The 60,948-nt window shown below is 47.0% G+C and overlaps 1 long non-coding RNA gene across 1 annotated transcript; it reads right to left on the bottom strand.

Annotated features, from left to right (window-relative positions):
• Window positions 1-768: 768 nt before the first annotated feature.
• LOC143959110 (uncharacterized) lies at window positions 769-31,090 on the bottom strand. Its single transcript, XR_013270172.1, has 2 exons — window positions 30,432-31,090; window positions 769-1,276 (listed from the first exon to the last, which is right to left on the bottom strand). It is a non-coding gene; the product is annotated as an uncharacterized LOC143959110 (long non-coding RNA).
• Between the last annotated feature and the right edge of the window lie 29,858 nt (window positions 31,091-60,948).

The raw sequence follows: 60,948 nt of genomic DNA, 5'->3' as shown, positions 1-60,948 counted from the left end.
TAAATAAAAATAAAACATGGGATCCCATGGATGAGGTTGCGGCTTTAAACGTCAGGCAATCTCATTAAAAAAAAAAAAAGTTTATTTTTCTTCAAATACCGCAACAATGTTTACTCCAATGGTCACTACATTTAAAACAGAGCACGTGTTCGCTATGCGATCGTTTGAAGGAACGCATCAACGCTATTGCAAAAAAAAACATGGGTTTTGCTCAACCTCTATCTATAGCTAGAGATACGAGTAATTAGAAAAAAATAAATCATGGGATCACGTGTATGAGCTAGCTTTACAATGCAAGTGTGCTTTACAGGTCAGGCAATCTCATTGGAGAAACCGGTTCATGCCAAGATACACATTGATGGAGGATCAAAGATGTGTGATTTGATGGAAAATAAATGTCATACACATACAGTAGGATGAGTGTTTGTTGGGTGAAGGGGGCCAGAGCATAAAGAGGCTGTGAGGAAAAGGAGGGCCAGGAGTGTTGGGGCTATGATGTGAAGGAAGGTTCAAGGACAGCGATGTTGCAGGGGAAAGTGTGAAATTAAGGGGGGATCGTGACATCCAGGGTCTGGTACTTACCTGCGATCCCATACCTCAGTTGTGGCACAGAGAGTGTTCTGCGTGTCCAGCATGGCAATTACCAAAGAGCTTTAGGAACTTATGAGTAAACCGTACATTGGAAATACAATTCAATACAGGAGACATGAGGGTAGCCTGCTCATTAGAGCTTACAATCTCTAAAACAGATAAAATAAAAACAATTGATTTTTTTTTATAACTTAATTAAGATTTATTTATTTTTGTTGTTTTTCAGATCAGTGCTTAAGGAAGCTCACCACATGAATTTTAGAATCAAAATTACACAGAGGGAAGTAAATATTACAAGTAACACTACAAGCTCAGAATACATCAAGATGGAAGAAACGTCATGTTATAGATGGTGCAAAAAGTCATCTTTCTCCCCCTGCCCACCATGTCTCTCTTCTCTCCTCTCCCTCCCCACATAACTAGAGTATGTAAATACAATTAAACTCTGTATTAACAGGTGTGCTCTCTTCTTGCCTTTCAGTGTCCTTTATTAAAAAAAAAAAAAAATGCAGGTTTATTTCCTTTTTAGTTTTTTTTTTTTGGATGGAGGCATGGGTCCCGTGACATTCAGCTTGGTATTCTTCAACCACGCTCATAGGATGCTCTTGCGGTTTGTTCTATTTCTCATTTTCTCACATGCAGATCCCTCTGTTGTTTGTGTAATTACATCCCATCAAGTTGATTCCTTACAAAAGAAATAGAGAGTAAACAGGTGAATGCAAGTTCAAAGATGCCTTACCGATTTGTGAACATTAATTATTGGGAGTAACATCCCCTAGAGCAGGCATGGCTAAATGATGGACCCAGTCACTGTCCTATTTGCATACTCACAGGGTGATCGTGCGGATGGGAATATGGTTGAAACAGTACCACATCACAAAATGAATTACAACATTGATTTGCTTTTTTGGAACCCTATGGACTTTATAGGCACGAAAATACAGTGATATATCTTTAAGAAAAGATATGATTTTTATACTTACCATAAAATCCTTTTCTCTGCAGTTCACCACCTGACACAGCTGCTCTTAGACCACTGGGACATCCCCAAGCAGTGCCAAAATGAGGGGTGGCAAAACAGCATAAAAACTACACCCACTAGTATAAAACTTTAACCACAAAAAACGACATTGTGAGTGTGACCAAAACTTTTTTTACCCACCAAAAAGGCAGGATGCTCCTCAACTAAGGCACTACCACCAAACTGCACCAGAACTGCGGTAACAAATGCAACAGTGCATTACTTAAAAAGGTACTGCGTTTTTACCAAAAAACAAGGAAAAAAAAACGTAAGTGCAATTGTACAGCCGCCTGCAAAACTTTGCGGCCAAAATGGGCATCGGCCCCATGCACCGACGTCGACCTTGTAGAATTTTGAAACTGTCGCTCAGGGGGTGACTTGGTCGCCTGTTCACAGACGCTTGATGTCGGAAGGCCAAAGTCGTTCCGATTGCCTTGTGGAGTGAGCCGTGACCAGAAAGGGGGGCACCTGCCTCTTCAAAGCATAGGCCTGTACTACAATCTGTCTGATCCCCCCCTGGAAATGGTGGCCGACGAGGCCGCCGTGCTTTTTTTTTTTTTCAAACAGCCACCGAAAAACAAACAAGGAGTCTGACTTCTGAAAGGGAGGTGTAGCAGACAAATACACCCTCAGAGCCTTAACCACGTCCAGGGCATGAAGAGCCACCTCCTTAGAATGTGTCGACTTAGCACACAGAGATGGTAAGACAATGTCTTCGTTGATGCTTTTCTGCCGAAACCACCTTCGGCAGAAAAGACTGTTGGACACAACATCACCTTATCCTTGTGGATCACCAGATAGGGCGACTTGCAAGACCAGGCCGCCGGGTACAAAACCCTCCTGGCCGAAAGTAATGGCCGCTAGAAAGACCACTTTCTGGGAAAGAGTCAACAGAGGGATCTCTGATATTTTCAAATGGCGGTTTTTTCAAGCACCGATAACGCCAGGTTCAGATCCCACGGGGGTAACGGCCCACGCACGGAGGAACTACATTTTGGACAGCTTGAACAAAAAGTGCTCGCTGGAAAAAAAAAAAAAAGACAGCGAACGCTGATATTTGTCCTTTAAATATGGTGCTTAAAGCCAATTTCTGAACTACTCATTGCTGTAGAAACAGGATCAATCCTGGATATAGGGGAAAAAAAAAAAAAAAAGGGAGCGCGGACGCCATCCCTTCTCACACATGGAGATGTAGGCCTTCCAGGTACGATGACCTACCGAGAAAAAGCTTTCCGTGCTCTCGGCATAGTTGGAATCGCCGAGTCCCAAAGAGTTCCTCAACACCCAACTCTCAATAGCCATGCCGTTAAAACCAGCGATGGTAAAGCAGAACGGAGAATCGGAAATCGAGACAGAAGGTCCTCTCGTAACGGCAGTCGACACGGGGCGTCCGCCACCAGGTCTGAGTACCAGGGTCGCTGGGACCGATCTGGGGCAATCGGTATTACTGGGATCCCCTCTGTTACCACGTCTGCTCCGCTGAGTGGAGGCCGTTTCAACGGAGGAAAGGCATAGATCAGCTGGTGCATAGATCAGCTGGTGCATAGATCAGCTGGTGCATAGATCAGCTGGTACTGATCCCCCATGGCACCACCAGCGTGTCTGCCCAAGGATCTGTTGCCCTGGACACGAACCTCGGCACCTTCCCGTTGAGACGGGCGGCCAGAAGAGCCGCGTCTGGTGTGCCCCGTCGCGGGCACAGTAGCCAGAACGCCTCCGGATGCAATGGGAATGCCCATTCTCCTGGGTCCAGCATCTGGCGACTTAGGTAGTCTGCCTGCCAGTTCTCCGCTCCCGGGATGTAAACGGCAGACGGGGGCAGGTACATGTCGCTCTGCCCACTGAAGGATGTGAGTGCAAGCGTCCTCCCGTGCAGCGGCCAAGCTTCTTGTTCCTCCTTGGCGACAGAATGTCACGGCAGTGGCAGGCATACGTCAGAGTGGAACCTGATCAAACGCCCCTCAAAGTCTTATCGACCACGTGGAGAGGCATAGCCTGATCGCTCTCGGCTCAAGCAGATTGATCGGCAACTTGGATCGCACCACCCACCGACCAGAGGCCCTGAGTCGACTGAACTCCCATTACCCTACCCCAGCCGGTTGGGCTGGGGGCCGTGGTGATCACTGTCCATTTCAGAGGTAGGAACGACTTCACGGACCAAAGTGCCGGGGACCTCAGCAGGGAATCCCTGACCAGCTGGCTCACCTGAATCTGCCCATCCAGGGATAAAGGAGATTTGTCCCATTTTGTTAAAATCTCCTTCAGCAGGACTCTGGTGTGAAACTGGGCATAGGGTAATGCCTCAAGGAGGCCACCATGAGTCCCAGAACTCGCATGCAAAGCGTAGCGACGACCCCCTGTGCGGTTCCTCAACAGTTTTACCGCAGCTCTGAGAGTCTGCAGCAGCTTGTCTGAAGGGAGAAACGCTCTTGCTTCCATGGAGTCCAGCAGTAAGCCTAGCTACTCCAAACGCTGAGTCGGTACAATCACCAACTTCTTTAGGTTCAACAGCCAACAAAAAATTGCTGCAGGGTCTGCATGGTGATCGCCACATCCTCCTCCTAACTCTGAAGCAGAAGATGCTCTCGGAAGGAGATCGCCTAGGTATCCCCCGATCGCGATCCCACAGCGTTGCAAAACAAGAGACAATACCTTGGGGGAGGGCAGAGGCAAAACCAAAAAGGCAGAGCCACAAACTGGTAGTGGGCTTCCTAGACTGCAAATCGCAGAAATCTCTGATGCCGAAGGCATATGGGTATGTGCAGGTATGCATTCTGGATGTCCAAGGCCACCAGGGAGTACCCTTGATGGAGTGCAGCGATTTCTCAGCGATTCCGTTCTGAACCTCTGTACTTTTGCAAAGTAATTGAGGGCTTTCAGGTCCAAAATTGGACGTTCCCCTTCCATTTTGCAGGTTCGAGTAGAACCCTTGGAAACATGCCAATTCCTGGAACGGGTAATATCACCCCACGACTAAGCAGGTCCCTTACCGCCCCCTTCAGGGCCTCCTGGCGAGCTGGGAGTACGGGTATGCTTCAGGGGAAGAATCTCTTTTGCGGCCAAGAGAGGAACTCTATCTTGTAGCCTGAGGAAATCAGATCGCAGACCCATTGGTCGGACAGCCGAGAGGCCAACCGGGCTGCAAACTCCCGAAGGCACCCCCCCCCCCGTCTTGCGGACGGGAGAAAACCTTCATGAGGTAGCACTTTTGCTCGCAGGCTCGTGGTTCCACACACGCTTTGGTCCTTTAAAGGTCGTCCTGTCGGGGGACGCTTGGTCAAAGCCCTGGGTGGACGAAAAAGCCGTTTGTGAGTGGAGAATGAGGGCCCTTGCCAACGGCGTGGCTCCTTAGCCTTCCTAGCCTTCCTGGCCTGTGGGACTAGTGTACTCTTACCACCTCTGGCATTTTTAATAATGTCATGCAATGAGGCTTCAAAGAGACGGTTGCCAAGGAAGGGAAGATCCGTCAGGGCTTTTTTGGATGCCTGGTGAGCAGGCCAGCATTTTAGGCAAATCGGGCGCCTCAGCACCACTGCTGATACTGAAGGCCTGGATAACAGAGGAAGGGTATCCAGGGCTGCATCACAAAATTGTACTTCGGGCCTCGCACTAGTTGGTCTGCTAGTTAGACAGGAGAAGCCTGTTGCTCTCCCAATTCGCGGCGCAAAAGTTTTGCCCACTCGGTTAGTGTCTGAGACACGAGTGTGGATGCCAGTACCGGTCGCCTAGTTGACCCCACATCCGTAAACAAGGAACGAGCCTCTGCCTCGGCCTTCCTGCCCATGGGGTCCTTAAAGGCAGGAGTCCCCTCTACTGGGATGGTGGTTACTTTGTACCGGGGGGGGTCCACGACCAGAGGAGCCGACAGCTTTTTGAGAAAGGGGATAACGCACCATCATGTATTTGGGGTCCGAAAAGCTCAAATTGCGGTCGACACCGTTCCTTGTAAATGAACTTAAGTCACATACGGGAACAGCTTAAGTCAACGGGCTGGCTTACGGGACCCAAAAGGCAAAAGGGACCCCGCTACATCAGCAAAGGGATCTTCTGGCTCCCTCCCGATTCTTCACGCACAGCTGTGATAAGTGCTCGAAACAAGCGATTCTCGCGCACGGACCCGGACGGGGACTCATCTTCGCTGTCAGTTCGGTCCTGGTCAGCGTCATCTGAAATGACAGAGCAGGGGGGGGGGGTCACCGGCCTCAGCAGGGCCCGAGTCTGCATCAGCGCTCCCCTCCAGAGGACGGGGGCCGGTTTTTACAACCTTTACGCCCACGCACCGCCTCCATCTTGGCAACAAATAGAGGACCGCCGACAAAGCATCCAGAGGCACTGCCTGCAGGTGAACCGGTTGCAATTGCCTGGATTTCGGGGGAAGAAACACCAGTTTCTGAAGCCATGCTGACCCAACCCCAGCGATGGCAAAACTTGGCACCCCAGATGTTTTGGAAATACATTTCCCACCATGCTCAGGCACTCTGCAGTGTAGGGGTGCATCATGGGAAATGTAGTTCCAAAACATCTGGGGTGCCAAGGTTCGCCATCACTGCCCTACCCTGTCTGCCACCTGTTGGGGACTTAGGAAAGCGATGGTCCCACCCTCCTAACTGCTGCTGGCTGATGGGCTCTTCCGCACAGAACTCCCCACCCTGACTGGTTCTGCGCTGGCTGTCCAGCTAGTAGAGCCTGTGTCCTGTGCCAACTCCCAGATGCATAGGAGACCGCACAGCGCTGTGCAGAGCCGTTTTGAATGGCGCTGAAACTGACCAAAATCAAATGGCCGCCGAGCGTCCAGTATAAAAAGGACATAATCACAGGGAAAACGGCCGCCAAAACACATGAAAATGGTCAGAGAGCCTGCTGCTCCTTGCCTCACCAAAGATGGCCGCCGAGCACTGTATACCACGAGGGACAGCGAACTAAACAGGCAGATAAATGGTGGTGAAACAGCACTACAGCGATCAGACACAGCCTCCAGACACCTCAAGGAGAGATCCACACACAGCCAGGGCACAGCCAGCAAGCGCAATCCCTCCCCCAGGTGAGAGCCCCCCAGAGAGCCCCTGTATATGGCGCGCGCACACACACACAGAGATCCACCTCCCAGGGATTGCCCAACTGCTCAGCCCCACTGAGGCAGGGAGAGCTGTACTTACCCGGTTCTGAAGAGCTGGGAGACATTCCATCACAGACCCGCTCTCCAATCAGTGTGGGATGGCTGCTGGCCCGTCCCACTGAGACGCAGAAAGGAGTAGCCTGGTCATATGTGTGCCCCGGAGCATTTGCGCTCACCAGCCACCTCTGGAGCTGAGGCATGTCGTGGCTCTGGTCTGCACACGCTCGCTGGCCAGGCTGGAGAGACAAGGATAAGAGTATCCAGCCTGTCACCCAGCCGATAGCAGATCACAGGATCTTTAATGTTAAGCAAAAAGCAAAGCTTCTGCAAAGAAAAAATCCATGGGCCCATGGCCCTGCGGGGTTACTAGGTCCTTCTCCTTCACTAGGCAGAAAAAACCCCCAAAAAACTGAAGCTGCAAGGCAGGCTGTGGGGTCGTCCCCCTTGGGCAGAACTAGAAAGTTGTTGTTTTTATATGACATGTTATGCCTAGTCCTCTCCTGAAGGTGGCATAACGAGCTGTGTCAGACAGTGAACGTAAGAGAAATACAGTCTATATTTTAGTACTAATTAAGTAAAACATAATAGTGCTACTTAAAAGTCTCCGGATAGCCTAATGACCAAACTAAAGCATAAAGATCACCAAAACCACACACGGACAGCCATCGTAAAACATAATTGACGTGCCAGTGAATTGCTAAAGGGCCTACCCGCATCCTAGCAAAAAAAAATAAAATGAAAGATTTATTTTTTTTTAAAAGCGGTTGCGACGCTTAACCGGCAAGGGAACGCCTTGGCCCGTGCCGGGTCAAAAAGAAGACGCCGTCAATTCAGATAACTGGTTGAGGTCAGAGCGGAGCACTTGAGGTCAAACTCCCTTGCTAAAGCCATGAAAAAAACACATGGCGATTGCCACATTGTCCGGGTGTGCAGAATAAGACTATGCTTACAGGAAGAAGTTGGCCAGATAGCCTATCGCAGAAATCCCCTGCCGTCTCAGCCATGCCAAGATCAGAGCCGGCTACTTGGTGAGCAAACGGGGAGAGCGCAAGCCAAGTCAAAACGGGAGCACGACTAGGTAAAGATGCACGCTTCCAAATGCAAGAGCAACGATATGAATAGGTGAGTGAGCTCAGGTCAAAAGGCCAGATTCACAGATCAGAGTAGAAATGGGTGCGAGACCACCTTGTCCTGGGGGGGGGGGGGGGTTGGGCTTTCACAAACCATCAAAGTGTGCCAGGCCTGACACCAGCTTAAAACAAACGGAATGAGCAGCCTCAATCACCTAGGACAGTGATGAAGGACCTTGGCACCCCAAATGTTTTGGAAATATATTTCCAATGGGGCTCACGCACTCTTCTGTGTATCATCAATGAAAATGTAGTTCCAAAACATCTAGGGTGCCAAGTTTCAACATCGCTGACCTAAGATCTCCAAAAGGTAGCAACCTGGATCATTGACTGAGGTAAACAGAGGGGCTGCAACTACAGACCTACAGAGGCAGGTTGCTCTCCCACCCAAAGACCTGTTGGGGAAAAAACTGGGGCAGAGGTTCCCCTTCCAGGACAATGACCCTAAACATACAGTCAGAGCTACAATTGAATGTTTTAGATCAAAGCATATTTATATGATATAATGTCCCAGTCAAAGCCCTAGACCTAAATCCAATTGCAAATCTGTGGCAAGACTAATAACTGCTGTTCAGATGCTCTCCATCGAATGTGACAGAGATTGGACTATTTTGCAGTTAAGAAATGGGCAAAAATTTCACTCTAGTTGTGCAAAGCTGGTAGAGACATACCCAAAAAAGACTTTCAGCTGTAATTGCAGTGAAAAGGCAGTTCTACAAAGTATTCTCAGGGAGGCCTAATACAAATGCACACCACATTTTTTCACATTTGCCAAGGTCAATAATTGACTTACTCATTATATGAAAATATGTAAATCCAACAGCATATGTCAAACTAGAGGACATGTTACGATTTTCTGCTGTAGATCTGAAATTATTTTGTATACAATAGGGTTTTTTTCCCTCAATTTTAATGTGTTTGTACCAATAAAATTCTTCGGTACATTTACTATAATTCAAAGTGTTTTGTCTACAAGTACCAAGTCATGTTTTGCTTTGGGATCAAATACTTATTTTACGCACTGAACTGCAGCTTAATTTATAGCATTTGTTTTATGAGTTTTCTGGATTTTTGGTTGATATTCTGTCTCTAACACTTAAAATACACCCATGATAAAAATTATAGACCATTAATTTCTAAGTTGGCAAACTTACAAAATCTGCAGGGGATCCAATTGTTCTCTTTTCCCACTGTACATACACACTCACCGGCCACTATTAGGTACACCTTGCTAGTACCGGGTTGGACCCCCTTTTGCCTTCAGAACTGCCTTAATTCTTCATGGCATAAATTCAAGGTGTTGGAAACATTCCTCAGAGAATGTGGTCCATATTGACATATCATGCAGTTGCTGCAGACTTGTCAGCTGCAGATCCATGATGCGAATCCTCCATGCCACCACATCCCAAAGGTGCACTTTTGGATTGAGATCTGGTGACTGGAGGCCATTGGAATACAGTAAACTCAATGTCATGTTCAAGAAACCAGTTTGAGAGGATTTGAGCTGTGACATGGTGCATTATACTGCTGGAAGTAGCCGTCAGAAGATGGGTACACTGTAGTTGAAGGGGTGGACATGGTCCGCAACAATACTCAGGTAGGCCGTGGCATTTGACTGCTTGTCGACCAGCGCACGATCCAAGTCGGCACAATGGCACGGCTGGTCAAATGGGCGTACCTGTACGTCCCTTTTAAGACATGGCTTAGTGGGCGCCGGGTACTCTGAGGGTTCCCTGCATACTCTGTCCTCCGGTGGCCTGCAATCGTGACAGAGCGGCAGAACTGGGAGATGCCTAATGTAAACAAGACAAGACATTACCCTGTTCTGCCCAGCAATATGACAGGGAGCTACTGCTCCATCATGTTTAGTGAGCCCACCCCCCACAGTTAGAATCACTCCCTAGGACACACTTAACCCCTTGATCACCCCCTAGTGTTCAACCCCTTCCCTGCCAGTGTAATTTACACAGTAATCAGTGCATTTTTATATCACGGATGCTGTATAAATTTCACTGGTCCCAAAATAGTGTCAAAAGTGTCTGATGCGTCCGCCACAATGTCGCAGTCGCAATTAAAAAAAAAAAAAAAAAGAAAAAAAGTCATAAATCTATTTTGTAAAAAACGCTATAACTTGAGCAAACCAATCAATATACGCTTATTGCAATATTTTTTACCAAAAATATGTACAATACATATCTGCCTAAACTGAGAAAGAAATTTGTTTTTATATTTTTTGGGGACATTATAGCAAAATAAAAAATATTTGCTTAGCTTTATTTTTCCTTTAAAACAGTCGCTTTTTTGTTTATAGCGTAAAAAAAAAAAAAAAAAAAAAAATTGCAGAGGTGATCAAATACCAAAAGAAAGCGATTTGTGAGGAAAACATTGTTTGGGTGCAACGTCGCACAACCACGCAATTCGCAATTAAAGCGACGTAGTGCCGTATCGCAAAAAGTTCTCTGGTCAGGAAGGGGATAAATTCTTCAGAGGCTGAAGTGGTTAAACAATGCTCAATTGATACCAAGTGTACAAAGAAAATACCCCCCACACCATTACACTACCAGCCTGAACCACTGATACAAGGCTTGCATTGTATGTAAAGAGGTAAATGGCACAGCCAGAACAGCTAACAGTAAAAAGGACTGTGCACGGTCAGATCATAAACCCGATGAAGTGCTAAAGTGCATAATCCTTCATAAATGTGCAAACTGACAAAGTGGTGCAGGTGCTAATATATAACGTAAAACCCATATTAACTTGATGTAGAGCAATATCCGAATATTGCCATTAGAATTTGTTGAAACTGATAAGTGCAAAATGCTAACCGAAAGTCCAGATATACACCACAATAATTAGATGTTGCACTAATTAAAAATGTGAAGTATGGCAGGATAAAAAATATCAAAAATCAAATATATTGCCCTTTGGCATTCCAATGTAACTGGTGCAAATGTCCATAAATGATTTTCCAATGTGACTTGTGGATAGAATAGAATAGATCACATCTTATATCAAAAATAGTGAACACTCATGCTCCCCTTTTGGTTCCACACTCAAATAGCTACACCCCTGCAGGGGAAAAAGCGCATGTATTTAGATCTGTCTTTGATCCTGATGTCCAATGGAATAGCCTCCTTCACGACGTATTAAATAGTGGGAGATCCACATATGAACGAATAGGAAAAGCAAACACTCAGTGTAAATCCAAAAAGGGAATTTTTTGTAATCAAATCTAAAATTGGGCACTTAGGACCTGCCAGGAGCAAATCAAAACAAAGTAGTCCATAGGTCTGGGACAGCGTGCGTTCCACAGACCGGGTATAAATAAACCGGAAGTGACATGATTGCGCATCAATCTCCACCTTGCTTGTTTCATCAGACGTCGTTTTATATGATTATGCCAAATCTTGACCCTACTATCTGAATGTCGCAGCTGAAATAAAGACTCAGACCAGGCAACATTTTTCCAATCTATTGTGCAACTTTTGTGAGGCTGTGTGAATTGTAGCCTATATTTCCTGCTCTTAGCTGACAGGAGTGGCACTCTGTGTGGTCTACTGCTGCTGTAGCACATCTGCTTCAAGGTTTAATGTGGTAAGTGGAGATGGCATTCTGCATACCTTGGTTGTAAAGAATGTTAATTTGCGTTACTGTTGCCTTTATCATCTCAAACCTGCCCATTCTTCTGACAAAACTACTTTCCATCCACACAACTGCCGCTCACTGGATATTCTCTTTCTGACCATTCCCTAACCAATAGCGATCCGCGCTATAGCCGAATGACGGCTACAGCGCGGACCTGCTTTGCCGGGACGATGTCTATTGACGTCGTCCCGTGCACGAGCAGCCTGCACGCCCCCTGAGGGGCACACGCGGCGCGCTCTGATCAGCGAGTCAATAAGACTCGCCTGATCACGGATCGGAGCAAGGGGTCGATCCCGACCCCTTACCACGTGATCAGCTGTCAGCCAATGACAGCTGATCATGTGACACAAAGCCGGTAAATCGGCTATTTTTAGTCCTCACGCTGACAGCACGAGGAAAAAAAAAAAGCCGATCACCGGCGGCCGTGAGAGGGACTTCAGTCACGGCCAGCTCATCAGTGCCCACCTGCCCCCTGCCTATGCCACCCATCAGTGCCCACAGTGCCACCCATCAGTGCCCACAATCTGCCTCAACAGTGCTGCACCTCAGTGCCACATATCCGTGCCACCCATCCGTGCCATCTTATCTGTGCCCACCACTGCCGCCTCATCAGGGCATTTCAATGAAGGAGAAAAATGGCCTGTTTGCAAAATTTTATAACTATTAAACAGGATTTTTTTTTTGCATCTTTTTTTGTTTGTTTAGCAAAAAATAAACTCCCAGCTGTAATTAAATACCACCAAAAGAAAGCTCTATTTGTGGGGAAAAAAAATGATAAAAATTTCATTTGGGTACAGTGTTATATGGCCGCGCAATTGTCATTCAAAGTGCATCAGCGCTGAAAACTGAAAATTGGTCTGGAGGGGGGTTTAAGTGCCCAGTAAGCAAGTGGTTAAAGATGGTTGTGCTTGAAGATCCCAGTTTTTGAAATACTCAGACCAGCTCATCTGGCACCAACAACCATGCCATGTTCAAAGTCACTTTCTTCCCCATTCCGCTGCTCTGTTTGAGCTTCAGAAAGTAATTTTCCCTACATCTAGATGCTTAAATGAAGTTGCTGCCATGTGATTGGCCGATTAGCAATTTGTGTTGCTAAGCAATTGAACAGGTGTACTTAATAAAGTGGCCAGTGAGTATGTAATTTTTTATATTACTTTCAGTGTTCCAAAGTATACATTAACCCCTTATAGTAGCGATTATCAGCTGTTTTTGTATTATAAAAAGGCTATTCTTTTAAATCTCTAACTGCTTGCTACCCAACCACTGTCAAATGACAGCGGTGCAGCTCTTGTTCTATACAGCATCATAGGACGGCGGCCCAGAACAGCCACTCTCGCACAGCCACGTTATGTTGCTAGGTCACGGCGCAACTCCGATCTGTGTAAAGAGCTGTGGCTCTTTAACCATGTGATTGGCTGCGTCCAATCACAGCCTTAATCTAAGCCATGTAAACACGAACACAGAGTAAAAAAACCTTTCCAAAATTTTTGGGGTTTTTATTGTACATAATAAACCCGGTTGTGAAGACCACCAAAAGAAAGTTCTATTTGTGTGAAGAAAAGTTTGTTTGGGTACAGTGTAGCATGGCCGCGCAATTGTCAAAGTGCGACAGCACTGAAAGCTGAAAAAAAAAATTGGCTTTCTGTACTCACAGTAAAATGCTTTTCTCTGAAGTTCATTGACAACTTTAATTCTTGACCTTTGGGTTATCAAACCACTTCAGGAGAGGACTTAGAACATGTAACATGTGTAAAAACAGCAAGACTGCTCAGCACCGCCCAGGGGGCGGTCCCTGTGGCTACAACTGCCTCACCCTGCTTCCTGCGGCTCAGTACGTCAAAAAGCAGTACAAATAGGAGGGGTCGGTGCTGTGTCTGTCTGAACTTCAGAGAAAAAGGTTTTTACGGTGAGTACAAAAATCCCATTTTCTCTTTCGTTGATTGACGGACACAGCTCCTTTAATTCTTGACCTTAGGGATGTCCCCAAGCAAAAAACAAGGGGTGGAAACAGCAAAACATAACTTCACCCACAACAAAGGGAACACCTCAACAGAGGAGTCACCATCTTAAACAGCTACCATCAAAACCAGTAGCAAACTTATGCATCAAAAGATGCATAACAAACTAGTAACTTAAAGTGTAATTGCAACCTTACACAGCCGCCTGCAAAACCTTGGACAAAGCAAGCTTTTGAGATCCACGTCTACTTTGTAGAATTTAGTGAAAGTGTGAACGGACGCCTTACACACCTGGGAGACAGACGCTTGATGATGTCAGAAAGCCCAGGAGGTCCCAATTGCTCTGGTGGAATGAGCCGTGACAGGAAAAGGGGGACCTGCCCCTTTAAGGCATAGGCATGAACCCCAATCCGTTTGATCCACCGAGAAATGGTTGACGAGACCGCCAGAGCTTTTTTTTGGACCAGCCCCTGAGACAACCAGTCTGACTTCTGGAAGGGAGCTAAAGCAGACAGATACGCTCGTAGAGCCCAGACCACATCCAGGGAATGTAAGGCAACCTGTTTTGGGTGTGTCAGCTTAGGACTTAAGGAAGGCAACGCAAGGACCTCATTTAGATGGAATGCCGAAACCACCTTTGGAAGGAAAGAGGGCTGCGGACGACCAGGTAGGGAGACTTGCATGACAATGCCACCAATTCAGAAACCCTCCTGGCAGAGCTAATAGCTACTAGAAAAACTTCTGAGTGTTAACAAGGGAATCTCCCCAATGTTCTCAAATGCCGGTTTCTGATAGCACCAGATTCAGATCCCACGGAGGTAGCAGTGGTCAAACCGCAGGGACTATGTGTTGAACCCCTTGCACAAAGATACTCACCAATGAGTGAGTCACCAAGGGATGTTGGAAAAGGGCAGCCAAGGCAGATATCTGTCCCTCGATGTTGCTTAAGGCAAGTTTCTGATCCACTCCTTGCTGCAAGGATACTGGAAACTGAATAAGTGCGGACGTCACACCATCTCTTCACACGTGGAACCTTCCATGTACGATGGTAAATCTTCAGGGAAGACGACTTCTGTGGAAATGACTGAGTCTGACAGACCTCGGTCCTTTAGCACCTGGCTTTCAACAGCCATGCCGTTAAAACCAGCGATGGTAAAGCAGGATGAAGGATCGGACCTTGCGCTAGAAGGTCCTCTCACAGCGGTAGCCACCAAGGAACATACGCCACCAGTTGTACTAGGTCGGCGTACCAAGGACGCAGAGGCCAATCTGGGACAATCAGAATTGCTGGAATCCCCTCGGCCTCCACTCTGCGCAGCAGACGTGGAAGAAGCTTGAGTGCTTGACGCGTCCACCCAGGGGTCTCTTGTGCTGGACACAAACCTCTGCACCTTCTGATTGAGCCGAGAAGTCCACATCTGGTCCCCCCCCCCCCCCCTTAGGCAATGGAGCCTGAATACCTCCAAATGCAACGACCATTCACCTGGGTCCAGCATCTGATGACTTAGGTAGTCCGCCTGCCAGTTTTCTACACCCGGGATATATATGGCCGGCACATGTCACTCTGCCCACTGGAGGATGTGAGAAACCTCACATGCTGCAGCTGAGCTCCTTGTTCCTCCTTGGTTGACGTACGCCACTGCGTGCATTGTTTGACTGGATCCTGCCCTTGTAGCCTCATTGACCATATGGAGAGGCAAAGTCTGATTGCCCGAAGCTCTAGCACATTGATTGGCAGATGGAATTCTTCCCGCGACCAAAGGACCTGGGCCGACTGTACACCCAGCACTCCCCCCCCCCCCCAACCGGTCAGGCTGGCATCCGTTGTGATCACTGTCCAATTGAGAGGAAGGAACAATCTGGCCAGAGATCTCAGCCACCAGAGAAGGGAATCCCTGACTAACTGGTTCACCCCAATTTGACAATCCAGGGATCATTTGTTCCATTTTGACAAAATCTCCTTCTGCAAGACTCGTGTGAAATTGAGCATACGGTCCCACCTCGAATGTGGCTACCTTGAGGTCCAGAAAGCGCATGCAGAAGCGCAGCAACGACCATATGCAGTTTATCAACTTCACTGCAGTTTGAACAGTCTGCAGCTTGTCTGAAGGGATAAAAACCGCTTGCTTCTGGAGGACTCCAACAGCAAGCCCAGGCACTCCAGGTGTTGAGTCAGCACCAACGCCAACATCTTTAGGTTCAGCACCCAACTAAACTCCCGGAGAGTCTGCATGGTGATCACTACACCCTCCCTTAAGTCTGAGGCGGAAGCTGCTCTCAGGAGGTTGTCTAGGTAACCCACGATTGTGACTCCACGTTGCCTTAACAGCAGCAGAATTGGGCCTAACACTTTGAAAGAACTTTGGGTGCTGACGCAAGGCCAAAAAAGGAGAGCCACAAACTGATAGTGCTCTTCCAAATGCAAATCGCAGAAATCTGATGCCTGAAGCATATGAGTACAGGTAAGCACGTATCCTGGATATCCAGGGATGCCAGGAAGTCCCCCTGATGGAGTGCTTATACCATCCTGAACCTTTGCAATTTCACAAAGCTGTTGAGGGCCTTGAGGTCCAGGATTGGACATACCCCTTTCTTTTTGAGGACTACAAACAGATTTGAGTAGAATTCCTGAAACCTTTCCAGAGTCGGTACAGGTACTATCACACCGCGCAGTAGCAGGTCCTGTACGGCCCCCGAACAGGGCTTCCGGTGAGCTGGAAGTAGAGGTACATTGGAGGGCAAAAATCTGTTTGGTGGACAAGAAAGAAACGCCATCTTGTATCCCGATGAAACCAGCTCACAAACCCACTGGTCGGACAGTAGAGAGGTCCATTGGGCTGCAAATTCCTGAAGGCGATTCCCCACCCGAGAGTTGGGCAGGAGCAAACCTTCATGCGGTAACATGTTTGTTCACAGACTTGTTTGGCTTGCAAAACCAGGAATACTTTGTCATTCAGCAGGCCCCTTGTCTGAGTGGGAGCACTTACCTGCCGACCTAGGCGGGCGAAAAAGCAGTTCGAGCGGAAAGAGAGGGCCCTTGCCTATGGCATGGCTCCTTATCCTTCCTGGACTGTGGGAGCAACGTGCTCTTCCCACCGGTAACATTTTTAATAGGTCATCCAGCGAAGCTCCAAAAAGCCTCTCACCTTGGAAGGGCAAATCCGCCAGAGCTTTTTTAGATGCCTGGTCCACAGACCAGCATTTCAGCTAAAACAGGCGCCATAGCACCACTGTCGATACCGATTCTCTAGAGAGCAGGGGGACCGTATCCAGGGCCACATCACAGGCATACTTAAAGCGGGGTTACACCCTACAGTGGAACTTCTGCTCATTGGAACCCCCTGGACAAAGGTACTCATTAAGGAGTGCTATGACAGGGGTTGTTGGGGAAAAAAAAAGACAGCCAATGCTGAAATTTGTCCTTTGATGGTGCTTAATGCCAATCTCTGGTCAACTCCTTGCTGGAGAAATACAGTGCCTTGCGAAAGTATTCGGTCCCCTTGAACTTTTCAACCTTTTGGCACATTTCAGGTTTCAAACATAAAGATATAACATTTAAATTTTTTGCGAAGAATCACCAACAAGTGGGACACAATTGTGAAGTGGAACGAAATCTATTGGATATTTTAAACTTTAACTAATAAAAAACTGAAAAGTGGGGCGTGCAAAATTATTCGGCCCCCTTGCGTTAACACTTTGTAGAGCCACCTTTTGCTGCGATTACAGCTGCAAGTCGCTTGGGGTATGTCTATCAGTTTTGCACATCGAGAGACTGAAATTCTTGCCCATTCTTCCTTGCAAAACAGCTCAAGTTCAGTGAGGTTGGATGGAGAGCGTTTGTGAACAGCAGTTTTCAGCTCTTTCCACAGATTCTCGATTGGATTCAGGTCTGGACTTTGACTTGGCCATTCTAACACCTGGATACATTTGTGAACCATTCCTTTGTAGATTTTGCTGTATGTTTGGGATCATTGTCTTGTTGAAAGATAAATCTCCGTCCCAGTTTCAGGTCTTTTGCACACTCCAACAGGTTTTCATCCAGAATGGGTGTGGACCACCGCAGGCACAGTAGCGTGAACACCTACGGATGCCACGCCCATTCTCCTGGGTCCAGCATCTGGCGACTTAGTCCACCTGCCAGTTCCACTCCCGGGATGTAAATGGCCGATAAATGTCGCTCTGCCCACCGAAGTATGGGAGCGACCTTCCGTGCAGCGGCCGAGCTTCTTGTTCCTCCTGGGTGATTGACGTGTGCCACAGCCGTGGTGTTGTCTAACTGGATCCTGATCAGACGCCCTTGCAGTCTTATCGACCATGTGGAGAGGTATAGCTTGATCGCTCTCCGTTCGAGCAGATTGCCCAGCAACTTGGATTCCTCCACCAACCAGAGACAATGGGTCAACTGAACTCCCATTACTCCACCCCAGCCTGATAGGCTGGCGTCCGTTGTGATCAGTGTCCATTTCAGAGGTAGGAGCAACTTCGATGGAAGTGCCAGGGACCTCAGCCACCAGAGCAGGGAATCCTTGACTAATTGGCTCAACTGAATCTGCCGATCCAGGGACAACGGAAATATGTCCCATTTTGACAAAATCTCCTTCTGCAGGACTCTGGTGTGAAACTGGGCATACGGTACTGCCTCAAAAAGGAGGCCACCATGAGCCCCAGGACTTGCATGCAGAAACATAGCGACGACTACCTGCGGTTCATTAGCAGTTTTACTAACATGAGTCTGCAGCTTGTCTGAAGGGAGAAACACTCGCTTCCGTGGAGTCCAGCAGTAAACATAGGTACTCCAAACGCTGAGTTGGTACAATCACAGACGTTTTTTTACTTTCAACAGCCACCAAAATTCCTGCAGGGTCTGCATGGTGATCGCCACATCCTAACTCTGAAGCGGAAGATGCTCTCAGGAGGAGATCGTCTAGGTATCCCACGATCGCGATCCCACGGCAACACCAAAACAGGAGACAATTCCTTGGCAAAGACTCGGGGGCTGATGCCAAACCAAAGGGGAGCACCACAAACTGGTAGTGGGCTTCCTTGACTGCAAGTCGCAGAAACTTCTGATGCCGGAGGCATATGGGTATGTGCAGGTACTTCCTTCTTGGGGACTTCAAACAGGTTTGAGTAGAACCCCTGGAAACATTCCAATTACGGAACAGGTACTATCACCCCACGACTCAGCAGGTCCCTTGCGGCCAAGAGAGGAACTATCTTGTAGCAGGAGGAAATCAGATCGAAGACCCATTGGTCAGACAGCCAAGAGGTCCACCGGGCTGCAAACTCCCAAAGGCGAACCCCCACCGTGTCACGGGTGGTGGCAAACCTTCATGCGGTAGCACTTTTGCTCACAGGCTTTCGGTTTCAGGGACTCTTGGGTCCTTCAGAAGTCGTCCTGTCGTGCTGGGGACACTTGGACGAAGCCCCAGGCAGACGAAAAAGCAGTTTGTGAGCGGATAAAGAGGGCCCTTGTCTACAGCATGGCTACTTAGCCTTCCTGGCCTGTGGGAGTAGACTACTCTTACCACCTGTGGTATTTTTAATAATGTCATCCAAAGAGCTGATCGCCAAGGAAGGGAAGATCCGTCAGGGCTTTTTTGGATGCCTGGTCTGTAGACCAGCATCTTAACCAAATCAGGGACCTCAGCACCACTGCTGACACTGAAGCCCTGGATAACAGAGGCAGGGTATCCAGGGCTGCGTCACAAACGTACTTAAGGTCTTGCACTAGTTGTCTTCTAGTTCCACGCAGACAGGAGAAGCCCGTTCTCCCAATTCGCAGTGCAACAGTTTTGCCCAATCAGTTAGTGTCTGAGACAAGTGCAGATGGCAGTTCTGGTTGCATGGTTGACCCCACAACCGTAAAGAAACAAGCCATTGCCTCTGCCTTCCTGTCTGTGGGGTCCTTAAATGCAGGAGTCCCCTCTCCCGGGATCGTGGTGAATTTGTTTAACCTGGATACTGGGGGGTCCACGACCGGAGGTAACGCACTGCAATGTATTTGGGGACCGAAAAGGTCTGTTGTGGTCGACCCCATTCCTTGTAAATGAACTTGTCAAAATAAGTCAGATACGGGAACACCTTAGGTTAACAGGCTGGCTTACGGGACCCAAAAGGGACCGCTACATCAGCAGAGGGATCTGCTGGCTCCTGAATCTTCAGGGTATCACGCACAGCTGTGATAAGTGCTTCAACAAGCTCTTTGTCGCGCATGGACCGGACTCAGTGTCATCTGAAAACGACAGAACAGGGGTCACCAGCCTCAGCAGGGCCCGAGTCTTTGTCAGAGCTCTCCCCGGAGGAAGGTGGGGGGCAGGAAACCGACAAAGCATCCATCTGCAGGCGAACCGGTTGCAATTGCCTGGATTTTGGGGGAAGAAACACCAGTTTCTGAAGCAATGCTGACCCTACCCCTGTCTGCCACCCAATGGGGACTTAGGACAGTGATGGTCCCACCCTCCTAACTGCTGCTGGCTGAGAGGCTCTTTCCCGCAGGACTCACCACCCTGACTGGCTCTGCGCTGTCCAGCTAGTAGTGCCCGTGTCCCTTGTCAGCCCCCAGGTGCATAGGAGATCACACTGCGCTGTCTAGAGTTGCTGCCTATGGAGCTGAACTGATCCACAACGTGTTCTGGCGCCAAGAAAAATGGCCACCGAGCATACAAAGTATAAACCACACAAAACAGGGAAAATGGCCGCCAAGCTCCAGGAAAGCATGCTGCTCCTTGCCCTCACCCAAGATAGCCGAACACTGTATACAGTGGACAGTGGAAGAGAAATGGTGGCGAACAGCACTGCAGCGATCGACAGGCACAGCCACCAGACACCCCCCCAGGGAGAGAATCACATCAGGGCACAGCCAGCACAGACCCCCCCCCCCCCCAGAAAGCCTCTGCATCTGACACACGGCTCAGCAGACTCACGTAGCATCCCCACGGGGAGGGGGGGGGGGAGATGGGGACAGGGAGAGAAGAGGTGGTGAGGGACCCCCAAATAGACCTCCCAGGGAATTCCCAGCTGCTGAGCCCCACCGAGGCAGGTAGAGCTGTACTTACCAGTCCTGCAGAGCTGGGAGACATTCCATCACAAACCCACTCGCCGATCAGTACAGGGTGGCTGTTGGCCCGGCCCACTGACGCAGATATCAGTACCCCGGTCATGTGTGTGCTCCAGAGCATTAACCACCTGGAGCTGAGGTACGTCGTGGCTGGCCCAGTGCGTAGCTCTGGTCTGCACGCGCTTGCTGACCAGGCTGGACTACAAGGATAAGGGTATCCAGCCTGTCACCCAGCCGGCTGTTGATAGCAGATGCTGTGATCTGCTGTCTTGCGCAAAAAGCAAAGCTTCTGCAGAAAAATAAAAAATGGACCGATGGGCCTGCAGGGTTCCTAGGTCCTTCTCCACTAGGCAAAATAAAACTGAAGCTGCATGGCAGGCTGAGGGGTTGTTACCTAAGGGACCGCCCCTTGGGTGGAACTAGAAGTTCTGAGTTCTCATTACATGTTATGCCTAGTCCTCTCCTAAAGGTGGCCTAACAACCCAATGGCTAAAGAGAGGAGCTGTGTCAGAAGGTGAATAAAATATAAGGCCTACCCTCCAAATAAGCCCTACCCTGAAAATAAGACCTACAAGGAATTTAACTAGGGCTTATTTGGGGGGTAGGGCTTATATTGCAGCCATCACAGACAATCACACTAGGTTTTATTTTCAGGGAAACAGGGCAATATAGAAATACACACACACACAAAAGTGAGTACACCCCTCATTTTTTTTAAATCCAAGTGAAAATGTTCAAATTGGACCAATTGTTTCCATCACTGTCTTAACCCTCTTGGGCATGGAGTTCACCAGAGCTTCACAGGTTGCCACTTAAGTCCTCTTTCCTCAGCTTTTTTAGTAAGGCAGTGGTCATCTTGGAGGTGCGTTTGGGGTTGTTATGTTAGAATTCTGCCCTGCAGCCCAGTCTTCAAAAGGAGCGGATCATACTCTGCTTCGGTATGCCACAGTACATGTTGGCATTCATGGTTCCCTCAATTAACTGCAGCGCCCCCGTGCCGGCAGCACTCATGCAGCCACAGACCACGACACTCCCACCACCATGCTTGACTGTAGGCAAGACACTGGTCTGTACTCATCACCTGGTTGCTGCCACACGCTTGACAGCATCTGAACCAAATAAGTTTATATTTGTCTAAGACCACAGGACATGGTCAGACCATGTCCTTATTCCGCTTGTCTACAAACTGTTTGCGGGCTTTGCGCTTCTTTTAAATGGGCTTCCTTCTGGGATGACAGCCATGCAGACCAATTTGAGGTGTGGCTTATGGTGTGAGCACTGAATGGCTGACCCCCACCCATTCAACAAAGCTGGCAGCACTCATACATTTCCCATAGACAACCTCTGGATATGGCGCTGAGCACACTCAACTTGTTTGGTCGACCATGGTGAGGCCCATTTTAAGCGGAACCTGTCTTGTTAAAATGCAGTTAGTCTTGGCCACCATGCTGCAGCTCAGTTTCAGGGTCTCTGCATTCTATCCTAGGCTATCCTTATGTAGAGCAACAATTCTTTTTTTCAGGTCCTCAGTTCTTTGCCATGAGGTGCCTTGCTGAATTTCCAGTGACTAGTATGAAAGTGAGCGATAACCCCAAATTTAACACAACTGCTTCTCATTCACACCTGAGACCTTGCAGCACTAATGAGTCACATGACAGCAGAGGGGGAAAGTGACTAATTGGGCCCAAATCGGACACAGTTTCACTTAGGGGTTTTACTCACTTTTGTTGTCAATTTCAACATGAATGGCTGTTGCGTTATTTTGAGGGGGACAGCGAATTTGCACTGTTATACACTCACTACTATACATTGTAGCAAAGTGTAATTTCTTCAGTGTTGTCACATAAAAGCTAACAAAACATTTAAAAAACTGAGGGGTATACTCACTTTTGTGAGATCCATCTCAGGGATGTTGGCACACTAGCCGCTACTTTATTTCTAAGTGCCATCATTTAAAATTCTTCCGATTAACCCCAATAAAGTTCAGTTCTATAAAGTCTTTCCTGACATTTTCTTAGTCGCATACTTCAGCAAAAGCATGATCCACAGAGAGTTTCCAAAGCATCAGAGGGATCCCATTGTTAAAGAGGTATCCGTCAGAAGGGTACAAAAGAATTTAAGGCATTATATATACCATGGAACACAGTGAATAGAGTCATCAAGTGGAGAAAATATGGCACCACAGTGACATTACCAATAACTGGATGTCCCTCCAATAATTTATGAAAAGACGAAAAGACTGGAGAGACTGCCAAGAAGCCTACAGCAACATTAAAAAGGTAGGAATATCTGGAATGTACTGGCTGTGTGGTACATGTGACAACATTCTCCCGTATTCTTCATTTGTCTGGGCTATGGGGTAGAGTGGCAAGACGGAAGCTTTTTTTTTTTTTTGAGAAAAACATCCAAGCCTGGCTAAATTTTCCAAAAACAGGCTTGGCACAAAAACACCACATCATCAAAAGAACACCATATCCACAGTGAAGCATGGTGGTGGCAGCATCATGCTTTGGGGCAGTTTTTCTTCAGATGTAACAGGTTTGTTATTCACCTGTAAATGCATACATTTACTACTTTAACTACTAGTGGAAATTGGCGCTGTACATCTCATACCACTATATGTACCAACCCCCTTTTTTCTTTTGCCCCCTCCCCACCTTTTTTTCCCCCCTTTAGGAATCCTCTAATTGGCAGTTGAAAGAATGGACTTTGTAGGAGTGTTAAATGCTTCTATCCAATTTAAGATCGCATTGTGACTCGACACGTACGAGTCCAAATCCTAATGCATCTACAACTTCACGCACTAATACACATCTAGGATTTGGAGCGGCACAAGCACTAAACCTACTACAGAACCCATCTGGGTCAGGTTCCACTTCCTTTTCTTCTGCCAGTCACAACAGATTTAGCTTTCACATGTTCTTTAGCTAGCACCACACTTGATGCCCAATGCTCCTACACCTTCCCTGACTTCTACGTCATAAAGTACACTTGATCCACATTTGACAGTATTAAGGACACAACCCTAACATTTTCTCCTGCCCTTCACATAGGACTTGATGTCGTCAACTTTACCCCCTTATGTTAAACCTAAGTAGGCATTTGGATTTATGCCACAGATTTGACTAGGGCTGCAACCAACAATTTTCATAATCGATTAGTTGGCCGATTATTGTTTAGATTAATCGGTTAATAGCCTTTTAAACAAAAAAAAAAGTGGGTCAAATTGATGGTCATTTTCAATCACAGTGACGGGAAAATTTGGAAATTGAAAATTCCTTTGACTAAGAAGTTTTCTGACAGTATGTAGTTTTCATTCAGAAATAGTTCATTTTAAAAACAGAATGTTAAAAACAAGTGAAAATTTCAAACAAAATTCTTTCAGCGAATGTACAAAGATTTTTCGTCTGAATATTCTCATCTGAAAATTGATCCGTGTGGCCAGCATAAGGCTCGGTACACCTATACAGTTTGCTTTTGATCTGCTTCTGCAGTGCGTTTTGATTTTTGCGCACGTGAATTTACTGCAATATGCATTTTTTTGGCCAAATTAAAAAACACAAATTGCTGAAAAAATGCATTACATGCTTTTCTGCAGCTTCTCTATTGAAGTGTAGTGAACAAATAAAGCACCATTTTGCGTTTAAAAGTCCCTGACCCTTTCAGATGTGAACGTGTCCTATAGGAAACCATGTAAATGAACTGTAGTGCATTTCTGCAAAAAGCACCATAAAACGCATAGATATGAACCAGGTCTAAGACATTTAGTAACATAATGGGGTTAACAAAATTAAAATGAGCCCTTTATAGTAGAAAAAAAAAAGCAGATAATCACTACTGTAAGGGGTTCATTTTTTTACTGTAGAACTGTGAAAGTAATATTTACAGTAGCTCTGTACGATAAAGGGCTCATTCTAGGTTTTTTTAACCCCATTATGTTACTGGCCGATCAATTATGAAAATAGTAATCGATTTCATAATCGATTAGTTGACGATTGAGCGATTAGTTGTTTCAGCCCTAGATTTGACACTACGGGGGTCTCGTTCATTGTCCTGGCAGTTATCTCACAGGATCGGGGTGGGGGGACTGGAGGATACTTTAGCATGAGACTAAATGGATTGAACGCCTGAGTTTGTATAAGATTTATTACTGTTGTCTTGATTTTATTTTGGTCTAGTTTAATGTTCCTAGATTTTCCTTCTTAAGTGTACTACCTCATGGGCAACTATATAAAAAAATGTGTGTCCATCCTGATTCTTGAATGTACATCTCTTGCTGTTGCTATGCCTCCTGTCACTCTCTCCCACCCCCCTTTTTTTAACCCTGTCCCCCCCTCCTTTTTCTCTCTTCCTTTTGTTATAGGTGTACCCCACCTTTGATTATACAAATTTTTGGTGATATAAGCGTCATCCAATCCCTTACCGCGGTCATATGTGCCTGGTTTAGATTTATATTGAGTTTGTTACTGTACCCTGCAATTTGATTGCAGTTTGTAATTTACTTGCTGGTTTATTATAGGGCTGAAACGCTTAATCGATATTATCGATAATCAATAATGAAAATCGTTGTCAACGATTTTCATTATCGATTAGTTGGTCCGCACCATGCGATCCGCTGGAGCTGGCGGCCATCTTGGTACACCCAGCAGCGGTGAGCTGCGCGCTGACGTCACCCCAGCACGGCGTTCAGCCTGTGTCAGCCCAAGTGAAGGAATTCTGGAGGAGTCACGCTGGATGCCTTGCCTGCCCTCATTCAAAACTTTTTATGCAGGTACCACTACATTACCTAATCTAACCTAATTACTATCTATTAGATAGCAGTTAATTATCTAATCCTATTTATGCCTTTCCACTTGCTTGGCACAGCCACATTGTTGATTTAAATAAAAAAGGTACAACACTATCTCCCCCCCACCCCCTCCCCCCCAATAAAACGCAGCTTATGACAAGCATAAAAACAGTCAGCATATCACTGACGATTTGCGCCAATAGGCATCCCGGGACTCATCACTGCGGTCTGTTTGGAGGAACTTTGATCAGTGGTGAGCTTGGCGCAAATCAGTGATATGCTGACTGTTTATGCTTGTAAAAAGCTGCATTTTATTGGGGGGGGGGGGGGAGATAGTGTTATACCTTTTATTTAAACAATGTGGCTGTGGGGGGCGGGGATAGTGTTATTTTTTTTTAATGATCCGAAAATTGATCCGATCCGTGACTCTGATGCGAGGAACAATCCGATCGTGAGTTTTTGATCCGTTGCACCCCTAGTCTGCACCTTCCCCCCCCCCCCTGCCGGTCCATTAGAATCATGTGCATCTTCCCGTGTCCTACGCATGCACCACGTCCATGACTACGCAGCTACGCCTGCTTGCATTCTCCACCCAGCTGACGTCCCGCCAGCAACGCGCCTGCGCTGCTTTCGGGTCCCCCTCTCCCCTCTACCCAGCAGCCTTCCAGCGCTGCCATGATTGGAGGTTGTGCTCTGCACATGCGTGCATCCATCTCCCAGCTTCGGGGTGCCCTTCGCTCTATTTGGAGGAGTTGGCCGAGTCACGTGTGGCGGCTCCGGACTGAGACTCCGCCCCACACCACCCCGGCACACCGAGGAGGAGCCGCTGTCACAATGAAGGGGTGAGAAAACCCGAGACACCGGGGGGGGACACGTACGTGTGTGTGTATACACATATATATACACATATACATACACTTTCAGTTTTTTTTATCTGATTAATCGAATAATCGGACGATTAATCTATTATGAAAATAATCGTTAGTTGCAGCTCTAGTTTATTATACATTATATTATATATTTTGGAGATTACAGGCACAGCTTTTTCATCGGAGATACAAGATGGCACCCCAATGTGAATTGGACCCTGCTGACCTGGGAGACGCACGTTACAGCCACTGATATTGGGAGTCTGAAATCCGGAGACAGTGCGGCGATTTACGTGAATCTACCACCGACATACAACACCTGATTGACATCACCTGAGATAACGAGCGCAGTTGACCCACTGTCAAACGACAGATGTGTCGATTTTCTCTGGTAAGAGTATTTCTCTCTGAAATCACTCCAGATAAGTCGCTGTTCCCAGTCCAACTGAATTGTGTGGCTGTCTGATCTTTTTACTGGGAATACCAACACTGACACTTTTCCATTATCCATGTGGACTGTTTTGTTGGGACTTATATTACAGCCACTGATATCCACCAAGATTTGTGTGTGTATATGTATGTGTGTGTGTGTATATATATATATATATAGCTATATAGCAAGAGATGTACATTCAAGAATCAGGATGGACACACATTTTTTATATAGTTGCCCATGAGGTAGTACACTTAAGAAGGAAAATCTAGGAACATTAAACTAGACCAAAATAAAATCAAGACAACAGTAATAAATCTTATACAAACTCAGGCGTTCAATCCATTTAGTCTCATGCTAAAGTATCCTCCAGTCCCCCCACCCCGATCCTGTGAGATAACTGCCAGGACAATGAACGAGACCCCCGTAGTGTCAAATCTAGGGCTGAAACAACTAATCGCTTAATCGTCAACTAATCGATTATGAAATCGATTACTATTTTCATAATTGATCGGCCAGTAACATAATGGGGTTAAAAAAAAACTAAAATGAGCCCTTTATCGTACAGAGCTACTGTAAATATTACTTTCACAGTTCTACAGTAAAAAAATGAACCCCTTACAGTAGTGATTATCTGTATATATATATATATATATATATATATACACATATATATACACACACACACACATACACACACACATACACACACACATACACACACACATACACACACACATACACACACACACACACACACACACATATACATTATATATACACACGCATACATATACACACACGCATACATATACACACACGCATACACATATTAGCGAATATTTGCATTGTGTTTTTACGCATTTTTGCACATTTTGTCACATGCATGTGTTATAGTATTAGTTTTATTATCATCACTTCTCAACATACAATTTTTGGAGTTATTTTTCAATTCACTCACTAGCGCTACACCACCTTTTCCCCATTTTCACTGAACTTTGTTTGTTTGGGTGTTAGCTGTTGATCCCCACTTTGGCTACAGCGCAGTATCTTCCCCTAATTTCTAGTTTATTATACGTTTTATACATTAGAATATACTACATCTAACTTATTTTATGTCTTTTTGTTCCAGAAGCCTGGCAGTGGATTTCCTCTTGGTATTGTGCTTCGGATCCCTGTGACATACTGGTATGATGGTTGTGTGTGCGGCCAGAAAGCCGCAATACAGTATTTATATAATCTGATTGTGGGGTGCATTGTGGTCGGAGCCTTTGTGGTTCCCTTCTTTCCTCCCCCTAATTGTTCTAGTCATCTTACAGGCCAACCATCCTCTGCCCCACTATCTCCCCTTTTACCATCCCCGTGTTTGATGGGTCACATCTGCTCTAAGTGGCATTTTTCCATCAGTGGTAGTTCTGGCTGTTGGCCACTAGGGGGTGTGGGTGTGCACCTTGGTGATGGCCAAGTCAGCCACACACCTGTCTGGGGTGTGTATATAGAGCAGCCCTGTCTAGCTCTACAAGAGGGAATCCTTCACAGGCAGTCAGTTGTCTTGGTGCTCTCTGTTGCTTTCAGCTGCTTACAAATTTTCTGCAGATCAAGGTGTGTATTCCCTTCATCTACTATGAGGACTATCTTAGCTACTTTGTTGATTCTTGGACTTGTTCTTACCAATTCCTAGATTGCTACAATATCAGTTTACCTTTCAGATCCAGTCATTGGATACATGTTTTAGGCCCCTTTCACACATGCGGACAGTATGTCCATATTTCATCCATCCGTTTGCGGATAAAATACGGACATACATGCATTCCTATGGGATAGCGGGTGTCTGTAGTTGAACATCCGCAGACACCCGATATCGTCCGCCTCAGCCATTGTCCGATTCTGCAGACGGAAGAAAATACTATTTTTCTATCCGTCTGCAGAGCGGATCGGATGAACATGGACAGATGGTCCGTGTTCATCCGATCCCCCATAGAGGAGAACTGTGAGCCGACAGGGCGGTACCTGCACAGTGTGCGAGGAGCGCCCTGTTATCTGCCAGCTCAGCGGGGACAAACGGAGCAATCCCCGCTGAGCAAGCCGATCATCAAGCGGTGGATCATTACTGATCTGTCCCATGTGAAAGGGGCCTTATTGTTTTTAGATAGAAAACTGTTAGGGCCAACTACCAGGAGCCCAGCACACAGTCTGTCTCCTTGCTTTAACTAAGATACCAGATGGCTTTGATTTGTTCACCTTAGTTTATTTAACAGGTGAGAGTAGCTAAGTGTCAAACGCCTCAATGTTCTTTGTATTATGAATACTAGGTACTATATATAGATATTAAACCCTTGTTATCATATGTTTGTGTTTGAGGTCACTGTGGTCTGTTTATGTTGGTTACTATTACATTAATACCATCTACTATCTGGCTACCTATGAGATCGCTCCTGTATGGTCTATGTGCAGAGGTAGGGCTTTTGGCCAATACTATTTGCCATCTTCCCTCGTCTGCTTTTATGCAGGAATTGGGTTTTTTCAAATCTGCTATCTTTTCTCAAATAATGGACACTTTGATGATATGGGGATATTCACCCTTGCTTTTTTTTTTATTTTTTTTATTTTTTTTACAAATATTACTTTTTCCTGTTTAACGGGCACCCCCCCACATTGAACCTTAAATCGCCAGTTGCATGTCACTTATGGGTATCTGCTGCAGATTTACCCTTTGGGATGAATTCTGCAAAAAAATGTGGAACACTACCAATGTACTTTGTTAAATTACGCATTTTTTTGTATATGCTTATATGTCACTCCCGTCTTTTGTAGAACAGCTATTAAGCTCCCGATGAAGCATTCATATGCAAAAGATGTAGAGCAAGCGTGTTACTACATACCATACACTGTTGCAGGACTATGATGTTTGGCATTTTTTTTGCTGTTTTAGAGAGTAAAAGCAACAGTTTTGCATGTATTGACTCTGCAAAATAAAGTTTTAATGAAAATTCCCTTTTGTATCTTGTGTTTAATAAACTGTTATTTTTATAATCGGTGCCTATAAAGTCCATTTTTTTCTCCTTGTGCTTTTTGATCTAAAAATGTTATTCAACTGAGTTGTACAATTTACAGGTCACAAAGAAATAAAAAAAAAAAAAAAAAAAAAAAAGCTAAGAACAACTAATGGCGCAACACCATGACAGGCACAAATTTGGATAATTTTCTCAGGTTCCAGATGACTGAAAACATTTCTCCCATAAACACCTAGTTCAGATGTAGAAAACAGGAGCTTTGCCCCCGATCCCCTGCTCAGACACACAACACCCCGCTACCCCACCACCACATGTAGCCCTATACTCCCTATATACTTCATTCTTTACTCATCCAACATGCCCTTACATCTTTCCCCTTCTCCCAATTCATGTGCTAGGACCAGCGGCGGACTGACAACTCATGGGGCCCCCAGGCAATCAAATTATGGGGCCACACAGTATACACAAACACACCCACACACAGTATACACAGACATGTTTCTATTGGCTGAGAAGGTACTGGAGAGGTGGGGCAGCCCTGATGGGGCACCCTGGTGGCATGGGGCCCTCGGGCAGTGCCCGAGTGGCCCAATGGTCAGTCCGCCCCTGGCCCCTGTCTAATAGTTTTAGACCCAAAAAAGGAGATATACTCCTGTGCTTCCTCAGATCTACTCCAATACCACAGTGATCAGAAACCTCTAAGAATGTACACATTACTGTAACTTCACTTTTTATTTAATGGAGACTCACCAATACACAATATTTTAGAACATATCTATATAACAACAAAAAAAAAAACACATACCTGCAGCAAGTGGTAAGGCAAGGTTACTTCAAGCTCAGCCAATCTGTGTGCAGGGTCCTCTTCATCTTCTGGTATATCCAAATCCTCTTCAGGAATGGTGTCCCATTTACCTTGATGAGCTACCAGCTGATGAACTAGTTCATATTGCTCAGGCAGTGCCAAACTTACCAAAGTCTGTTTGCCATGTCTAAAACTAATGCGCCTTCGCTTACAGGTGTCTGGGTCACAACATGTTCCAACTGGCAGAAGAGGATCACCCAAAAGAGCATTAACCACCCTGCCTCGGGCACTGCAGTTATGTCCCAGAACAAAGATACAGGGCCTGCAGCGTACAGTCAGTTTCAAGTAATCTTCCTCTTGTCTCTGAAAAGTGATGCTATGCAGCTGGCCTGAAAAGAAAAAAAAAAAAACAGCAAGGATGTAATACACAAGTCCAACCAAGTAGTACTAAACATTTTTTAAGTGTTGCTGAAGTAGCTTTAGGAAAAGGCATTCTCCTAAAACCCAATAAGATCAAAAAATGGTACTAAAATGAAAAGAAATTGGACATTTATAGAAATGAAGCTTTTTTAAATCAGGAGTAATTTAGATCAAGGTGGTAAACTGGTGTAACTTTAGCCATACACAAAATATATATACGGTAAACATGTTAAAGAGACTTATTCTTTAACCACTTGCTTACTGGGCACTTAAACACCCTTCCTGCCCAGACCAATTTTCAGCTTTCGGTGCTCTCACACTTTGAATGACAATTACTCAGTCATGCAACACTGTACCCAAATGAATTTTGTGTCCTTTTTTTCCCACAAATAGAGCTTTCTTTTGGTGGTATTTGATCACCTCTGGGGTTTTTATTTTTTGCGCTATAAATGAAAAAAGACCGAAAATTTTGAAAAAAAACGCATATTTCTTTGTTTCTGTGACAGAATTATGCAAATTATTAATTTTTCTTCATAAATTTTGGCCACAATTTATACTGCTACATGTCTTTGGTAAAAATAACCCAAATTAGTGGATATTATTTGGTCTTTGTGAAAGTTAGAGAGTCTACAAGCTGTGGTGCGAATCGCACAAAATTGATCACATCTGATGTACTGGTGACCTATCTCGCTTCTTGTGACCCGAACAAGTCAGGAAAGTACAAATACCCCCCAAATGACCCCTTTTTGGAAAGTAGACATTCCAAGGTATTTAGTAAGAGGCATGGTGAGCTTTTTGATGTTGTCATTTTTTTCCCACAATTCTTTGCAAAATGAAGATTTTTCATTTTCTTTATTTTTCTCCACAAAATTGTCATTGTAATAGGTTATTTCTCTCACGTGGCATGTGTATACCACAAATGACACCCCCCAAAAAATTCTGCTACTCCTCCTGAGTATTACAATACCACATGTGTGGGACTTTTTCACAGCCTGGCCACATAGAGAGGCCCAACATGCAGGGAGCGCCATCACGTGTTCTAGAAGCATAAATTACACATCTAACTTGTTGACTACTTATTACACTTTTGAAATACCAGGACAATGACACGTGACACTGATGACAGATGGCACTGATACGTGGCAATGATGACACTTATACGTGGCACTGATGACACGTGGCACTGATGACAGATGACACTAATATGTGGCACTGATGACACGTGGCACTAATACGTGGCACTGATGACACGTGGCACTAATACGCGGCACTGATGACACGTGGCACTAATATGTGGCACTGATGACACGTGGCACTAATACGTGGCACTGATGACACGTGGCACTAATACGTGCCACCGGTGACAGATGGCACTAATACGTGGCACCAATGACGCGTGACACTGATGACAGATGGCACTGATAAGTGGCATTGATGACACGTGACACTGACAACAGATGGCACGTGACACTGACAGGTGGCACTGATGACAAATGCCACTGATACGTGGCACTGATGACAGATGGCACTAATACGTGGCACTGATGACAGATGGCACTATGTGGCACTAATAACACGTGGCACTGATGACAGATGCCACTTATACGTGGCACTGATGACAGATGGCACTGGGGACAAATGGCACTGACAACAGGTGGCACTGGGGACAGATAGCACTGCGGGCAGGTGGCACTGGGGTGGGGTGGATTGCACTGGGGTGGATGGCACTGGGGCGGATGGCACTGGGGCGGATGGCACTGGGGCAGGATGGCACTGGGGTGGATGGCACTGGGGCGGATGGCACTGGGGCAGGATGGCACTGGGGCAGGATGGCACTGGGGCAGGATGGCACTGGGGGGGGCATGGCACTGGGGGAGGATGGCTCTGGGGGAGGATGGCTCTGGGGGAGGATGGCTCTGGGGGAGGATGGCACTTTTTTTTTGACTTTTTTTTTTTTTTTTTCTTTTTTACACTGACGGCTGCTGCAGCCGTTCTTCTCTCCCCTCTCACACGCTGTCTGTGTGAGGAGGGAGAGCGGCGCTGAGAGATGATCTCATATGTTTACATATGAGATCATCTCCCATTGGACACGCCGATCACGCTGTAAACGGCCGCTGTGATTGGCCGTTTACAGCGATCTGTGTTTGCCTGTCCCCGGGGGACACGGCAAACACAGAACTTCCGCGATGCGCGCCCGCGGCGGCGCGCATTGCGGAAGTAAACACCAGGCCGTCCAGGGACGGCCAGGCGAGGGAAGCCGCCCGCCCTAAAGCCGTCATTCGGCTATAGGGCGGGCAGGAAGCGGTTAAAGAATTAAAAGGGGTTGTAAAGCTTTGTTTATTTTCTAAATAGGTTCCTTTAACCACTTCAGCCTCGGACCAATAGTCAGCCTAAACACCAGAGGTCTTTTTAAAATTTCGCACTGCACTGCTTTAACTGGTAATTACGCGGTCATGCAATGTTGTACCCAAACTAAATTTGCGTCCTTTTCTTCCCACAAATAGAGCTTTCTTTTGATGGCATTTGATTGTCTCTGCGATTTTTATTTTTTGCGATATAAATGGAAAAAGACCGAAAATTGAGAAAAAAAAATATATTTTCTACTTTTTGTTATAAGAAAAATCGAACTAAATGTTAGTCATACATTTAGGGCAAAATTTATTCAGCCACATGTCTTTAGTAAAAAAAAAATGTCAATAAGCGTAGATTTATTGGTTTGCACAAAAGTTATAGCGTCTACAAACTAGAGTACATTTTCTGGAATTTACACAACTTTTAATTTACGACTGCCCATCTCACTTCTTGAGGTGCATAAATGGCAGTACAACCCCCCCCCCCCCCCCCCCCCCCACTCCTCACTACCTATCACAGTTTCGAAGGCCATAAAATGCCAATAGCACAAACCCCCCCAAATGACCCCATTTTGGAAAGTAGATACCCCAAGCTATTTACTGAGAGGCATGCTGAGTCCATGAAATATTTTATATTTTGCCACAAGTTGCAGGAATATTAAAAAAAAACTTTTTTTTTTTGCACAAAGTTGTCACTAAATGATATATTGTTCACACATGCTATGGGCATAAGTGAAATTACACAAAATTAATTCTGATGCTTCTCCCGAGTACGGGGATACCACATGTGGGGGACTTTTTGGGAGCCTAGCCACGTACGGGACCCCGAAAACCAAGCACTGCCCTCCGGATTTAAATGTAAAACTGTTAGCGATCGCAGGGATCAGGCCTGACTCTGCAATCGCTGCAGTTATGTGTTTAGTGTTTTGTAAGTGACAGTGATCGATCGATACTGCACTTGGGTGGGCTGGGCGGAGGGGCAAAACGCAGGTGCTAGCAGGTATCTGGGCTGATCCTGCTAATGCGTTTTTTTGGAATCCTAAACTGCTGGGGACGCCAATATAGATCTGATTAGATCAGATATTGATCTGTTCAGATTCTATACCACTACGGGAGGTGTATGCTTTGCACGTGGGTGTTAGCGGTACTGTCACTAACCTAGCGCTGCCTGGGGCGACGCAGACCCTGACCCTAAAACCTAATTGATATCACCCGCCGGGTGATCAGGGGGTTAAACCTTTATTGGGTAATAAATGGTGGGTGCCCTGATGCTATAAAAAGCAAACTAACCAGAGTCACCCGTAACACTTACACGGTGATCACTGGTGAAAGGGTTAACTAGGGGCAATCAGGGGGTTCAAATTTTTATTAGGTAGTATATGGGGGTCCCTGGCGCTATATAAAAACCTGACGGGGAACCTAAATAACTGGCTAACTAGCATCACCAGTGACACTTATACGGTGATTGCTGGTGAAAGGGTTAACTAGGGGCAATCAGGGGGTTAAAACCATTATTGGGTAGTATATCTGGGTACCTAGCGCTATAAAAACCTGGCGGTGAACCTAAAAAAATAACTAGTGAATTAGCGACACCAGTGCCACTAATGCAGCGATCAGAAAAATGATTGCTTAGTGACACTGGCAAAAGGGGGTGAAAGGGTTAACTCTAGGGGCAATCGGGGGGTTAAACCTTTATTGGGGGGGTAGGGGGCTACTCTGGACCTAACACTAACTGCCCTGACACTTTTTACTGTCACAACTGACACTGAATGCAGTGATCAGTAAATAAATGATCACTGCAATCAGCGACACCGACTGGGAGGGGGGGCGGATTTTTGTGCCTATATATGTTAGTGTAGTGTTTGGTGCATTTACTTTCAGTGTTCTCCTCGTAGTCGGTTGAAAAAGACCGCCCCAAGGAGAATGACATCACTTCCTCCCTGCCTGTGTTTACTATACACAGCGGGAGGAAGCTTCTCATTCAGCGAAACGGACCGCCGCATCCAGCGGGAGGGGGTCCAATCGGACCCCCCACCCGCTGGAAGGCAAGCACGTACATGTACGTGCTTGTGCCTGTACATGCCATTCTGATGACGTACATTCCCATGCGGCGGTCCTTAGGTGGTTAAGCTAGTCCATTGTTGGTTCATTTACCTTTTTCCTTAGATTTCCCTTTTAAATGTTTCTTTGTCTGAATTTCTCACTTCGTTTCTCCTCAGTAAACTTCACACCATCATCCAAGTGGCGTTTAGTCAGCCAGAACAGCTTACTGAGGAGGAATAGGAAGTGAGAAATTCAAAGAAAAAACCATTTAGAAGGGAAATCGAAGGAAAAAAAAAAAAAAAAAGTCTAAGTGAACCAACAATGCACTAGCTTAAAGGAACCTACTTAGGAAAAAAAAAAAAGAAAAAAAAAAAACCTTTACAACCTCTTTAAATACCTTTACAACATGTCAAAATGGCCTTGCTCCTTGCAATGTTTTGCAAAGAGCAGCCCTTAACCTCCTCCGAGGTCTCCTACCAGCATTCCTTGCTCTTGCCTTGATAGCAAGATATATTTTTGCTATAGGGGCACTTCTGCAGGCTTGATCCTGAGGAGAAAGGATCCTTTCTCCTCAGTGTCCCATGAGACATCAATCTGCTGTCGACTGTGTCCCATGAGGAAAAAGAAAACCTGAGGCACATTGATAAACTTGCCTGTGGGGGACAGCACACCACCACAACATTCACTGGCAGGATCAAAAACATAAAATAATAAAGAGAAGGACATGACTGATTGTAAATAGCTCTCTACAGTGATTTGATCTAGTACATGAGCAATTTTGCCTGTACAGTACTTGCACACTTTCAAAGTAGTATTGCCATAGTTTTCCAATTCTAGAATCCCACAGAGGACCAACTGCATAGAGTACCTTAGCCACTTCAATACCGGGCACTTAAACACCTTCCTGCCCAGACCAATTTTGAGCTTTCAGCGCTGTCGCACTTTGAATGACAATTGCGCGGTCATGCTACACTGTACCCAAATTAAATTTTTATCATTTTTTTCCCACAAATAGAGCTTTCTTTTGGTGGTATTTGATCACCTCTGCGGTTTTTATTTTTGCTAAACAAATAAAATACCGAAAATTTTGAAAAAAAAAATTTTTGTTTGTTTCAAAACTTTGCAAATAAGTAAGTTTTCTCCTTCACTGATGGGGTTGCAATGATAAGGCGGCACTGATGGGCACCGATATGTGGCACTGATGAGGTGGCATTGATGGACACCGATATGTGGCACTGATAGGTGGTACTAATGGGTGACATGGATGGGCACTGATAGGTGGCACAAATTGGCATGGGTAGGCGGCACAGGTGGGCATGGGTAGGCGGCACAGGTGGGCATGGGTAGGCGGCACAGGTGGGCATGGATGGGCACTGATAGGCGGCACAGACGCGAGTGAGGAAAAGCCGATCACTGGCTTTTCCCATTTACACTGTGATCAGCCGTGATTGGACACGGCTGATCACATGGTAAAGAGTCTCCGTCGGAGACTCTTTACCGAGAACGTAGTTGCCGGGTGTCAGACTGACACCCCGCAACAACGATCGCCGCGATGCGCGCCCCTGGGGGCGCGCAGCGGCTCATAATCCTGATCACATCATATGACGTCCAGTCAGGATTATGCAACCACTTTGCCACCGTCTATTTGTTATAGGGCGGGCGGCAAGTGGTTAATCCGATTCATGCTATGGTTGCCCAGTAATGTGGTGGTAAACACCTGCCCTCCACTCTGGCAAGGCTGATGAGGGTCCTACAACAGTAGATTAAGGCTGAACTTTCAGACACACAGCTTCAGGCTGGACCTATTTAGACTTTGCTCTCATTTACGGCGGAAGCTGCATGATGTCTGGACACCAGGTAGGTATAAAGCTAAATTTCTTCTTTAGGTCTCGGTGCAGATGCAGTGGCCACATCCATGGCTTGTCTTCACTCAATGCCATCAATGATGGTGGCGGCCCTTTTCCATGCAGAGAACTAGCTGGTTGTTTGCTGGCATAATTGCATTTAGGGCTGCAACTAACGGCCATTTTCATAATTCATTAGTTAGCCGATTGTTTTGATTAAATCAGATCAAATAAAAATTAAAAATATAAAAAATAAAAACACGACGACCTGCAATACTATTCTGCAGATTTTCAGACAGGACTACTAATATAATGCATGACAGAGTCCCTTGTCATATACAGGTATCCTGCCGTGTCTATTTCACCTGGGGCCACCAATGACGGGGCACACTATCCCCCCCCAAACACCAATGGAGCACTATTTGCCCCCCCCCACTCCCCAGAACACCAATGATGGGGCATTCCACCGTGCAGTTCATTTTGCACAGGGTGGTCCTGGTCCTCCAATTCTGGGGACCCTCAGGGGCGCTGGTGGCTCATCCCCACATAAAGAATCAACGTTGGATAAGTGCTCTTGGTGGACACCCATGTGGGCACACTCCTGATTCCCGCATCTGTGCCCATTCACACAGAATGTAGGACTTAAGCCCGTCGCTGGATTTTATTGACGGGGGGGGGGGGGGGGGGGGCATGTGAACTGCAGCACCACAGAATATGAAAATACTTTGTTTACCTCTTGCCAAAACAAGCGAGACAAGCCATTTCAAAAACCCCATGTGATCAACACTCATTGCCTTCTAGGCAAGAACATCTTTACACTATTACAAAAAAGCAACAGAGGCCAGCCAAAAGTTGAATAAAAAGCTTTCAGAGAGGAAGAGAAGAAAAAAAAAAAAGGTTAGAGTATTTAACATATCAAGCAGGCTTTAGCTTACAAGAAGACACTATATATATACCTACATATATATATATATATATATATATATATATATATATATATACACACACATACACATATACATACACACATACATATATATATATACATACATACATACATACACACACACACATACATATATACACACACACACACATAAATATATATACACACACACACACATAACCTTGCAAAAGTATTCGGCCCCCTTGAACTTTTCAACCTTTTGCCACATTTCAGGCTTCAAACAGATATAAAATTTAAATTTTTGTGAAAAAATCACCAACAAGTGGGACACAAATTGTGAAGTGGAACGAAATCTATTGGATAATTTAAACTTTTTTTAGCAAAATCTACAAAGGAATGGTTCACAAATAAACGTATCCAGGTGTTAGAATGGCCAAGTCAAAGTCCAGACCTGAAACCAATCGAGAATCTGTGGAAAGAGCTGAAAACTGCTGTTCACAAACGCTCTCCATCCAACCTCACTGAGCTCGAGCTGTTTTGCAAGTTAGAATGGGCAAGAATTTCAGTCTCTCGATGTGCAAAACTGATAGAGACATACCCCAAGCGACTTGCAGCTAATCGCTGCAAAAGGTGGCTCTACAAAGTATTAACGCAAGGGGGCCGAATAATTTTGCACGCCCCACTTTTCATTTTTTTATTGGTTGAAAAAGTTTCAAAAATTCAATATAGATTTCGTTCCACTTCACAATTGTGTCCCACATATTGGTGATTCTTCACAAAAAATAAAAATGTTATATCTTTATGTTTGGAGCCTGAAATGTGGCAAAAGGTTGAAAAGTTCAAGGGGACCGAAAACTTTCGCAAAGCACTGTACATACATACACACCCCTTTTAGAAAAGGAAGTTCAAACTCCAAAACTACTTGCACATGGGCATCTCGAGTCAGCCGCATAGCATCCCACCCCTTTCAGGCACCTCCAGCCCTGGTGCTAGCCAACTGAAATCTATGACCGGCTGAACTACAGAGCAGCTGGATACTGTACGAAGGGGTACTTGCACTTAGTGCACCACGGGTTCAGGACAAATTCCCCAAAATAATTCCTGACTAAAATTTGTAGATATCAGTACACATAAGCCAATATACACAAGTGAGAGTGCATACACGAGTAAAGCCACCTACACCCCATTCAAACTGAAAATTTTCACTTGAAACTGCTGTTACTAGGCAGTCTTTCTAATCTGCCTCTTCATATTCCGCAGTGCTTCCTCCTCTTCGGTGAGTGGCCTCGTTGCCTTCTGGGACATGCGTCACAGAAAACGGGGCCATTCCCAAAGCGCCGCGCGACTCGCGCATGCGCAGTAGGAAACTGGCAGTGAAGCTGCAAGAATCCACTGCCTGTTTCCCTTTAAGATGGAGGAGCCGGCAGCTAATTCAATGGACAGATCGGCCTCGGGGTGGCCGACATCGCGGGATCGCTGGACAGGCAACTGTCCTTAATAAAAGTCAGCAGCTACAGTGTCTGTAGCTGATGACTTTTTTTTTAAATATTGGCCGGAATACCCCTTTAACTTCCTATCCTAAGGGTCCTTTCACACAGGGCGGATCAGTTCTGATCCGCCCCGTGGATATCCGTTTGCTCAGCGGGGATCACTCCGTCGATCCCCGCTGAGCAGGGAGATGACAGGTCCGTCTCTGCACACTGCGCAGGGACAGACCTGTCACAGCGCCGCTCTCCCCTATGGGAGATCGGATGACGAAGGGCCGCAGTGCCCGTCGTCACCCGATCCGATGACGGATGGAAAAATAGCTTTTTCCTCTGTTACACTTTCGGATCGGAGCGGGTCGGATGTCAGCGGACGTGTCACCGCTGACATCCGACGTTCTATGGAGCACCCGTTCAGGTCCGCCAGAAAAACGGACAGGCGGGCCTGAACGGGACGTCAGTGTGAAAGGGGCCTTAAGGTGACAACACTGACCAAGTGCATTTCTGCATAAGCAGCTTTGTCATCCTAGTGAAATGCAGAGACTGTTGCCAAATACATTATACCAAACAAGATTCAGCTTACAAGCAAACAACCTTGTGAAACAGACACTGACCAATTTATACAAAAAAAAAAAAAAAAAAACACATCAAGCCCTTTAAGAAAAGGACTTTAAAAATCCAAAGCTACATATGGACTTATCAGATTGATTTAACAGCAGAGCAAACCAGATAGTATGACTATAGACCAGTGATGGCGAACCTTGGCACCCCAGATGTTTTGGAACTACATTTCCCATGATGCTCAGCTACACTGCAGAGTGCATGAGCATCATGGGAAATTTCGTTCCAAAACATCTGGGGTGCCAAGGTTTGCCATCACTGCTATAGACCGATCAAAAATTCAGGTAACTGCAGGAACCTTCTGAATTACAATTTATGGTCGTTCACTTACAGCCAACCTAGGGATCGACTTTAGCTGAACAGGATTATTGAAAACACTACTCAATCAGCGGGCTGCAGTGCTGACTAGTGTATTTTGATAGTGCAGTCCTCCTACTGGCAGAATACAATAGCCCAGAAGGGAGGATTCCTCTATACACACCACTTGTGTGGATAAAAAAATCCATTACTTCATAAAAACAACCGATCTATGCCCAGCCTAAGTCAGTTTGAGAAAATAAATGCCAAGGCTTATATCCATGCATTATACTGTGTGAACAATAAAGCAACTTCAATTAGTATGAATAATTTACCATAATAAAAGTGACTGCACATGTATACAAGACCAAAACAAGAGCACTCAAAAGACCATGCAAATTTAGAAAAAGGCTCAGATAGTGCAATGCATTATATAAGGGCTTGAATATAAAAACAGAACAAAAAACAAGACCACTCAAAAGGCAAGCCAAATATACCTACATGTACGCACATTGCATCACCCCCAACACATTGAATCACATCAGCACATCGAATCGCTTTGCCCCACCACACCGCATCGAAACGCATCACCCAAGCACATCGTGATACAATCGCCGGTGGCCGTGATTGGGACATCAGTCCCGATCACGGCCAGCTTACCAGTACCCACCTGCCCCCTGCCAGTGCCACCTCTGTAATAAAAAAAGGGGCCCTCCATCAGTGCCACCCAGCAGTGCCCACAGTGCCACCCAGCAGTGCCCACAGTGCCACACATCAGTGCCCACTGTGCCACACATCAGTGCCCACAGTGCCACCCATCAGTGCCCACAATCTGCCTCAACAACGGTGCTGCACCCCAGTGCCACATATCACATATCCGTGCCCATCAGTGTCATCTACCAGTGCCCATCAGTGCCGCACATCAGTGCCCAGCAATGCCACCTATCAGAGCCACCTATCAGTGCCACCTATCAGTGCCCGTCAGACCCATCTATCAGTGGTACCTATTAGTGCCACCCATCCGTGCCATCTTATCTGTGCCCATCTTTGCCCATCAGTGCCGCCTTATCTGTGCCCATCAGTACTGCCTTATCTGTGCCTATCGGTGCCACTTTATCTGTGCCTATCGGTGCCACTTTATCTGTGCCTATCGGTGCCACTTTATCTGTGCCTATTAGTGTCGCCTTAACTATGCCTATCAGTGCCCACCAGTGCCGCCTCATCAGTGCACTTCAATGAAGGAGAAAAATGACCTGTTTGCAAAATTTTATAACAAACTATTAAACATGATTTTTTTATTTTTTTGCATCTTTTTTTGTTTGTTTAGCAAAAAATAAAACTCCCAGCTGTAATTAAATACCACCAAAAGAAAGCTCTATTTGTGGGAAAAAAATGATAAAAATTCCATTTGGGTACAGTGTTGTATGACCGCGCAATTGTCATTCAAAGTGCATCAGCGCTGAAAGCTGAAAATTGGTCTGGGCAGGAGGGGGGTTTAAGTGCCCAGTAAGCAAGTGGTTAAAGTGGTGCTCAGGCCAAAATTACACTTTTTAAATAAAAATACCCCTATAATACACAAGCTTAATGTATTCAGTAAAGTTGGTCTGTAAACTAAGGTCCGTTTTGTTAGTTTATTACAGCATTTTGAAAGTTTATAAACTAGCAGCAGGCTGTGGCCATCTTAAGTGTGGGCATCTGAAGCCAGACCGTATTTCTTCCTGGATTTCAGCCTTGCAGATCTCGCACATGCTCAATGCTGCACAAGCAGTGTAATAAGTTTCAGGTCAGGTTTCCATGGCAACGGCAGTGTTAGAGGAAGTTGCCACCCATATCTATGCAAACCCCTCCTCCCTCCAGGAACTAGTAAATATACTGCATGTACAAGAAGTATTATTCAAGAAACACACACACACACTATATATATATATATATATATATATCGTGTTCTGTACATATACACACACACACACATATCTACACTCAGCTGATACTTTTTTCTGTACAGCTTTTCATTTAAAAAGAAAAAAAAAATAATTAAAAAAATAATAATGTCAGCAACACAATTCATTTATGAATCTAGACGTATTGAAGACGACTTTATGAAGTTCAAACTGTGCATATTAATTTTGAAAAATTGTGCTTGTGTTTTGGTGTTAGGCCCCTTTCACACGGGATGGATCAGTAATGATCCGCTTGCTCAGCGGGGATCGCTCTGTTGTCCCCGCTGAGCCGGAGGATAACAGGGCGGTCCCAGTACACTGTGCATGGACCGGCCTGTCAGCTCTCCGCTCTCCTCTATGGGGGATCGTCTGTCCGTGTTCATCCGATCCGCTCTGCAGACGGATAGAAAAATAGGATTTTCCTCCGTCTGCAGAATCGGACAATTGCGGAGGCGGACGATATCGGGTGTTTGCGGATGTTCATCCGCCGACTCCCGCTATCCCATAGGAATGCATGTATGTCCGTACTTCATCCGCAAACGGATGGATGAAATACGCACATAATGTCCGCATGTGTGAATGGGGCCTTAGATGGGATGGTGGGAGTATTTAAAAAAACTGCTTATTTACAACTATTTGCACAAACAACTTTCTCTATGTTACATAGATAATCGGGTTAAAAATAAGAAAATATTCCCCCAGCACATCGCATCACCCCCCTCCCCGTAAAATCGCATCGCCCCAGCACATTGCATCACAACGCCCCCAGCACATTGAATCGAATCTCCCCCAACACTTCTCATCGCATCCCCCAAAGCACATTGCATCACCCCGACACATTAAATCGCATCAGAACATCGAATCGCGTCGCCTCCAACAGATCGCATCAAATCGCATCACCCAAGCACATCGCATTGAATCGCCCCAGCACATTGAATCGCATCTCTCACAGAAGATCAAATCGCAACACCCAAGCACATCGCATTGCATCTCCCCCAGAACATCGCATCGCATCACCCCCAGCACATTGCATCACCCCCAACACGTCGAATTGAATCCATCGCCCCAGCAAATCGAATCGCATCTCCCCCATCACATTGCATCTCCCCCAGCACATTGCATCACCCCCAGCGCATCGAAATGCCCAAAGCACATCGAATCGCATCTCCCCAGAACATCGAATCGCATCTCCCCCAGCACATTGAATCGCCCCCAGCAAATTGCATCGCCCAAAGCACATTGCATCACCCCAACACATCAAATCGCATCAGAACATCGAATCGAATCACATCACCCAAGTACATCGCATTGAATCGCCCCAGCACATCGAATCGCATCTCCCCCAGAACATCGAATCACATCACCCCAGCACATTGCATCACCCCCAACACTTCGAATTGCATCATCACATCGAATCGCATCGCCCCAGCACATCGCATCGCCCCAGCAAATCGAATCGCATCTCCCAGCACATCGAATCGCATCAGCACATCAAATCGCTTTGCCCCACCACATAGCATCAAAACGCATTGCCCAAGCACATCACATCGCCCCAGCACATCAAATCGCATCACCCATCGCATCGAATCGCATCACCCAAGCACATCGCATTGAATCGCCCCAGCACATCGAATTGCATCTCACCCAGAACATTGAATCGCATCACCCCAGCACATTGTATCACCCCCAACACTTCAAATTGCATCAGCACATCGAATCGCATAGCTCCAGCACATCACATCTCCTCAGCAAATCGATTTGCATCTCCCCAGCACATTGTATCTCCCCCAGCGCATCAAATCGCCCAAAGCACATTGCATCACCCCCAACACATCGAATCACATCAGCACATCAAATCGCTTTGCCCCACCACATCGCATCGAAACACATCACCCAAGCACATCGCATCGCCCCAGCACATCGAATCGCATCTCCCCAGAACATCGAATCGCATAACCCCCAGCACATTGCATCACCCCAGCACATCGATTCGCCCCCAGCACATCACATTGGCCCCAGCACATCGAATCGCATCTCCCCAGCACATCGCATCGCCCAAAGCACATTGCATCACCCCCAAAACATCGAATCGCATCAGCACATCGAATCGATTCGCCCCAACACATTGCATCTCCCCAGAACATCGACTCTCCCCAAAGCACATTGCATCACCCGCAACACATCGAATCGCATCACCCACAGCACATCACATCAAATCACATCGCCCCAGCACATCGCATCGCCCCCAGCATATTACATCACATTGCCCCCAGCACATAGAATCGCATCTCCCCCAGCACATAGAATCGCATCTCCCCCAGCACATCGAATCGCAACTCCCCCAGCACAACGCATCGCCCAAAGCACATTGCATCACCCCCAACACATCGAATCGCATCAGCACATCGAATCGCTTCACCCCAACACCTCGAATCCCATTGCCCAATCGCATCACATCTCCCCAGAACATCGAATCGCCCCCAGCACATCACATCGCATCGCCCCCCCAGCACTTGGCATCACATCGAATTGCATCTCCCCAGCACATCGAATCGCATCTCCCCCAGCATCTCCCCCAGCACATCGAATCACATCTCCCCAGCACATCGAATCACCCCCAGCATATCGCATCTCCCAAAGTACATTACATCACCCGCAACACATCGAATCGCATCGCCCCCAGCACATCACATCAAATTGCAACCCCCCAGCACATCGCATCGCCCCCAGCACATCGCACCACATTGCTCCCAGCACATAGGATCGCATCTCCCACAGCACATCGAATCGCATCACCCTCAGCACATCGAATTGCATCTCCCCCAACACATCGAATCACATCTCCCACGAACATCGAATCACCCCCAGCGCATCGCCCAAAGCACATTGCATCACCCCCAACACATCGAATTGCATCAGCACATCGAATGGCTTCACCCCAACACCTAGAATCCCATCGCCCAATCGCATCACATATCCCCAGAACTTCAAATCGCCCCCAGCACATCACATCGCATCGCCCCCCAGCACTTGGCATCACATCGAATTGCATCTCCCCCAGCACATCGAATCGCATCTCCCCCAGCATCTCCCCCAGCACATCGAATCACATCTCCCCAGCACATCGAATCACCCCCAGCATATCGCATCTCCCAAAGTACATTACATCACCCGCAACACATCGAATCGCATCGCCCCCAGCACATCACATCAAATTGCAACCCCCCAGCACATCGCATCGCCCCCAGCACATCGCACCACATTGCTCCCAGCACATAGGATCGCATCTCCCACAGCACATCGAATCGCATCACCCTCAGCACATCAAATTGCATCTCCCCCAACACATCGAATCACATCTCCCACGAACATCGAATCACCCCCAGCACATCGCAACGCCCAAAGCACATTGCATCACCCCCAACACATCGAATTGCATCAGCACATCGAATCGCTTCACCCCAACACCTAGAATCCCATCGCCCAATCGCATCACATATCCCCAGAACTTCAAATCGCCCCCAGCACATCACATCGCATCGCCCCAGCACATCACAGCACATCGCATCACATCGAATCACATCAGCACATCGAATCGCTTCGCCCCAACACATCGAATCCCATCGCCCAAACGCATCTCCCCAGAACATCGAATCTCCCCAAAGCCCATTGCATCACCCACAACACCTTACATCAGAGTCCCACTTTATAGCAGAGTATCGCCCCCTTGCATCAGAGTGTGGCAGAGTGCCCCCTTACACATACACTATATTGTCAAAAGTATTGGGACACCTGCCTTTACACACAAACTTTAATGGAATATCAGTCTTCGTCCATAGGGTTCAATATTTAGTTGGCACACTCTTTGCAGTTCTAACAGCTTCAACTATTCTGGGAAGGCTGTCTACAAGGTTTAGGATAGTGTCTATGGGAATATTTGACCATTCTTCCAATAGTACATTTGTGAGGTCAGGCACTGATGTTGGACGAGAAAGGCCCATCTCGCAGCCTTCACTCTATTTCACCCCAAAGGTATTCTATTGGGTTGAGGTCAGGACTCTGCATTCCAGTCACGTTCCTCCACCCCAAACACGCTCATCCATGTCTTTATGGATCTTGCTTTGTGCACTGGTCCAAATCACTTGGTGGAGGGGGGATTATGGTGTGGTGTTGTTTTTCAGGGGTTGGGCTTGGCCCCTAAATTCCAGTGAAGGCAACACTTAAGGTGTCAGCATACCAAGAAATGTTGGACAATTTCATGCTCTCAACTTTGTGGGAAGTTTGAGGAAGGCCCCTTTCTGTTCCAACATGACTGTGCACCAGTGTACAAAGCATAATCCATAAAAGACATGGATGAGCGAGTTTGGGGTGGAGGAGCTTTACTGGGCTGGACAGATTCTTGACCTCAACCCAATAGAACACCTTTGGGATGAATTAGAGCAGAGAATCCCGAGCCAAGCCTACTCGTCCACATCAGTGCCTGACTTCACAAATGCTCTTCCTGGAAGAATGGTCAAACATTCCCAAAGACACACACCTAAACCTTGTGGTCAGCCTGCCCAGAAGAATTGAAGCTGTTGTAGCTGCAAAAGGGTGGGCCAACTCAATAGTGAATCCTCATTGACCACCAAGCGGAGACGTGCTGCCCATCACTGAGCACCAAGGGGAGACGTGCTGCCCATCATTGGTGTTCTGGGGAGTGGGGGGGGGGGGCAAATAGTGCTCCATTGGTGTTCGGGGGGGTGGGAGCAAATGGTGCCCCATTGGTGGTCCCGGGTGGAATAGGGTGCCCCGTCATTGGTGGCCCCAGGTGAAATAGACACGGCAGGATACCTGTATATGACAATGGACTCTGTCATGCATTATATTAGTAGTCCTGTCTGAAAATCTGCAGAATAGTATTGCAGGTCGTCGTGTGTTTTATTTTTTATATTTTTAATTTTTATTTTATCTGATTTAATCAAAACAATCGGCTAACTAATGAATTATGAAAATGTCCGTTAGTTGCAGCCCTAAATGCAATTATGCCAGCAAACAACCAGCTAGTTCTCTGCATGGAAAAGAGCCACCACCATCATTGATGGCATTGAGTGAAGACAAGCCATGGATGTGGCCACTGCATCTGCACTGAGCCCTTAAGAAGAAAATTAGCTTTATACCTACCTGGTGTCCAGACATCAAGCAGCTTCCGCCGTAAATGAGAGCAAAGTCTAAATAGGTCCAGCCCGAAGCTCTGTGTCTGAAAGTTCAGCCTTAATCTACTGTTGCAGGACCCTCATCAGCCTTGCCAGAGTGGAGGGCAGGTGTTTACCACCACCATACCGGGCAACCATAGCATGAATCGGATGAAGGTACTCTATGCAACTGCATAGAGTACCTTAAATATGATGCCTAAGTCCCTCTCCCATTTGTGGATAAATGGTGGGGGTCGACTCCTCCTCCTGACTACTCAATAGGTTGTACAGGAGGGAGAGGGTGTGTCGCACAGGTTCCCTTTTGTGACAGATGGTCCTCTGTGGGATTCTATAATTGGAAAACTATGGCAATACTACTTTGAAAGTGTGCAAGTACTGTAGAGGCAAAATTGCTCATGTACTAGATCAAATCACTGTAGAGAGTTATTTACAATCAGTCATGTCCTTCTCTTTATTATTTTATGTTTTTGATTTTAGTGAAATTAGCAGAAGGGGCCCAAAGGGTGGCGCTTGAGAAATTAACTTCCTCTTTATGCATCCATAGTACGTCACTACATTCGTGTTTGTCAAACGACAATTTGCAGGTAATATGCTAGACAAAATCCTGCACAAAAATCAGATGCTCGGTCGTACAACAATCGAACCGTGTGTATGAGGCACCAAACTGTGGAATGGTTGGGAGAAGTTGCTATCGGAGGATGTTTTTGTACCATTCCTGTGTTCCTAGGCAAAATTGTGAGTGAGCCCATTCCCTTGGCTAAGAAGCAACCCCACACATGAATGGTCTCAGGATGCTTTACTGTTGGCATGACACAGGACTGATGGTAGCGCTTAACTTTTCTTCTCTAGACAAGGTTTTTTTCTGGATGCCCCAAACAATTGGAAAGGGGATTCATCAGAGAAAATTACTTTACCACAGTCCTCAGCACTCCAATCCCTGTACCTTTTGCAGAATATCAGTCTGTCTCTGATGTTTTTCCTCCACCTTCTTTGATGCCCTTCTCGATACCAGGCCATCTTCCAAAAGTCTTCGCCTCACTGTGCATGCAGATGCCTGCTCTTTCCCGAGCAAGCTCTGCACTGGTGGTGCCCTGATCCTACAGCTGAATCAACTATATAAGACGGCCCTGACATTTGCTGGACTTTCTTGGGTGTCCTGAAGCCTTCTTCACAAATGCAGTGGAAATGTTTTTTGGGGATTAAATTAATTTTCACGGCAAAGAGGGACTTCGCAATTAATTGCAATTCATCTGATCACTCTTCATAACATTCTGAAGTATATGCAAATTGCCACGATAAAAACTAAGGCATCAGACTTTGTGAAAATTAATATTTGTGTCATTCTCAAACCTTTTGGCCATGGCTCTATTCACAGCATTTGCAATGACACTCAACATTTAGCTCAGGTGCATCCTGTGTCCACTGAACATCCTTGAGATGTTTCTACAACTTGACTGGAGTCCACCTGTGGTAAATTCAGTTGATTGGACATGATTTGGAAAGGCACACACCTGTCTATATAAGGTCCCACAAACAGAGCATGTCAGAGCACAATCCAAGCCATGAAGTCCAAGAGATTGTCTGTAGACCTCTGAGACAGGATTGTATCGATGCACAAATCTGAGGAAAGGGTACTGAAAAATTTCTGCAGCATTGAAGGTTGGGACCTTCAATGAACTTTTGATGGAGCACAGTGGCCTCTATCAGCTGTAAATGGAAGAACACCAGGACTCTTTCTAGAACAGGCTGCCTGGCCAAACTGAACAATTGGGGAAGAAGGGCTTTATTTTCTCTGTGGAGGGAGGAGAACCTTCAAGATGAACAACCATCTCTGCAGCACTCCACCAATCAGGCCTGTATCGTAGAATGGCCAGATGGAAACCACTCTAAAAGACACGACAGCCCACCTGGAGTTTGCCAAAAGGCACCTGAAGGACTCTCAGACCATGAAAAACAAAATTCTCTGGCTTGAAAAAAAGATTGTACTCTTTGGCCTGAATGGCAAGCGTCTTGTCTGGAGGAAACCAGGCACCACTCATCAGCCAGCCAATACCATCCCTACAGTGAAGCATGGTGGTGGCAGCATCATGCTGTGGGGGTGTATTTCAGTGGCAGGAACTGGGAGATTAGTCAGGATCAAGGATTATTGCAGCAATGTACAGAGACATCCTTGATGAAAACCTGCTCCAGAGTGCTCTGGATCTCAGCATGTGGTGTGTTTCTGTAAGCAGAAAGGAAGGAGTCCAGCTGCTGGGGTGACAGGGACTGTTGTTTACTTGTAGCCACTGTAGCTTTGAAATAGCATTTAAAAGTCTGCACAAACCGCTCTGCTTGACCATTTGTAGCTGGGTGGTAAGGTGCGGTCAACTTGTGCTTGATGTTGTGGGCAGTCAAGAAACGCTGAAACTCCTGACTGGTGAATTGTGCACCGTTGTCTGTGACGATTTCTCTGGGGTATCCAAATGTAGCAGCGAGATGTAACAGTATGGAAACTGTTGCCTTAGTTGTTGGCTGAGTAACAGGAATTACCTCAGGCCACTTTGAATGGGCGTCCACTATGATCAAGAAGGTGTGTCCTCTGATCGGACCTGCAAAGTCCAAGTGTAGTCGAAACCAAGGAACCGTGGGCCAAGTCCAGGGCTGGACGCACCCTCGAGGAGGGTCTCTTGCAGTTTGTGCACATCCAGCACAAGCATTCACATATGTTGTGATATCCGAGTCTAAGTTTGGCCACCACACATAGCCTCGGGCCTTTTGTTTCATACGTGTGCCCCCGGGATGACCAGTATGTAGCAAGTCCAGAATGTGTCTCCGGAGGGTCTGTGGAATGATCACTCGGTCTCCCCATAAAACACAGTTACCAGCCACAGTTAATTCCATACGCCTACGGAAATAAGGTTCATAATCCTGTGTGACGGTTGCAGGCCAACCGGACCGTATCCAGGAGAGTATTGTTTTCAGAAAGGTATCCTTGGCTGTATGGGCTGCTATCTCCCCAGAAGACAAGAAGGACAGGCTGGTGTAACGACAACTCTTGACCGGTGGAGAGGAGTCCATTGACCTCCCTGTCAGTCGGGACATTGCGTCCGCATTAGCATCATGACCGCGATACTGGATTTTATAACTGTACGCTCCCAAGAACAGGGCATAGCGTTGGAGTCGGGCCGCAGTAGTCTGAGAGATGCCTTTGTCAGGGCTAAAGATCTGAAGGAGTGGTTTATGGTCTGTCAGTATGGTGAATTCCCTACCATACAGGTAAAGATGAAACTTCTTAATTGCCCATATCAGCGCAAGAGCCTCTTTGTCAATGTGAGAGTAATTGCTTTCTGCTTTTGTCAAAGACCTGGAGGCAAATGCCACTGGTTTTTCTGACCCATCAGGTAAAATGTGAGACAGTACAGCCCCCAGACCATAGGGTGAGGCATCACAAGCCAAGGTCAGAGGCTTCTGGAGGTCATAGTGAACAAGCATGCGTGACGCCAACAGCTTCCGCTTAGAGACTTCAAAAGCGCGTTGGCATGCAGCCGACCAGTCCCATCTGGAGTGTTTCTCCAAAAGCTTGTTCAACGGAAACAAGGTGTGTGCCAGATCTGGCAGAAATTTGTGGTAATAGTTCAGCAAGCCAAGGTATGATCGCAGCTGCTGGACATTGGTTGGGGCAGGAGCTTTGACTAAGGCATCAACCTTGGCTTCTGTGGTGTGTATACCGTCTGCATCCACAAGGTGGCCACAAAACTCCAATTTCGGCACCATGAATTGGCATTTTGCTAAGTTCACTTTCAGACCCTGCTCTTGGAGTCTTTCCAACACAAGCTCCACGTTTTGCTTGTGTTCCTGGTCCGTCCGTCCCGTGATGAGCATGTCATCTAACAGGCACTGAGTGAAAGGAATGTCCGCCAAAATCTCATCCATCTTCCGTTGCCAAATGGCTGGGGCAGAGGCTACACCAAACACCATCCGATTGTACTCATACAGTCCCTTGTGGGTTTTGATGGTCAGAAACTTGCGGGAAGAAGGATGGACCTCAAACTGTAAATATGCTTGTTTGAGATCAAGCTTGGTGAACTTTTGACCCCCTGCAAGAGAGGCAAAAATGTCATCTACTCTGGGTAGAGGGTACTGGTCTATTTCCAGTTGGGAGTCCAGTGCCATGCGGAAATCGCCACAAATGCGCAAGTCCCCATTCGCTTTCTTCACTGGTACAACAGGTGATGCCCACTCGCTGTGCTCTACCTTTGAGATGACACCTTGTTCCTCCAGCCGACTTAGTTCTGCTTCCACTCCTGCTCGGAGTGCGAAAGGTACTGTGCGAGCTTTGAAGAACTTAGGCTGGGCGTTGGGTTTCAGCTTGAGTCTCACACAGTCATGCTTTATTTTCCCCAACTGGTCATCAAAGATCTTTGGGAACCGCTGCTTCAGGGACACCACCCATCCCTCATTATCTCCTAATGGAATTGTCACAGTGTTACAGGGATTTATGGTGATGTCTGGCATACCAAAGTGAGCAATCCAGTCTCTCCCAAAGAGAGGGGGTCCCCCATTTTCTAGTATATATAATGGCAGTCTCTTTGTCTGACCCTTGTACAATACCTGCACTTTTGCATAACCCAGTGGGTGGAGTATCTGCTTCGAGTATGTCTGCAGTTTGATTGGCGTTGGGCGGACAGTTGTTCGGGTCTGAAGGTGCGGCCTTCCACCCATGGTATTCCGCTACTAAATCAGCATGCACTCACCCGGAGGATGCAGGACAAGGGCTGCTGCTAAAGGAGACCGTACCGGGACTCCTGCCGGAGCGATTACGACGCTATTTTAACCCCAAGCAAAGGCGGTCCACAGGTGCGGACTTGGCGCACCACAAGGCACACCATGCGGAGCACCACAAGCGCGGCCTGAAAGTCGGGACACACCAGCGGATCGGCACCAAGCCGCGGACACTCTGCCGTCAACACCAGCACCCATGGATGTACTGGGGGCTCCCGGGGTCTGAAGTTGTCTCCATTGTTTCTGAGTGATAACTGAAACTGCTGCTCCTGTGTCTACATCCATCTTTAGTTTCTTTCCCTCAATGGTTACCTCTACAGTCATTGCAGAGGGTGCTGAATGCATATTATGTATGTCTAAACTGTGGAGCACTTCCTCATCCTCTGACTCAAATGATGATGTATATCTTCCCACCATATAGGTCTTTGTCTTGGGGTTCAGAGGTTGTTTATCTCGCACCTTCTTGCTCCGGCAAACTCGTTTCAGATGTCCTGTTTTACCACAATTATGACAGGTCTGATCCTTAAACCTGCAGACTTTGTGATCATGGTCTGTATTCCCACAACGGTAGCAAGCTGACCCCCGGCTTGGTGGAGGTCTGTATTTCCAGTTTGCAACTGTGGGCTTGACTGCTGTTCTGAAAACTTCTTGTTTCACCTCTACTCTTCTGCCCTGGGGGTTCAATTCCTCTGTATCTTTCACATCCATTTCCATCATTGAAGCTATATCAATTGCCTTTGCAAGGGTAAGGTCTTTCTCTGTTAACAGTCTCTTTTGGCTAGAGTCACAATTCAGTCCCATGACAAACTTATCTCTCAGTGCAGTAGGTAGGTACTCCCCAAAAGAACAGGTAGAGGCTAGTCTGCGAAGGGCGAGCACATAAGCTTTAATTTCTTCACCCGGCTGCTGCTGCCTCTGATAAAAACGAAATCTTTCTGCAATCTCTAGTGGTTTAGGCTGGAAGTGACCCTCTAACAGTGTCAGGAGCTCTGCCAATGTCTTAGTTGCTGGTTTTACAGGAAAAAGGAGATCCCTGAGAGTGTCATATGTCTGAGCACCGACCACTGTCAGAAATACTGCTACTTGCCTTTCACCTGGGATGCCATTTGCACTGAAATACTGTTCCAGTCTCTCCACCCAGGAACTCCAGGATGTCTGTTCTCCATCAAATTCACTTAATGTCCCAATCAATGACATTTTCCTGCTGGGATCTGTGATTGCTTTTATCCAGGTAACAATCCACAATGTCTTTGTCTCTCTCTCAGACTGATAGACACTTTGTAAATCCCATCCTCGTCGACACTGTTATATCCTCTGTGTTGTGAGAGACACAAGACTCTGGTCTGGAACAATGGAAGTTTATTTCCAGTACTCAGTGTACACTGCAACATGCATCTCAGGACAGTACATCTTATTAGGCTGCTTACATGTGTCCAAGATGGCTACTATACCCCTTGACCCTTGGCATCACTCCTGGGTGGAGCCAGCCTTAAAGTGGCAGTACATGTGGAACCCTTCAGGTATAACAAGGTTCATCTTCCAACAGGACAACGACCCTAAGCACACAACCAAGATAACAAAGGAGTGTCTATGGGACAACTATGTGAATGTTCTTGAGTGGCCTAGCCAGAGCCCAGACTTGAACCCGACTGAACATCTCTGGAGAGATCTGATTGTGCACGACGATCCCCATCATAGTTTCATAGTTAGTAAGGTTGAATAAATACCCCAGGGGCGTGGCCTGGACATGGCGGAGTGAAGTCGCATTTTTTGTAAGCTCCCGGCCCCCGGCCTTCCACCCATGGTATTCCGCTACTAAATCAGCATGCACTCACCCGGAGGATGCAGGACAAGGGCTGCTGCTAAAGGAGACCGTACCGGGACTCCTGCCGGAGCGATTACGACGCTATTTTAACCCCAAGCAAAGGCGGTCCACAGGTGCGGACTTGGCGCACCACAAGGCACACCATGCGGAGCACCACAAGCGCGGCCTGAAAGTCGGGACACACCAGCGGATCGGCACCAAGCCGCGGACACTCTGCCGTCAACACCAGCACCCATGGATGTACTGGGGGCTCCCGGGGGTCGGACCGGGTTGAGCAGGACCTCCGGTCCTTGATACAGGCCCTCCCCACCAGGACTGACATTGAGGCGCTTATCCTGCATCTCGAGGAGACGCACCGCAGCGATATCCAGGAGGTGAGGGAAGATGTGTCCGCCTTGACGGAAAGAGTGTCTGCGGGGGAGGCCTCCTTTTCCACATTGGAGCACCGAGTAGCGGACTTAGAAAGATCCAGAGACCAACACCGCGACACCGCTATTGCCCTCCAGCTCCATCTGGAGGACGTCAAAGACCGGAGCCGCAGGAACAACCTGCGACTCCGGGGTGTGCCCGAATCTCTCGAGGGGGAAACTATGGAGGCCGCTGTGCAGGAAGTTTTTCGTACCCTCCTGGAGGACCCTGCGGGTGTTGTGGAGGTGGAGCGTCTCCACCGAACTCTGGGACCTAGAAATGCTGACCCGGAACGTCAGCAGGATGTTCTCTGCAAACTGCCTTGCTAACCACAGAAAGACGAAATACTGAGAAGAGCATGGGAGCAGGGAGAAGTTGATCTAAATGGAGCAGCCATTACCATACTCCCGGATCTTTCCAGGGCAACGCTGAAACGTAGGGCCCTACTACGCCCCATCCTGGAGTTGGCGAAGGCGAAGGGATGCACCTATCGCTGGGGATACCCGCTTGCTGTCACCTTCCGGAGGGAAGGGAACATGTACACCCCAGCTGACCTGCCCGGCCTGTTCAGGTTCCTTGAAGCGGAACAGATCCCTGTACCTGACTGGTTACACCTGCTCCCTCGCCCGACAGGTAGATCCGGACCTTCTGCATACAGAGGCTCGTTACAGCCCAGATTGCAACGCAGCAGACGGAGACCTAGGATGGCCCAGCGGGAGGACCCTCCATACCGTGAGTAGCTCCCTTGTTCTGCTGCCTGAGCCCTGACTTATCTTGGGCCTCCCCAACTGTCCTCTATATGTTTACCCAGCGGTTTTGTGACTTCCTTGCCCTCCATGGCCCGGCTTTTTCTTTACCCCCATCTGTACCGGCGGACTTTCCCCCCCCCCGCTCTGTTATATTGTTATATCCTCTCCTGACCCCCGCAGTGACTCTTTTTCTACGGAGGAACGAGGTACTTTGACATGCTGTGGGGGGACTTTTTCTTTCATAATCCCTACATGGCAACGGGACGGTGGATGCCCTGGAGATGGCTGGACATGGCAGCTGACTTTGTTGAGAGTGGGGGGAGGAGGGTTGCAGGCCACAGGTATCGCACCAGGTTCTATGACTGTACGTTGCCATCTGCTGAACGGCCTGCACTCCCCCCTGAATGCTGGGATCCCGGGCGGAGACGCATTTACCGCGTGGGGATTACCTCCCCGGAATGCTCGTGGGTGCAGGCTCTGCTCTGTGCCCCACATTGGATATTCTATACACTGCCTTAGGTGCTGGATTATCTTAGACAGAGGGATGTGGTTATTTTCTCCTCTTTGGGGGGGGGATGTTTTGCTGGGTGGGGGCTGTTATACCCTACGGTCTGGGGGGCTCTGGGTACCCCCACTGTGCTGGGGGGCGGGAGTGCCCCTACAGGCGGTGGAGAGGTTTGGTATTGTGTTGAGGGCATTGGGGGGACACGAAGTTGTGTTTTATGCCAGGGAGTAGAGTAGAGGGTAGGCTGTTAGACAAATGAATACCTAGCACTGCTTCTTTTTCCCAGGTTATTTTCTCTTCTATAGTTGAGCTAGGATTTGATGAACCAATGTTTCCACTCCCCGTGATTAACCATCACATTGTTATATGCTTTATACTGCTCCCAATATGTGATTTGATGTTCTTGCCGATGTATGTTTTTGTTATATGCTGGATTGCCGGAGGTGGTGGGTGGGACCGGGGGACACGCTTCTCGGCCCTGTTCAACCACTACCCCACTTAGGACCGTGCTCAATTCCCGATGTCTCACTGGGGAGCGCTTTAGCTGTATTCAGCACCATTAGCTGTCCCTTTGCGCAGTTCTCTCTTGTGACTGCGCCCTAATTCTTTTTCATATCTCTCTTTTTTGGGCCTGTCAAAAGGCCTACCTGTTACCTCTCCCTTTCCTACATCCACTTTCTTTCCCCTAGGCTTCGGCCTACTATAACCCCTCCCCTAGAACTCACAAGCATGGCTGACCTTACAGTGGTCTCCCTAAATTCAAAGGGATTGAACATCCCAGAGAAGAGACGGATGCTCCTCCATGATATGAGACGTATGAAAGCGGACATTGTATTGTTACAGGAGACCCATTTCAGAGCTAACTCTCTACCACTCCTCAAAAATTGGTTCTTCCCCACGGTTTACCACTCCATGTACACGGAGGCTAAGTCGAGAGGAGTATCTATTCTAATCTCGGCCAAAGTGCCATGGACGTTTATAGACGTACAATCTGACAAGGAAGGGCGGTACTTGTTTTTGAAAGGGAAGGTGGGAGGGATGGTCGTGACCCTGGCGAATATTTACTCCCCCAATGACCGACGGGACGCCTTTCTCAAAAATAGACCTCATCTCACCTTGCTCGATATACAGAGGGCCAGCTTATAGTAGGAGGTGATCTTAATATACCTCTTACTCTCACGGAAGATACCTCTACGGGTCTCTCTTCCACCTCCCGAGAGATGCGCAAAAGCGTTTCTGCATCTTTACATTCCGCACAACTTGTTGATACGTGGAGACTTTTTCATCCCGGGGTAAGGGACTACACTTTTTACTCCAGACCACACCAAACATATTCGCGTATAGACTACTTCCTAATCCCCCATAGACACTTACATGCTGTTAAGGATGTCACGATAGGAACAATAACTTGGTCGGATCATGCCCCGATAACACTGCGATACGCCATTACGGATATTCATAAATCACAGAGGCCACCCTGGCGCTAAATGACAGCCTTCTTCAGGACCCGGAGATCCTCGCGGATGTAATTAGGGAAATAGACTATTACTTCCAGACTAATTTGAATTCCGAGAGTAACCCTGGAGTGATATGGGAAGCACACAAAGCAGTGATCCGTGGGGTACTTATTAAACATGGTTCTAGGCTCCACAAGCAGAGGACGGCACAATTGACAACGTTGCTGCTCAAGGTGCAGAACCTGGAAATGTGTCATAAACACACTCCTACAGCGCAATTAGGTAGGGAACTGGATGTGGCTCACAGGCAGATTACCGACCTGCTCCATTATAAGGCCAAGGCAATGCTCCAAATATGCCGGAAAAAAATATATGAATCCTGCGATAAGTGTGGGAGGACCCTAGCTCGTAATCTAAAAGAACAAACACTCGCCTCCTATATACCATATGTAATCTCTGCAGGGGGTCAGAAGATCTCCCGGCCACAACAAATTTCGCAAGAGTTTAGAACATTCTATGACTCCCTCTATAATCTACACATGCCCCCGCCACCCCCAAATGCTACTTCTCGATATATTGCCACCTCCCTCATGCCCACCTTACCGGCCAACGTTATAGAGAACTTAGAAGAACCAATTACGTTACTGGAACTTCAGTTGGCGCTAGGCGCCACCAAGTCGGGAAAGGCGCCAGATCCTGTAGGGATCGGGGTTGCGAATACACAATACAAAGTCTCGGCTTACGCAGATGACTTAATGTTTACATTGGCTGATCCATCCCTATTGCTTCCTACCTTACTACCTGAATTTGAAACTTATGGCAAACTCTCCAACTTCTGTATAAATCTCAGTAAATCGGAAGCCATGGGCATAGGCATACCCGCCCCCCAACTGACTAACCTACAAACATGTTTCAACCTGAAATGGACAGAGGTGGCCCTGAAGTACTTGGGCACACATATACCCCCGAAAATATCCCAACTTTTTCAACTCAATTTCCCGCCCCTACTTCATAGAGTCCGAGCCCTGTTACACAAATGGAACAGCGGCCTCCATTCTTGGTTCGGTCGCTGTAACATCCTGAAAATGATGGTTCTTCCTAAATTTCTCTACCTCCTTCAAGCTCTCCCAATACACATTCCGCTATCCTACTTCGCACAAATACGGTCAGCATTTTTAACTTTTCTTTGGGCGGGGAAAAAGTCCAGGCTTCATGGGAAGATTCTGTCACTACCAAAACGATATGGGGGTCTGGCGGTGCCGGATATGCACACATACTACAAAGCGGCACAGCTGGGTAGACTCATTGACTGGTGTCGTCCTGAGAAGGTGAAGCTGTGGACGCAAGTGGAGCAAGCCCAGAGCGAGATCCTCCTGAATGTTGTACCATGGTGCTACAATGATGTGCCGCCGGCCCTCAAGCGCCACCCGCTCATAGGCAACACTGTGGGGGTGTGCGCGCGTCTGGCTTCCCAGGCCCCCCTGTTTTCCGATAATTCGCCCCTCTGCCCAATTCTGGACAACCCACGTTTCCCCCCGAGCGCATCTGATGCAATATACCGAGCCCTGAGGGAATCGGGGTTTTATCTGGCCTCGCACTTTAGTGTTGCGGGACGCTGGAGAACGACCGCAGAACTGACAGACCCAATTGGCCCATACCGACTGGATTTTTTGAGAGCGGCACAACTGCGCCACTTCCTAGACACTCTGACGCCACCTAGGGCCGCGTCCCCATCTCCCACACCCATGGACGACCTATGCTCGGGGACGGGGATGGTGGCTCATACTTTATCCTTGACCTACACGTTATTGAATGTACCGCCGGAAGGCTATCAGCTTCAGAGTCTCATTAAATGGGAAAGGGAACTGAGTTGCACGTTCACAGATCTTCAGAAGCAGAAAATCGTGCTGTTTATGCACAAATTGTCAATCTGCACTAAAGTGCAGGAAACGAACTATAAACTCCTCACGAAATGGTATAGAACTCCGGTGGTGTTGCGTAAATTTTTCCCGGCGGTGACAGATGCTGGCGCTGCCGGGAGGGAAAAGGGACTTTGCTACACATTTTTTGGTCCTGCCCCAGACTTAGAGGTTTTTGGGAGGGGGTTCGTCGAATCCTACAGAGATTCACTGACTATGTGATCCCTGATGAACCGGCGTTCTTCCTACTCCATGCAAGCGACATACCCACACGCTCTTATAAGAAATCCTTGATAAGACATTTGGTAGACGCAGCGAAGGCATGCATCCCACTTGCTTGGAAGTCTCTGCTCCCGCCTACTCTGAATACCTGGGTCAGGAAAGTCGAGGACGTTAATAGGATGGAGGACCTTGTCCTGACGAGCCAACATAGACAGGAGTTATACTCCAAGACATGGCAGCTTTGGAATGTATTCAAATACTCACAAGAGGGGCGGCCCTTAGGGAGCCCCTAGATCACCCACCGTGAAATGGATAATATCTTGAACTGCTGACTGAATGATTTACATTACCTGTGTATATTGGACACCCATGCTCATAGGTCCCCCCTCCCCCGCCCCCCCAACCTCCTTCCTTCGGGCCACTCCTGGACCTTCCCTCCCCTCTCCCCTCCTATTCTCTCCTCTATTCACTTTCTTTCTCTCTAGTTTTGCCTTCCTTGGCACTTCAGGGCTCTACTGGAGTTCCTGCGCTTTTTTACATTCTTTCACAAAAAAAAGAAAAGGAGGGAGAGGCCTGGCCGGGCCTAGACAGCTCGTTGTTGAGTGTAGATACCAAGGAATACCTGTGCTACAGTTGTATTATGTCTTGTACCCCGGATTGTTGTTACCTGTACCTGCACTGTGATTGTTTTGATTTTGTACCTGTTGTGGCCGGTTTGGTCCTTTCTTCCAATTACAAATAAAAAAAAAAGTAGACCCCAGTTCATCCAGTTCAACCTGAGTGTCTACAATTGTCCCTATCCCTGTACATTACACACTCACATCAGTCCCTACCCTCAAGGAGCCCACAATCCAAGGTCCCCATTCATTTATTAGGGCCAATTTTGCACAGAAGCCAATTAACCTACCTGCATGTCTTTGGTTTGTGGGAGGAAACCGGAGTACCCAGAGGAAACCCACACAGGCACAGGGAGAACATGCAAACTCCACGCAGGTAGTGTCGTGGTTGGGATTCGAACCAGCGACCCTTCTTACTGCTAGGCGAGAGTGCTAACCACTACACCACTGTGCCGCCGATCGATCAAGCCTGATGGAGCTTGAGAGGTCCTGCAGAGATAAATGGGAGAAACTGCCCAAAAATAGATGTGCCCAGCTTGTAGCCTCCTACTTAAAAGGACTTGAGGCTGTAATTGGTGCCAAAGGTGCTTCAACAAATTATTGAGTAAAGGCTGTGAATACTTATGTACATGTGATTTTTATTTTGTTTTTATTTTTAGAGTAGTATTCAGTATATTTATTTTTAAATTTGCAAAAATTTCAAACAAACTTCTTTCACGTCGTCATTATGGGGTATTGTTTGTAGAATTTTGAGGAAAAAATTAATTTGATCCATTTTGGAATAACAAAATGTGGAAAAAGTGAAGTGCTGTGAATACTTTCCGGATGCACTGTACCCACAGTTTATCCATGGATCATAATTTATATTCAATTCCCCTGGATAAAACTGTGGGTTCAGTGAATCCGGAAAAAGTATTCACATCGCTTCACTTTTTGCTCCAGAGGGGGAAAA

Source organism: Lithobates pipiens, unplaced genomic scaffold (assembly GCF_037356315.1).
Source record: "Lithobates pipiens isolate NorthernLeopardFrog02 unplaced genomic scaffold, aLitPip1_a1.2 Scaffold_67, whole genome shotgun sequence".
Classification (NCBI taxonomy): Eukaryota; Metazoa; Chordata; class Amphibia; order Anura; family Ranidae; genus Lithobates; species Lithobates pipiens.
The sequence above is the reverse complement of the archived record's forward strand: the minus strand, read 5'-3'. Positions and strand labels throughout refer to the sequence as shown.